Source organism: Dipodomys ordii, unplaced genomic scaffold, assembly GCF_000151885.1.
Source record: "Dipodomys ordii isolate 6190 unplaced genomic scaffold, Dord_2.0 Scaffold46, whole genome shotgun sequence".
Classification (NCBI taxonomy): Eukaryota; Metazoa; Chordata; class Mammalia; order Rodentia; family Heteromyidae; genus Dipodomys; species Dipodomys ordii.
This window is the reverse complement of record NW_012267262.1, coordinates 1,949,844-2,021,932: the sequence shown is the minus strand read 5'-3', so window position 1 is coordinate 2,021,932 and position 72,089 is coordinate 1,949,844. Positions and strand designations below refer to the sequence as shown.

Sequence of the window (72,089 nt, the reverse complement as noted above, 5' to 3'; positions counted from 1 at the left end):
GGGGCGTGCCTTTCCTCTGGGGTTCTCACCCCAAAAAGCGTTCTGCGAAGAGAGAAACTAGGTTTCCTTTTCAGCCTGTGGAGGAGTAGATGAGGGGAGGTCTCCCTCATTCTCCAGGCTAGCCCTTCAGGACTGTCCTAAGATGACCTCGCTCGTGGGAGACCTCTTGTCCTATTTCCTATCTGTCCCACATCCGTCCAGGATATGATTATTAACCAGAATGTAGAGTCAAGGAACTAGAAGTGACAGCACCTCTGATAAATAACCAGATGAGTGCTGTGAGACGCAGAGTTCCCAGCTACTTAGCTGTGCATGCTCTCCACAGGAGCCCCACGCCCCCTGCCCAAGCCCCAAGGGCCTTTGTTCCACCCCTGTGACGCACTGGGGATCCAAAAGAGGAAAAAAGCAAACTTCCCAACATCTCTCCTTTATTTCCTGGAAACCAATAATGTGTCCAAATCCTCTTCAAGAGGATTTCTCACTCTTTGCACCCTCGCCCCTCCCCTCAGCTTTTGACGGATTAGAACCCCAATGAAAGTCACCAGATTAGGAGCCCTGGTTTATTAAAACAGGTTTCACTCATATGTTCCTCTGGTCTCTGCCTTATTTTTCTGGGTGTTTCTGCATGCAAGGTGTTTTATTACTTGGCCCTGTACATTGTGGTCTCTCAGCAGATGAAAAAGGAAATGAACAAGAAGGTAAACCTCAGGTCGCAGAGTATTCTGTGCAGACCACAAGCTGAGTTGAAATAATAAGAGGTAAACTGATGTTAACTTTTCCCCCAGGCTTCAGTTTGCCCGAGAGGGGACCTCTCTGCCTTGACTTTGTGTCTTCATTCTGGAGTCTGAACTCTTCCTTCCACCTGGAGCATATTATACATAAAGCTAATATTAAGTCACACACTTTGAAGAAAGTTAAGATTTCCTAAGTCAGGCTAACTCTGTATGCGGGACATCGTAGGCCATACTGTGTTAAGAGACCCATGCCGTCTTTAAATATACCTCAGCAGCCTTTTATGGCTTTGAACTGTTCCCTCCCCAGCCTTTTTTTTTTCTTTTATTCTCACCAACCTCGGAATCCTTAGGAACCAGTGGAAAGGAAAAGGGAGTGGGAGACAAATATGACCAATGTACATTGCGTACATGTATAAAAAGAATGAGCTACAACATCCCTGGCCATAAAGGAAATGCAAATCGAAACAACTCTGAGATTCTACCTTTCTCCAGTTAGATTGGCCAACTCCAGTTAGATTGGCCACCTTTCTCCAGTTAGATGGCAACTGCACTGTTGGTGGGATTGTAAACTAGAACCTCTAGACAGCAGTCTGGAGGTTCCTCAAAAACCTAAACATAGATCTTCCCTATGACCCAGCCATACCACTCCTAGGAATCTACCCTTAACATCATGAGCCAGGATATAACATTAAAAACAACAACAACCAAAAAAAAAAAAAAAAGCCTGCACATCCATGTTCATTGCCACACTATTCACAATAGCCAAGACATGAAAAGAGGCCAGATACCCCACAGTAGATGAATGAACCCAAAAAAAGGGTACTTGTATACAATGGAATTTTATACAGCCATTAGAATAAAATTGTGTCATTTGAAGGGAAATGGATGGGACTATAACAAATCATGGTAAGTGAGGTAAGCCAAGCTCAGGGAGACCACTGGCACATCTTCTCTCTGATAGACAGAAATTAGATCTAAAATACACTGGGATATGATATATTTATTATACAGGATTCTACATACTTACACAGTGAGATCAAAAGAGGATACTCTTAGGAGAGAAGCACAAAGAAGTAATACCTATGTGCCTCTTTATATGTATATAAAATAATATATCAAAATGAACTCCAAGATATGGAAAAAGAGATCCCTCTTTTTATTTTAATTTTTGGAAGATTGTTTTCTTTTCTTTATGTATGGTGTATTCATGTGTCTATCTTAGGGGGGAAGCATACAGAACTTGAGAGAAAAAAAGGTGAAAAGGTACAGCAGTGGAGCACACGGGACATTGGTGAAAGTGAACTATACAACTCAGGGGTGGGGGTGGAAGGGATGGACTGGGAGAGAGAGAAGGGAAGTCGCTGTGCAAAAGGAAATGTACTCATTACCTGACTCGTGTAACTGTAATCCCTCTGTACATCACCTTTATAATAACAATAAATTTATTTAATTTGAAAAAGAATGAGCTATTGACTCAATTTGGCTGTATCCCTGGGTTGTTCACTGAAAACAAAATAAAGCCTATCTCAAAAGTTTTTTTTTTCTTTTTGGGTCCGGTGGTCGTGGGGGCTGAACTCTGGGCCTGGGCGCTGTCCCTCCGCTCTTCAGCTCAAGGCTAGCACTCTACCACTTGAGCCACAGCGCCACTTCCGGCTTTTTTCTTTTTGCTTCTCAAAAGTTTTTTAAATGAAGGAAAGAAATCACAGATCCCCAAAAGAATTGCAGTGATCTCAGCGATCTGGCTAAGAACCTTCGAGTTCTCCATCTGCATGCCTCTGTGTAATTAGCTGCTCCTGTGGGGTGAGCCTTTTTGCTTATTCCATTAAATCAATAAAGGGAGACATCTGTTCTGTCATAGATGTGTAGCATTCCATCCATTCGCAGAAACAATAGTTAATCTCAACAAGGCCATTAATCTTTCCTAGATAACTAAGGGCTTCAATCTCCTCTGTAGCCTTTAGTGCTGTAAAGTGGAATTTTTGAATCCTTGAAAGGACATTCTGAGTTTCATGGGTCTATTAGGCCACGTAGAAGAATCCTAGCAAATTGTAGGGCAATGAAGGGACTGCATGCTATGTGTATGCCTGACGGCAGAATGTTGATCAGTGGGCACAACAACAGGACTTGGCTTTCCTAATGCCATATCCTAAGCCCACTTTCCCATTCAAGGTGATCCACCTATGGGCTTTCTCCAACAGCCACTAACTTCTTTTATGTATCCCTCCTCTGCTTTTTCTTCCTGACCTCTAAAGATTGGAGTGCCCTAGGACTCAGTCCTCAGCCTTTTTCTCTTCTACTCACAATTGCTCTATTATTGTCATCCATCCTCCTGGATTTATATCTATAAATGACTCCCAAATGTGCTCCTGCCTTTCCTCTGAACCTGGGGCCTATATTTCCATCTACCTACTAGTACAATTTTCTCATGTCATCAAAATTTTAAAACATGTGTGCTTCAAAGAACAAAACCAACATGCTAGTAAACAATTTTTACCAGACATGTATCTGATTGGGACTCGGATCTACTAAAAATCTATTGATACTACATAATGAAGACTCAATTTGAATGAGTACAAAGGCTCTGAATAGACATTTCTCTGAAGAAGATATAGAAGGGGCCAGCAAATACATGAAAAGATCTTCCACATTTTTAGCCATGTGGAAGATGTGACTCAAAACCACAATAAGCCAAGCACAGTAGCACACATTTGTATGCAAGTAGCACACATTTGTATGGATGTAGTGCACACTGAGACTGAGGCAAGGAGAATCACAAGTTTTAAGCCATCTGGGGCTTCATACTATTTAAGTACAAAAAAATAAATAAATATCACCTTCTACACATTGGAATGGCCAGTATCAAAGAGACAAACAGTAGGTGTAAATATGGAGAAATTGTCACCTTTACATACTGCTACCTGGAATGTAAAATTGTTCTCCAGGAAACTACACATAGAATTTTCATATGATCTATCAATTCTATCTATAAGAGAAATAGAAACTTTTGCCTACAAGCTAACTTGTACACAAATGTTATAGCATTATTCAAAATAGTTAAAACTATAAACAAATCATATGCCCTTTGATGAGTGGATAAAAGTGTGACAGATATATATGGAATATTGTTCAGTAATAAAGAGAAATTAGGTACTGCTATACAGTACAACATGGATCAACTTGAGAGCATCATGTTAACTGAAGTAAACCCTTCACAGAGGCCATGTATCAAAGAACTTCATTTCTATGAAATCTCCAAAGAGACAAGACTACAGAAATGGAGCAGTAATCACTGGTTGCCTAGGGCTGAGGGGTCAGGTGGGAAGATGACGGGGATCCAGCTGAGGAAGATAGGGGTTACTTTTGTGGTCTAGAAAGTGTTCTAATGTTGATGAGTGTAAAGCTCTCACAGATACTAATAATACACTGACACCGTTGAATGGTGTGCTTTAAATAGGTGAACTTTGTGATGTGAGCTACACTTCGAGCTGTTTTTTAAACATCTTTAATGATTATAACAAAAAATTGCAAAACAGCCAAGTGGTACTTCTAATTTTTCCTTCCCCCAGAACGTACTCCCTGACAACTGGGATGGTACTAGCCTTCATTAGATGCTCCAGCCCAATAATCCACTTGTTGTTCTTGTGCCCCTGTGTCCAAATCATCTAACTCTGCCAGTGTGCCTTAAAGAAAAATCCCATTAGTCGCATCTTACCAGCCCCAGCTCCAATCCATCACCAGCTATTCCTTGGAATAGAGCAGAGCACACTCCAGACTGTTCCCACTGCCTCCATTCTTACCCTCTACATTTCAGTCACTTCTCTCCTCCAGAAGACATAGTCTGCTTTTCAAAGCATGACCCAATCATATTTCCTTGTCCAAAAGTCCTCCTGCAAGTCATATTTTAGAACAATCCAAACATCTTTATAAGGCCCTGCCCACTTACCTAGTGTCATCTCTCCCCATTCCTCCCTCCCTCACTCCGGATGGATTATTTTTGAAGTAACTTAAACATTAACATTCCTTCCTTCCTTGTGGTCTTTGTCCTTACTCTTTTTCTACCTGGAATAGTCCACCTTGAATCTTTGTTTGGTGCACTTTGTGTGTGTGTGTGTGTGTGTGTGTGTGTGTGTGTGTGTGTGTGTGTGTGTGTGAAAATACCTTACAGAGGAGTTACAATTACATGAGCAAGGTAATGAGTACATTACTTATCAAGCATTGTTGCCTCCTCCTTTGTTTCCCCTTACCATCCCTTCCCATCTTCCCCCCCTCTCCCGTCCCCACCCCCCACCCTCCCAGTCACCCCCCCATGCCAAAGTTGTAAAGTTCGTTTTTCAACATACGTTTTGTACATCTCATTGTTGTAATGGGTCCACCTGTATCCCTATTTAAACAATTTGTTTTTTCCCTTCCCCTCCCCAAATTATACCAACATCAAATACAGTGAAAACAGGGGTTATACCATGGGGGGAGGGACATACAAAGCAACAAAGAAATATTTTATAAATATGTTAGAAACAATAGCAAGAAAGAAAAATTATTTGAGTATTCACTTTTAACGTGACTAAAACTTCTGCTAAAATGTTGGCTCCTTGGGAGAGAATCTACCTTAAAAAAAAGCATTCTACTTTACCCCAATGCTTTCTACTTTACGATTTTGTCTTCCCAAATACAGCCCCCCCCCACCGCTCCACAGAATTAGAATTTTGTCTTCCTTGTTCACCATAGTACTTTTCCACTTAGTGCAGTGCCTGGCACATTTCAGGAGCACAATAATAGTTGAGTGAATGCAACAAAAGATGTTCTCAAAAAAAAAAAAAAAAAGATGTTCTCATAGCATAGAGAACTGACTTCTTATTGGCTATCACCAAGGCAATGGCCATATTGACTTGCTCCCCTGGCACCCAGAGATACTCCATTGCTGATTCCATTTCTCAAGGGTAGTGGATCCCACAAAGAAAAGGGGGAAAGGATTCCTTGTCACTATTCAAATTGAATCCATAGGCTACAGGTAAATCCAAGCATGAGACACTTCCCATCTACAGCTTTCAAATGCCCACTCCCAAAGTTATTGTCCTTTGTCCAAACAGCTTAACAACTACCTTCACATTGTGGACATATAACAAAGTTGCTTATAAAATAGGAGAAAATGAGAGAGCAGTTTATATGTCCTTCAACACACACACATACATACCAAAAGACAAGTTCAAGTCTTAAGCCTGGTACCTGATAGTATGACCTTATTTAGAAAGTAGAGTCTTTGTAGAGAGAATCAAGTTACAATGAGTTCAATATGGGCCTCAATCCAATGTGATTGACCCATTTTATGGGAAAGCAGTCAAGAAGACTGTCATCTCTATCCTCAAAGATATCAAATATCTTTCTGCCAGGAAATATCAATCTACTACCTACATTTTGCCCACTGTGGCCTGCCACATAACATCTCAACTCTGTGTGGCCACTGAAAGCACTTATAAACTACATTTTTCAGCCTTAGATCTCTCTTTCCATCAAATGCTATCCGGATCCACTCAACATTCATTCTTAAAATGGTCTTTCTTGAGACATCTTTTGGGGTCCCTCTCTTAGGAGAGCCCTTTGCTGCTTTCTTTTTGCTTTCCAATAAACTTGTTCTATCTGCTGTAACAACATTCCTTCCTTTTAAAAAATGGTCTGAGCTGGGTGCTTGTGGCTCACACCTGTAATCCTAGCTACTCAGGAGCCAGCCGGGGCAGGAAACTCCTTGAGACTTTTATCTCCAACAAACTACTCAGAAAAAGCTGAAGTGGTGCTGTGGCTTAAGTGGTAGCGAACTAGCCTTGAGCAAAAGAAAAAAGGTCTGTCTTACCCAGAGGTTGTATACCTTATTTGCTTTCATCTACCTGGAAGACTGTCTTGCTGTCCTATTGAGAGGCCAGCTCCCACATACCAACATGCTTTTTCATGAAGCCACGGGGAACTTCTTCCTCTGATTTCCACAATCCTGTCCTACATGGGATTCCAGTACTCTCCAATATGTGTTGTGGCTGTGTGTGCACATATCATGATCCCATTCCCTGTGAGTAACCCAGTAGATAGATCCAGTTTTACCCATAGTTCCTTGCACACTGTAACACAAAGCTCTATTCTTCAGTCAGAGCCAACACTCAATATTTGCTTGTTCAATTTTTTTTATAAATGCATTTTTGAGTATCAGCTTTGTGTCACAAACTATTAGGTCCTAGAAATGCATAAATAATTATGACATTGAATATATGTGAAAATAACTAAAGGGGCAAAAGAATCAATGGCTGAGGAAATGCGACTCAGCTTCGGTGTTGATTCACATTCTACTACCATCAGTGTTTCCTCCTAAGCCTACAAGGATCTATAGGAAGTCTTCTGCAAAAGGAATAAAAATGGAAAAAGAATAAAAATAATTTTCAATACAAAAATTGTCATAAAACTACAAATAGCATGAAAGGCAAAAAAGGAGCTGCCTGAACTATACGTGGGCTTTGCCCACATGTAATCAGGGAAACAAATCCAATCTTTGTAAAGTTGGGCCATTTTAAAAGCACTAGAGAAGTGTTCTGCTAAAAGGGGAGCCTACTGTGAATCTTTAAAACAGTAAGTTCTCATCCCACATGCATATCTTTGTAAATACAATTCCAACAAAATAGACTGTCATGAAAGAATTCATGTCTCAGATGTAAATGACCTTGGAGTTCTATATAATCATGAGATTCCGAATCTCTACTTGTGGGAGAGACATCTAGGCAAGGAAAGTAAAAAAAGCACAGGCAGAAAATAATCCAAAAGAGCAGGAGAAAGCTGAATAAGAAATTGTTTTCAGAAATGGGAGGAAAGAATGGGAGAGTGCAGGAAGTCAGTTTGATTGGTATGCACTGTATGCATGTACACCAGAGTCACAACAACACCCCCTTATACATCTAATATATGGTAATAAAATATAAAAAAGAAAGTAGTAGTAGGTATATGGCAGACTGTTTCAATGAGGAGTGGAAGAGGAGAGAGAGGGTGATAGGATGACTATAACATAATATTCATGTGTGTATATGTATGCTTATAGGATACGTATGTGTATGTTTATGGACATATATATTTATGTGTGTTCACATATATACACATGCATATGCATGTGTGAATGTACATATATATATAGAGAGAGGGGGGGAGCACAATGAAGTCCACAAAAACTTAAAATGGAAAGAAAAAAGAGGATGGAGTTAAAGAATAATATAGATGGGTGACTTCGATTAAAGTACATTATATGCATGTATGTGCATAGCACAATGAAACTCTTTTGTATAATTAACTAATGCTAATGAAAAAGAAGAGGAGATCTTGGCACTGGGTGGGTCATACCTGTAATCCTATCTACTCAGGAGGCTGAGACCTGAAGACTAAGGATTGAAGCCAGCCAGGACAGGAAAGTCTGTGAGATTCTTATCACCACTTAATCACCAAAAAAGCTAAAAGTGAAGCTGTGGCTCATGTGGTAAAGCACTAGCCTTGAGCAAAAAAAGCTCAGGAATAGTGCCCAGGCCTTGAGCTTAAGCCCTAAGATCTGCACCAAAACAAGAGAGAGAAAGAGAGAGAGAGAGAGAGAGGAGAAAAGGAGAACAGCAATGAAGTCTAAGAGGAGGAAAAGATGGCATACAAATGTGAACAAGGAACAAGTTTTGATGAGGAAGCCAGGATAGCTCTCAGAGTGGACCTCCCATGACCTGCTCCTTCCAGAGAGACCCTTGTATCATTTCTTCCTAACATCCCAGAGTAGTCTGGGTCTGCCATCACTGTGTGAACTCTAGGTTTCCTGTATTGGTCCTTACCCCTTGTTATGGTTCAGAAATGAAGTGTCACACATAGGCTCATGCATTGGTTGTCTGGCTCCTCACTTCCAGCAACATTTAGGAGGTAGTAGAAACTTAGGTAGGTGAGGCCTAGCTGAGAAAATAGATCAGTTTGGAGCCTTGCCTTTGAAGATTATACCTGATCTCTGGTAACTGCCTCTGTTTCAGTCAGCCATGAGGTAAAGAGCTTTCTACTCCATGTGCTCATGTTATCATGATGCAATTATGAACCAAACTCCCTGTAAACAAGCCAGAATAAACGTTTGCCCCTCTATGTTATTCTTCCAGGTATTTTGGTCACAGCCACACAAAAGTAATTCATATCTACTACTTAGAAAACAATGGTCAAAGGGCAACCAAGCCCCATGGAATTGCGTATCTGCTTTAAAAAAATTCTAAAGAAATACCTCTTAGGGTAAGGAGGGTCATAAATGAAATAAAATTTGGTCATGACTTGATAAATATGGAAATTGAGTGATGTGGCATAAGGCTTCATCATCTAGTCTATCTAATTTCTGCACATCTGAGAACTTTCTAAACATACCCATGCATGCACACATACACACACACACACTGAGAACAAAGGAAACTTAGGAAGATGCTGAGCCTATCCCAAAGTTTGATCCTGTAGAGAATCTTCTTGCCAGGACCCTTGCTGGAGAGAGAAGACATAAACACTGGCTTTTTTGGTATTTGCCACACTGTACATCTTCTGAAGTGTAATTTCATGGCCATTATTGAGTGTATGTGCAATATTTTTTTTTTTTTGCTATAGGCTTTTCTCAGCTTAAAGTTGGACCACAGGACACCTGTGGTCTTGGCATAAGCTTGTGAAGGCTTTCCTCTTCCCATTGAGGCTGGCCCAGAACTTCCATGTAGCTGTCTAACATTAAAGCAGAAAATGGTGGCAGAACATGTGTTATGTACATTGTGTTCACTTAAGAACAGAGTCAAACATCTAAGTTGACATCAAGGTCAGGCGAGCTCTTGACATGGGACCTCGGGGCCCTATCTCAGAGCAGGAAACCTGGGATTCCACATATTTACAAGAATAGAAATGACATTTGCTTGTTTAGTGAGTACTCTGTCTACCAGACTCTTCAAATCTAGGACTATTTCATGCAATGCTTTCTGGAGCCTAGCATTACTCGTGACCTGTGTAGATGTTTTCTGAATTGAAATAAACTTGAATTGAGAACTGACAAAATAATAATTTGTCCAGTCTCCCTTCCTTAGACCTTTCTCTCTGTCTCATTTTCTCTTTCCTCCCTGTAAGGGCACAATTAATAATTCAGCAGAGAATAGTGCATTCCAGTGGTTAAGAATATAACAATTTAATTTATATTTGTTCCTGCAGTTGCACAACAATATCTCAGTTTCCCAGGAGGGCAATTTTCCATGGCCATTCCAGTCTTCTCACAATAAAACAGATCAATACTGGGGAAATGTGGAGCCCCCTTTGTTAAGAAAGAAAAATAGTGATTAATGCATTTGTAACAGACACAATACTATGATCGTCATATTTTAAACACTGACATTTATTTAGGGTTTTTGTGGACTCATACATTGTTAGGATAAATTCTAATTTATATCAGTATATAATAAGCAAATATATAATACAATAAATTGCATTTATACACATAAATACAAAATTTGAGGTAGGGCCTCAAGAATAATGACCTCTTAAATGAATAATGCATAGTATATAATATGTACTCTATAAGATATATATGTATATATGATGCATCATTTGTAACATAATATATTTTCTTCATGTACAGTTAATGAAAAAATATAAGGACTTGATTGGGGAACATATCTTTTTTTCATGGGCAACAGTACCCACATAAGATGCTTGCATTGCTGATATTATCCATACGCAATTTAAGAATTAACCTATTACTTGATAGGTCTATAATAAAGTGCAAAAACCGACCAACAAATGAGAGGCAAACAGCTCCTAGTCTGTTACTAAGTATCACTCTAACAAAACACCCCAAAGGCAAATAGTTGCCTCATCTACAACAGGCAAATCAAACTACTGCTTGCTTTTCAGAGGTGAAAAACATCCAATCAAAAGCACTTTCTCTTTGGCAGCAGGCTGTTGTGAGATGACCTGAGCAGAGATCACATTTGACAATTCCTTGGCCTCTCCAGATCAGAAACAAAACCTGGGAAAGACAGGAAGCTTCACTTTGGGAAATCTCAGGGCCACTCCAGGGAAATGAGAATCAAGGCCCAAATCACCTGCCTTTCCTCCCAGCCTGGAAATTTTCTGGATGATACCCAGTATAAAACAGGAAATGCTCATTTGTTGGCCTTGGCCTGTGTCCCTGAAAGGCAACCTGCTATGTAAAACACTTCCATTCAGGTCATCTGCCTCAAAACAAAAACACTTTGCAAATCCTACCCAGGTGCTCCAGGAGCAGTCTGTTCCTGCCAACACACATCCAACTAGCAATAGTTACATGCCAGCCTCTGGGAACAGTGAGGAAAGAAAAATCTGAATTTAAAGCATGGAAAAACCATGCTGACAGGAGATGGTAAACCAGGAGCACTGAGGCACATGGAGATCAATAGAAGACATACTGAAATGAAAACTCAAGTGCCATCACATAAGACATTGGCATAAAGACAACCCAAATCTTACCCAATTAAAGATCATCACGTTAAACTCTTTTTGTTTAAAGTGCTGCTCACTGAAATACAAGTTGATTCCATTTCTGATGTCTTAGAAACACATTGGAAATTGCAAAGACATTGAGGTCATCAAGATTTTTCATTGACCACAGATATCATGCAATAAATAAATATACAGGAGAAAGAACGACTACAAAAATACCAGCACTGGACACATTTGTACACAACAAACACAGCCCTAAAAAAAAAAAAAGAGTAAAAGTTACTAATGTGCAAGACAAACATTTGCGTAAGAAGCCACAACATCAATAGTTAAGAAATATACTTTTTTTTTCTCCATTAAGGATATTTCAGGGTAACTGTTTTTCACATATGGCTTGTTTTTCTCTGAATGGGTTCTGGCATTTGTTGATGGAATGAAATAATATCACTAGTGGAAACTACCACATCATGCTTCACAGCAAACCAATGAAAGCCTTTTCTAAGTAACTCAGTTGTTGTTGTTGCTGTTGTTTTTTCTCTTCAGTTTGAAGGGCAGCTCTCAGGTGGCAGTATACTACAGTGTTATTTATTTTATTTGCATTCATTCAGTTTTTTTTCTTCCAATTGACTGTGCGGAAACAAACCATCTGGCGGTATACAACTCAGCTCTCAGCATCCCAGCCAAATACACAGGAGGTGCAACACTGGAGATACACCAGATACTGAAAACAGCTCCCACACCAAACACTTCCCTGCCAGCGAAAGCCTTGAAGGTGAACAGGGCTCTAAAACCCAACACAATCAGATTTAAAAGGTAAGCATTTCTGGAGTAAGTTCAGAACTTTTAACCTGAGCCTCTTCCTTCAAGTAGATTTTATATTCAACTTGAAAATTGCAAGGAAAAATAAATTTTAATTTTTTTTAAAAAACACAACTTAAAAAAAAAGTCCAGCTATTGAAGAGGCTGCTACTGGTTCTTATCTAAGGTCTTACAAACCCTAATAAACACAGCATAGCCAGTCCCAAATAGAAAGTACACTAGCTAAGGAGGAAGACTCAATCCTTACAATTAAGTCACTTTTCAATTTATATCTGGCAACATCAATGGGGCTACTCCCCCTTCTTTTAATCGGGGCAGCAGTAATTTGCAGAAATTGGTTTGGCTTCCAGCCTCAGACTCAGTTTTAGCCAAGTGGTGAGAGGAAAGCCAAAACCTGTGCATCTTGACACAAACATACCAACCCCATGAAAGAATGCTAATAAGTTTAAGCACTTTTCTTCAAACTTCAAATTGGAAAGGAGCTACAGATAATTTCCAAGCCTATCTTATTTCTATACAGTCAACTCACTTCCCCAGCTACTGATTGGAAAGGCTAATTTCTGGTGCCACCTTGTGTCATCTGGTACAGGAAGAGGGGCTTCTCAGAAACATGGCTTTCTTAGGGAAACAAGTGCTGAGGACAGACAAAACACAGTGGCTAACAGTGGACAGGTGAGACCATGGCTCTGGTTCCTGACGTTAAGTTTCAGGGAGGCTCCAGGTTTAGTCTCTGTGAGAGAGCCCAACAAGGCCTACCTCAGGGAGATAGAGGGAAAGGAAAAGAAGGAAGAGAGAAAAACACACACTGTTGATGAAAGACATGAAACCTACAGCTCAGATCCCATCTTTCTTTCCTTTCCTAAAACCTTTCCCTCCCCCCCTCCCCAACAGGCTATTTTGGGAAGCTGGAAGTTCATAAATCGTTGGCAAATGATGATGATATTTGCCCTAGAAATGGAAGAACTTGGTAAAATGAGTTGAGATACTTTTATACAAATGAAGTTATCATTCTTAAAATGTTACATTAAAATCTGCTGTTGAGGATGAAAATGTCACATCAATACACAAGATTTGAACTAAAACACTTTGCCTGAGACCCTGTAATATGAAGAAAATGATTGAAATGGTCTCCTATGGAGGGAACAATTTTAGGTTTAGATATTAATACTGTGGGTAGGGGGGGAGAGCTCAGACTATACTATGCTAAATGCACCATCTCTATAATGATTCCTAAGATATTTATAAGGACAGAAAACACCACTATAAGTACACACTACATGAGCACATTTTAAAAATCTCATATATGCATGTTCAGGATACAAGAAGATTATAAAGGTTACGGCTTCACCAATCTCAGCCAACACATGATTTGCTCTCATTAGAGTACAGTTACAATAAGCACTGTGCATAGGGAACTCTGGAATTGAATTGGCTAAATGTCGTCTTAAAAGCTATAGTCTTAATTGGCTCACTCACTACTTACCTAAGCTGTATTTATCAGATATTTCTGTAAATACAGTGGTCTAAGATGTACTACCAGAGTGGTAAATATCATGATTGCTTTCTACTACATCCTGTATTTCTTCAATTTCTCTATGATCACAATTGGAATTTACTGTGAATGAAAAAGAGTAAAAATTGTGAAAGGGTCCTTTAAAGGTTTGCATCATATATATATTAGATAGAATCAGGTTAAGTCTTGCTTTTCCCAGAGGTTGAAAGACAAGGTATCTTCAGCTTTCAGAAAGACATTTAAAGAAGAAGAAACAAAGCATCATGACATTGGACCACTCTGCTTTGAGGCTAGAGCTCGGCTATGAGCATAAAAAAGAAAAATCAGGCACAAAATATAGGAGGACTTCTTGTGTAGAGGTGTAAGAAATAATCAACCAAAGTCACAAATGTGGTTGTTTTAACAATACTACTGCTAATAATAATAATAATAAAAGATGACTTGAGGGAAGAGAATGGACACTTCACCCAGACGCACAGTGGATAGACAGTGAAATATCCCAGTTTGTAGTACACTTGGTCCAAATGAAGGAAACAGATACCCAATTGTGACATCAAATACAAAGTTCACCACTTTAATAGTGTCCAAATCTACCAGCCTTATCTTATATCCAAACAATTGGTCCTTCTAAATGTACAACTTAAACTTCTCTCTTCTGAATAAAATCACTACATTTCTCAGCTCAGCTCTAAAAGACTGATGAATCCAAATAAACAGTCCTGGAAATCTACCATTCTCTGCATGCCCTACTGGCTTCCTCCAATGACAACACACAGTAGGCACTTCTCTATTGACCAAACCAAACAGAGCTCACCCAGTCAACCCAGCCTCCTAGGATAAAGCAAGTGCTCAAAGGAGCAACCCTTCCAGAAAGTGACACCATGGGCTCAGGCAAGAAGTTCTTCCAGTGGTCTGTATGCGTCTCACTATAGCATGCGACACTATGGCCTATTTTCTATGTAACACTCTCATGCATGGCTGTGAACCAACATGTTTGGAGAAAGAAGAAAACCGGGACTAAAACTTGGGAAAATCTCAAGGGTCGGAAGAGAGTTAAAACAAAATGAAGTCTGGACTATCCTATACCATGGGACTAACACTGGGTACCCAGTTCTAAATCCTTTACTGGCAGTTTGAGTCCCAGGGAAGAAGTTCCCAAGGGGTCAATCATATTCTTGTAACGCTCTCCACGGTGTTGAGCTAAGAACGGGCCCCAGTCTGGCTGTGGAGAACACACCAACTTCAGCCTCTGCAAAAACAAAATGTTAGAGACACACATGATTATGGAAGTAGTCTATCTTTTGTCCCTAGGAACCACCTACCCCTCCCCATACTGCTTAGGACCACTTCTCCAGAGCATTTGTTGAAGCCAAGAGCCCCCAACCTCACCTCTACAAGAGAGGCAGTTAGGAAGATTAGTTCCTATTAATTAATTAAACAAAGGACAACAGAAAGAGATTCACTTTGGTTCACTTGAAATTATTTATATCACCCAGCAAGGCGATATTGCAATTACTCCATGTTTGCCTTGCACAAGATTAATCGAGGATAAAAGGCCCAGATTTTAATTACACATTTTCCCCCCTCCAAATGAGCAGAATCTGTGAGAGTCTGTCTCTGCTGCTAAACCCAGTCAGCAAAAGACATGGGCTCAATGACTTTTGCTCTATAATCTCCATAGTGAATTGCTTCATCAAAATAATTGGGTTTTGTTTAGTATTTTTCCCAGAAGTGTATAATAAATAAATATAAATAAATGACCAGAGGGGAGCAACATGAAACCTGAAGAGTCATTGCTAGGAACAACTGAAAATTATAATTATCGGTTGAAAAACTATATATTCCTGGGGGGAGGGGGAGGGGGAGGGGGAGATGAGAAGGGATGGGAAGTAGAAACAAAGGAGGAGGCTACAATGCTTGATAAGAAATGTACTCATTTTCTTGCCCATGTAATTGCAACCCCTCTGTACAGTATTTTCACAATAAAAAAAACAGATGAAAAAATATATATTCCTAACTTGGTTTAGCAGTGTGAGTTTGTGCAAGTGAGCTAAAAGTAATATGGGTGTCTCTACCCTTTAAACTGAATTTTTTATGGAAACCAATGTTTGACTGGAATCCTTTCCAGGAAAAAAAAGAAAGCATATTTCTGAATATATAAGAGGGAATAATTATATGTTTATTACCTATTACAGTGAAGCTGGTTCTTTTAGCTGTTGGTTTAATCTCCCCTTAATTATCAGCTTGCTGCCTTTGTGTCCCGAATCAGCCATAATAAATTTATATGGCTGACTCATCAGCTTGGAGAATTTCCTAAGACAACAGTAGCAGAAGATCCACCAGGATCTGTTTGAGGAAAGCTTTTCTAGGTCTGTTGGTGGAAAAGTTGATCTGAAGCAAGAGAAAGCTCTTCCTCCTGCCCCACGGCTGGACATGAATGCATGGGACCACAGTTAATTCACCTCAAAAGGATACCTAACAGCATTTTCCATGTAAACACACCAGGACACTGATTCAATACAAAGGCTCCTAGGCCTAAACTGCCCAGCTCCATGCCCATCTGTAGATGGACACTTGTGTGGTAGACTATGACCTTATTCCCATACTATTTCTTCCCTGCAGAGCCTCCTCATTTTATCAATCTGGCTGCCCATGAGCTAGCCCATAGAGCTGTTTTCCACCCTCTGTTGGCAGATATTTCTATGTCTTGATCTCATCCAGTGCGTCTCAAATTTGAATATGCCTGTGAATCACTTGGAGGAGATGTGCAGCCTTCTCTTCCCAGAGATCCTAGTTTGAGAAAGCTTCTTGGAGTCTAAGCATCTGTAATTCCAACAGCTTTCCAGATTTCTCCTGGACCGACCCCTAAGTAGCATGAGTCTGGTCCAAAATGCCAGGCCCCTGTATCTTCAAGGCAACAGCTGAGCTCTGTCTTGATTCCTAATACTCCTGTACAAATGCTATTCAACAAAAGTCTGATCAACTGGATCAGCAAGCAGTCCCCTTCCTATCAACTCTAAACTGAAGGCAGATATTATTATTATTGTTATATTATTATTATTATTACAAAAGGGAAATGCCTTCTGGGAGGAATTAATAAAGATAACTCTCACTTCATTACAGCCATGACCTGGAATATCTTTATTTATTTTTTTAACGATGGTAACAAGGTTTGTACTCGGGGGCCCATACATGTTAGCAGGTGTTCTACCACTTGAGTCACACCTCTAGCCCTTTTGCTTGTTTTCTTCCTTTTAGTTATTTTATATAAGGCCAGTTTTGAACCACCATCTATGTTTCCTGTGTAGCTGGGATCTCAGGTACATACCACCATACTTGTCTCATTGCTTGAGAAGGGTTCTCACTAATGTTCTTGCATAAGCTATCTTTGAACCATGATTCTCTCAATCTTTGCCTCCAGAGTAGCTGAAAATCCAGGCATGTACCACCATACCTGTCTCCTACATGAATTCTTATTACAGCCTATGAAAATAGTAAAATGTTATCAAGTTGGACCTTTCAGTCATTCCTAATACAAGAACCAAAAGAAGGAGTGGTCACTTGAAATGTAATGGTAATTAATATTTGGTAGGAAGGAGGCTTGGATAGAGAGGCATATCAGGAAAGGGAGGAGCTGATATGTGGTTAAAAACTAAAGAATGAGCCAGGCACTAGTGACTCACGCCTGTAATCCTAGCTACTCCGGAGGCTGAGATCTGAGGATCATGGTTCAAAGCCAGCCCTGGCAGGAAGTCCATGAGACTCTTATCTCCAATAAACCACCAGAAAACCAGAAGTGGCATTGTGGCTCAAGTGGTAGAGCACTAGCTTTGAGCTGAAGAGCTGAGGCCCAGAGTTCAAGTTCCATGGCCGATAAAAAACAAACAAATAAACAAAAGAACTAAAGAATAAAATTCAAATGGTGGCTAAGGGGAGAGAAGGAGGAGGAGAAGGAAGCTTCAGGGAAGAGGAGACACTCTGATCATTCGTTCCTCAGAGCTGTCCCCACACACAGGAGCAGCATGGCAAAGCTCAGCCTGTGGGTTGGCTGCACACCCCAATTACAAGGGTTATAAATACATATGGATTTCATAGAAACCGTGGCAACTGCAATCACTTAATCACCGTGTTTCCCTCTTGAATAAGTTGACTGGATCTTTTGTGTGTGTTTATGGGTTGTTGTTGCTGTTTTTTAATGCACACTGCTTTTAGGGGCTCTCCTTCAGGAGAGAGTAGGATAGCAGGGGGAAAGCAAGTAGAATTACCTCAATAAATCTTCCAGGGGCCAGATGCATTTTTATCACAAACATAATCGGGATCCAGATAACTGAGCAGGCAAGCATTAACCATCCGAGCACCATGGACCAGTTTGGGTAGCGGTAAGATCCATAGGTCATTGGCTCCCACTGGTAAAAGCTAAAGCAAAGGATAAACTGGGGAAAAAAGAGAAATCCAACGTTAGGGTGGTGCTGTGATCATGCATTATTCAACAGGCATGTGCTGAACCCGTGATGAGCCTGATGCTTTCATTTCCATTATCTTATTTCATACCCATGTCCACTCTGAAACAGAACGTTCCAAATGAAGAAACTGAATTTCAAAGAGGTGATGATGACATGCATTTAGCTGCTGCTGCCCCAGCATTTGCCATCCCCTAGGAACTGTGTGTGTGTGTGTGTGTGTGTGTGTGTGTGTGTGTGTGTGTGTGTGCGTGCATGCGCGCATACAAACTGAGATGAACTAAACAGTCAGCAAAGTGACTAACAGGAACAAGTGGGAAGGAGGAAGGGGCGGGGAGTTTGTAAGGGACTGTCTGTATTTCCTACAGTGGATAATCAAGCTTGTTATATGAATAAGCTATGTTAAATTTATGCATTTTTAATTTTTTAAAAGATTGGCTTTCTCTTTGCATGAGGGATGGCCCACATCCAGGAGCTGCCTTTTAAGCTGTCTGAGTGAGGCCCAAAGTGGTCCCTGAGCAGTGACTGAGCCAGAAGCCTGGTCCTATAATAAGCTATTGGGCAAGCAGAGAGAATCCACAGCTCCCTCTCCAACTGACTCAAGGTGAACGAGTGTCATTGCCAAACAGTGAGCTGAGAGCCCAGAGACCGGCAGGCTAATCTTGGCTCTACCATTAATTAGCTGAGGGACCTTTATGTCTCAGACTTCTCTGCTATAAAGTGGATATATTTCACGCCATGTATAGAGTACAGGAGTTTGGGAATAAGAGTCTGTTAGTTGCTCAGGCATTCCCCTCCCCCGATTTTAAGAGAGGTCGTGATTTATTTTCTACCCATTATCTCCTATCACTGAACACTTGGCTGGAAACAGATATAGGATCTCTCTGAAGGCTCAGCCAGTGTATCTGAGGAACAGAAAAATGTATCTGCCGAAAACAGAGGCACCTGTGAAGTTGGATGATGAGTTCTAGCTGCTCTAGCCAAGCCTTTAAGGATAGGGAACATTTCCCTAGGAAAATCATGTGGCTTCCAGTACTCATCTTGACCATGGTAGCCTTAGCCTAAAATACCTTTCCCACCTGAATCCTATCCCTGTCTCTTCCTCTCCCACCCCATTAAGCTGTGAAATAACTATCTAAGAATGACTGGGAGAAATAACATCAGAGAAAAGAAGATATGGAAGTATTTCGGAAATACATGACCCACTATACAAATAGAAGGCATCTATATTGCTGTTGCAAATCCCAGGCTGCTTGAGCAAATGATTCTTTCAATGCAACAATAATTCAATATATTGATTCAAAGCAACATGAGCCCAAAGACAACTGTTGAGATTAAAAAAAAAAATGTTACTCTAGAAAGAGATGCTGCCTATTCTAGGTTCTTTTTTAAACACTTGCCCCTAGAGTTATAAGCTTTATTAGCCAGTCTATAGGAAATAGGACCTAATGTAATTATGGTAAGCTGCTCCATTTCATTTACTATATAAATAGCAATACATCTGCTTATGTGTGTGCATAACTCAGAAACGTGATCTGACTATGTATACAATAATTGCATGGGGAATATTTATAGCTTCATAAATCTGTGAAGGCACATATAAAAATGATCAATTTTATTTCAGGGGCTTCGAAGTAATTTAAGCCTATAATCTCAACCTATTCTAGCATACTACAAATTCCATTTTACAGAAGGGAAAAATGTAAAATATAAGTAGAGCTTGGTCCTTGGACAGCCATTTCCAGTTGCACAAACATCACATCAAACATATGTACAGACCTATTCTTTGCCATCAATTTCCCTCTGCCAAGTCAGCTCTAATAAACCTTGTTGCCAGATGGGCCTAGCCCTGAGAGATGGTAACTCTTCCACCAAGTCAGGCCCATCTTGATGTTTTACTGATAGCGGCCAAAGGTAGCAATGCAGAGACTGGTTAGTAGTTGATGATAATGAAATTGACCATTTCTAATCATCCTTAGCTTCCAACTAACACAGAAAGGAAATCTGGTCCAAGATATTATCTGTGATCTGGATACAATTTCTAACATGAATTTTGTTTTGGTTTGGTTTGGGTTGGGTTGTGGGGCTTGAACTCTGGGCCTGGACACTATCCCTAAGCTCTTTTTTTTCCTCAAGATTAGCACTCTAGCACTTTGAGCCACAACTCCACTTCAAGTTTTCTGGTGGATAATTGTAGATAAGAGTTTCACTCACTTTCCTTCCTGGGCTGGCTTTGAACTGCAATCCTCAGATCTCAGCCTCCTGAGTAGCGAGGGTTACAGGTGTAAGCCACCAGCTCCTGGCTTAACATGCATTTTCTAACCAAGATTTATTAAGGCAGAGAGGAGCTAAGGAACTTCTCAAAAACAAAAAAAAATAGCAAGTCCCTCGATTCTTCCCTGATAGTAAGATTAGGACTATTTTAACCTACTAAAATAGCCAACGTCTACCAGGAGATGAACATTTGGGCTCTTAAGAAATGTTCAGCTCATGAGCTGAAGCCTAGATGGCACTGTATATATTTGGCTCTGTAAAGTTCCTTTAAAGTCTCTAAGCCTCAGTGCACACATCTGTAAAACAGGGTGAAAATCACCCAGCAGGCATAGTGGCCATAATTTTTAAAACAGTATTGTTGAAAATCCTACTCATCGGGCTGGGAAGGTGGCTCAGTGGTAGAGCGCTTGCCTTGCATGCCTGAGGCCCTGGGTTCCATTCCTCAGCACCACATAAGCAAAAAGAAAAAAGCCAGAAGTGATGCTGTGGCTTTAGTGATGGAGTGCTAGCTTTGAGCTGAAGAGCTGAGGGACAGCGCTCATGCCCAGAGTTCAGGCCCCACAACCAGACCCAAAAAGAAAAAAAAAAAAAAAAGAAAATCCTACTCATGCTAGATCTCCATATGCACAAGGGATGATTATTTGTGCATGGTATATTTCTATAGCATATAAGAAAACTCTCTGAAGTTTAATCTCTTCTAGGACAGTAGAAAAAGGAAAGCAAAATCTAGAACAGATTCTAAGTTTGACTCAACCAAGAATAAACTATGAAGAATGGGGGAGGGAAAAATCCCAGTTCTTCACACACAGTTCTGTCCTGAACTCAAGAGATGAAAAGCCTTTCTGAATCTATTTAACTCATATTCCCCAGAACTCTGATGGGAATGTTCAATCAACTACAAACTGAAATATGAATGTAGACATCTGTGTTGATTCAGAGGGAAAGTAATACTGAATGGTTTTTGTGTCCTGAACCTTTAGCTTTTAATGAAGAAACTAAGGTGTTTTGATGGAAGGAAGGAAGGAAGGAAGGAAGGAAGGAAGGAAGGAAGGAAGGAAAGGGAAAGGAGGGAGGGAGGAAGAAAGTATGTTTTTTCTTACCTACCTATGTATTTTCAGCCATCCTTATGCTTCTTAAGCAAAGCTAAAATCTTCTAGAAAAAAAATGGTCTTAATCTGGTTTCTATTGCCATCTACTGGGACAAACAGAAATTACATACAGCTTCCTCCAGCTTTGCCAATATGATACCAATATTACTAGCCAAAAAATCGGGGCGGGGTGGGGGGGAGGGCGCCGGGAAGGCAAGATTTCCATTAATCACTACTCTTAGAGAACCAAGTGAGGCCAACTTGACAGTCGCAGCACAATAACAAAGGTGACAAGATGTGAATGAATGCAAGCCCCTGTGCAAATTCACTGACAACACAAAAGGCTCTGATCTTTAAAAAGATGAATGTCAGCTGATCCGAAAATGTCACCTGACACTTAAGGATGACAAAGTAGTCTTCAAACGCAATAGAATGAGCAATGAAAGTGTAATTAATGTTATATTAGTTGTAGAGTCACAGTATTGAGTACTGGTTGGGAGAATTAACATTGAAGCTAGACCACAGATACCTGGGTTCAAATACAATTAATTACTAGACTCACAATGCTATAAGCAAGTCATTTAATGTCTAGGCTTTACTTTCTCTTTTTTTTTGGGGGGGGGTCTGGTTGTGGGGCCTGAACTCTGGGCCTGGGCGCTGTCCCTTAGCTCTTCAGCTCAAGGCTAGCGCTCTACGACTTGAGCCACAGCGCCACTTCCGGCTTTTTTCTTTTTGTTTTTTGGGCTTTACTTTCTCATCAGCAAAATGGAGATGATTACATCAGCCTCTCTGAGCTGCTTAGGGAGCTAAGCTATAGATACAAAGCACCTTGAACACAGCCTGAGACAGGTACACCATGGTAGATGTCTGCTGTGGTTGCTTGCTACCTGCTGGCAGTTCAGAAGACAGAAACCTATGATGGAAAAAATTCCACAGAGAGGTGCTCCAAAGACCTAGGCATTAGTCCCAGCTCTGCACCTGACTGGCTAGGCAACTTTAGGTAAGCCATTTCACCTCTCTGAACTTCAATTTCCTTACCTGAAAAGCAAGAATGAACCCATCCCACCAGCTTGCCAGGCTCACACATGTGTTCTAATATTTACCAAAAAAAAATCATATACACATGTAAAGAGCTATTGCTATAAATAGAAAAAAAGCATGCAAATCTTACAGTTAAAATGGTGGGGGTTACAAATGCCCAGCAGACTTTCCAAAAAATATTGGGCTGGAATCCAATCATCATCTCGATGTCTTCACAGAATCTTTGCAGGCCTGAGAATGGACAAGCAGAGACCAAGTGAGTGCCGTGGCAGAGGGAGAGAAGGAAGCAGAGGTAATGTGTCAGGTACTCAAGACCATCATTCAAGCACCATTGGCTAGGGATGGGCCCAGCCTGGTATCAGCCTGACCCTGATTATGCAAAGGGACATTAGACAAATGATGCACAGCCAAAAAGCTTACAGCAAATTGAACATTGAAAGAGATATTAACTACTCTGTGCAGTAGAGGTAAAAAAAAAAATGTCAGCCCTGAGTGACATCTGAAAGTTCAGCTCCAACCCAGCACCAGTGTCTGAGCACTGTCACAAACTGACAGTGCTGGGTGGTTATTCATGTATGTGGCTTATGAGCTTAGTGACAAGTCTGGCAAGACCCATGAAGATTGTGGCCAATGAGGAAAGTGTACTTGGAAAGACTTAGGATTTAGAAGGACAGTTGCTCTCTATTGGTATTTTTGTCCCTCATCCCCCACAAGAAGACTATTTCTGTGAGTCTATTTATCTCTTTTCTGGGTGAGATTATCATGACAAGCCCTGGTGATTTCAAGTGGCCATCGTCCACTTTGTCAGAATGGAAGGACTGCTTCTGGGTGAATCAGTGACTTTACAAAAGTAAAACACAAAGGAGACAGTTACTCTCTTTACCCCACGTCACTACCTTCCCTGCCCCTTCTTGGATGAGGAAGGATTTTTAACCACTCCTTGAAAGGAAAAGCTACTGATGGATGGTTTTGAATGGGACAGTTCTCTGCATCCTTGCTGAACTTAATAATCTCAGAGCTGTGGGGTTGACAGCTAAGGAATCTGAAAGGTTGCTATGCTCAAGCTCCTTTGCATTCAGCAGGTCTGAAAATTCATCCCACTGTACATTCAAGATATGTGTTCCCTATAGAGAAAATTAAACTAGTAAATTCTTGACAGGAATCTCAATTAATTCAGTCATTGTGGAAAATCATTTGGAGTCCTCTCAAAAAGTTTAAGAAAGCCAGGCACTGGTGGCTCACACCTGTAATCCTAGCTACTCAGGAGGCTCAGATATGAAGATCACAGTTCAAAGCCAGCCTAGGCAGGAACATCTGTGAAACTCTTATCTCTAATAAAACTACCTGGAAAACCAAAAGTGGTGCTGTGGCTCAAGTGGTAGAGCTCTAGCCTTGAGCTAAAGAGCTGACAGCACCCAGGACCAGAGTTCAAGTACCATGACCAAAAAAAAAAAAAAAAAAAGCTTAAGAAAAAAATACATGACTGGTGGTCATACTAACTGGGTATATATCCAAACAATTTGAAATCATTATGTTAATGAGACATCCTCACACTCATGTTTATTACAGCATTGTTCACAATTCCAGCCTATGAATGTAACCTAAGTATATCAACTGATGACTATAAAAAAGAAAATGTGGTATATATACACAATAGAACAATATTTGGCCCTTACAAAGAGGGAAAATACATGATATGCAACCACATGGAAAAAACCCGATGGTCATTATAAGCCAGGCACAGAAAGAAAACTATCAGATTTGTTATCATTTACATATAAAATCTTTTCAAAATCTCACTTATAGAGCACAGAAGGAAATGGCAGTTGTACAAGGCTAAGGAATACATAAGGGTGATGTTGGTCAAAAGGCACAATATTTTAGTAAGAGAAAAAAATAAGTGTTTGTGACTATGAGTTTAATTACTTCAATACTACATTTTTATCACATTGTCTCCTGTAAATATATGCAATTGTAATTAGCCAATACCCAATAAAAATATAAAAAGGAATAAGTTTTGCAATTGAAATATATATGTGTGTGTGTGTGTATATATATACATATATATATATATTCTTTCTTACATACATGTTAGACTTTAAAGTTTAACCCCAAAAAAGTCCTCTCCAGCCTCCAGTATCAAAATAATGGTTTCTGAGATCATTTATAGTCCTCAGTTTTCTTCCTCCTTCAGAACAGGCTGTCCTAGAAAACGTTCAGGGACTCACCAAATCATTCAACAATTTCTCTTCTGAGATCCCTGCTCTACTTAGAGGTAAGTTTGATAGCTGTCACTCATAAATGTGATTCAGTGAGAAGAGCACTAGACTAGGAACCCACCCCCTTCTTCCTCTCTCTGGGCAGCCTTCCCCTTCCTAAGCTTTGTTGGTTTATTTAGGGAATTAGGCTGCATGAGCTCTTGAGGACTGTCTAGTTCAGGGAAGCTCCAGGTCTAAGACATGAACTAAATGCTTTTTTTTTTTTGGAGGTTGTGGGGCTTGAACTCTGGGCCTGGGCGCTGTCCCTCACCTCTTCAGCTCAAGGCAAGCGCTCTACCACTTGAGCTACAGCGCCACTTCCGGTTTTCTGGTGGTTTATTGGAGATAAGAGTCTCACAGTCTCTCCTGCCCGGGCTGGCTTTGAACCATGATCCTCAGATCTCAGCCTCCTGAATAGCTAGGATTACAGGCGTGAGCCACCAGCGCCCGGCACTAAATGCTTTTAACTGTGGACTTCTCTTAGTGTTCTATCAAGTACCTCTGGCTGAGTGACCTGCAGACACTAGGCTCCTTGGGCAAGATGATGCAGAGAAAAGCAAAGAAACAGAAGTCACAAGGCCCTCAAACAAAACCAAAACACTGAAAGCTGGCCTCCACTTAGAAAGGAAAGAAAGAGAAAAGTGAAGCCAAGGAGGGAGGAAGGGAGGAAGAGCAGGACAAGGGAAGGGAGGGGGGGAAAGAGAAGGGTGGGAAGAGAAGAGGAGGGAGAGGGAGGAAAGGAGAGGGAGGAGGGAAGGAGGAGGAGAAGGGAAGGGGGAAGGCTGGCTCTAAAAACTTCTGTTATCAGCTTTGCTCTTGTAGCCAAGTTCTTCTTCTCCACAAACCATCAACTATCCCTAAGAAATGAAGATATGTGGCTTCATTGGTTACACCGACTTAGCAGGGTTTCAGTTAGATCAGAGAAAGACAGCTCACAGCCTCCTCTAGAAGTATTCAAGCTTCCCCAGAGGGGAAGGGGAAGAAGGGCTTTGACCCCAAGCTATGCAGAGGAGTGGCTAATGGGAGCCTTGTCTGCAGCAAGTGGCAACTGTTATGGAGAAGTAGTTTCAAGTCTGGCAGTGAAAGTTTTGAGTAACAGGGCCAGTTCAGACCCTGAAGACTCATCTTCTTCCCTTGGGCTTAACATGAGGGATCTGGACATCCAGCCCCTGTCCCAGATCACTTCAAATCCTACAATTGCTATCTGCCTATTTGGAGTCTAGTCCTGCCCATGCTGAGCCTGAGTGACCTTCCTACACTGTACCCTCGTGGTTTTCAACCTCTCCCATCCTCTCCCCATCACCTCTGCCTCATATCATCGCCCATCCAGCCACAGCCCAGACCCCGTGCTTCACACCCAAGCCCCTGAGTCCCTCAGTGATTTAATGGTTTCCGTCACTTTATCCTATTATTTCATATTTATTATATTGTTTTATGATTTCCTTCTGCCTGCTCTTTCTTGGGAGCTAGTTTTCAAAGCCTACTGTAGGTGAGAAGCTATTCCAACCCTCCCCCAGGTTTCTGGGAACACAGAGGGCATACAGCAATCACCTAACAAATACCTGGTGGCTAACTCATGCATTGGGCTATATGAGTCACAACAGATCCAGGCCTCTGATTCTTAGTGTATACTGAGCCTTGGTCAAGTTTGGAAGTCTACCTCCTGAAGTACAAGTGTCACACCAATGTCTTTGCAGTCAAAAATGTAAGTGGCATTGAAGCATAGGTAGTATGGGTGGGGGGCCTGGGACAAAACATGGCTTCAGTTTGTAGAGCTCTGAGAGAGGGATTTTGGGGTTGCTTTGTAAATTTGTTTTATTTTGTTTCTGTTTTTTTATAGTTTTACTTTTCTTCTGCACTGGACCAAAAAAATCTTAGAGCTCATCCAGAAGGATGGGCATCTTATAGAATTCATTGCCAGAAAGGAAAATAACACCAACAACTCCAATACCCCCCCCCCACTCCAACACCCATGAAAAGTGTGGAGGGACAGGCTAGGGTGGGATGTGAAGTGAGCAAGTGCCCATGTGGTAAGACCAACTATCTTATATATTCTATAGTGACATACAGTGAGCCAGAGTTAGGGAACAGGATGTTTGGTCAGGGATTATTCAGTCAATCACATTGTTCCTCACAGCCAGGGTCCTGAAAAGTGACTCTACTTCAAAAGTTGGTTAAAGGAATTACTCCTTAACAAATGGAGGTAGTTTCACCTTTGAAACTGGGTAAATCCCACCTGGAAAACAGACTTGGAAGGGTGCTGACTTAAGAATTTCAATAAGCAACTTCAATCTAAGGATGAAACCTGGAAAAGTACCCTACACCTGCTGGTAGCTCATGCCTATAATCCTAGCAACTGAGGAGGCTGAGATCTGAGGATTGTGGTTTGAAGCCAGCCCAAGAGGAAAGTCTTGAGACTCTTGTCTCCAATAAACTACTTAGAAAAAGCTGGAAATGGTGTTATGGTTCAAGTGGTAGAGCACTAGCCTTGAGCACAAAGAGGCTCAGGGACAGCACCCAGCCCTAGGACTCTCTCTCTCTCCCTCTCTCTGTCTCCCTCCTTCCCTCCCTCCCTCTCTCTCTCTATCTCTTTCTCTCTCATACACACACACACACACACACACACACACACACACACACACACACAAATGTGCCTGTCATAAAGCAAATGCTTGAATGGCATCTTCTTTAATTTAGTGATTACTAGAAAGAAGTGGAAAACACAAACCTCTGTAAGTCACCTCATCCTGGAAGGTAATGCAATTAAACAGATTCATTTTCTTTCTTCTCATGTTCACATTCAACTACCCTACACTAACCTGGCGCTAGTTTGCAGCCACATCACTTTGGTATAGAATGCACTATCCTTGGGGAGAAAGGGGTACAATTTACATGTTTGTGTGGGGTATTTTTTTCGTCTCTTAACAAGTATGCTAACTTATCTCAACTATTTCCTCCTGAGATTTACTTCTTAACACTTCATTAGATCCAAGTCCAACCTAAGCCCAGCACAAAATCAACCTGAATATGGAATTTGGCCTAATACCAGCAACCCCTAGGGACCAGAAGATGTCTTATCTCCAGGAAAATTAGCATAGCCCAGGAATTAGCATAACCCAAGGAACGAAACATTGGGATTTATTTATTCCTTCAAAATCAAGAAATCTGCTTACAGACCTAACAGAATTACAGGGATGGGAGGGGGGAAGGGCAGTCAGCGGGAGCTACTTAATTTCTAAAAAAAGACATGTTAAAAGGTTTCTGTTTTAGTAATGTTTTTAAAGCACATTGAACAGGACTGTTTTATAGGGGAAAAAACTGTACAAATGTGCCCTGTGTGTCAATTAGCAGCTAGAAAACAGCTAAAAGCAGCATTTTGTAATGAAGAAAGCAGGTAAAAGTGACAATCTACACTTAAGCAGTGCCACAAATGAACTGTTTTTCCCAACTTTAGAAATGATCCCAGCTTACCTAGGGACCTACATGGGTTTCTGCTTCCAACGGTAACGTTTTCTTATCTCTCAAAGTTGAGGATTTTGGTATTTGGGAAATAATTAGAATTCCCTGCGGTGGATTGTCCTGGGTTTGTGCCATTCTCTGCTCAGGTAGAAAGCACTCTGAAGTCTCACTCTGACTCTGGCATCAGAGTCTCCATCTCAGAGCCACTGCAATGCCCAGACCACTGCCTCAGCCAAAAGGGTTGGCAGCTTGATCTCGTGAACTCACCAGGACAGCTGGCAAACCTGCACACTCCTCTTGCCAGGAACTAAACTCTCCCTGCCGTGGGGATGTAATGTCTAGTCTGAGAAAAAAAATCATCCTCAACTAAAATCCAAACATGATTGTACTATCTTCTTGTTTTAGTGGCACACAATTGTTACATGATCCTCTTTCATTTTAATAAGTTTTCCAAAGAAGCAAAACTCTGTGGTGCCTCTGTGGGTAGGAGGCTAGCATTCTATTTTAAGGATGGATATACAGCAGCCAGGGTGGGCTTGGTTGTACACCCAGTTTAAAAGTAGAGCTCTGTAGACACCTCAGACCTGGACTCCATTCCTTCAGGCTTTGCCTGAGGACACCAAATCCTGCACTCTAAATTAAATCCTATCCTGCATTTCCTTTTGTTTGTTTGTGCCAGTCCTGGCGCTTGAACTCAGGGCCTGGGTACTGTATCTGAGCTTTTGTGCTCAAGGCTAATGGCCTAACAACACAGGAGCCAGAGCTCTACTTCTGGATTTTGGTGGTTAATTGGAGATCAGAATCTCATGGACTTTCTTGTCTGGGCTGGCTTTGAACAGGGATCTTCGGATCTCAGTCTCCTTGAATAGCTAGGATTACAGGTGATAGCTACCTGCATCTGGCTTGCATTTCCTTTTATATTAGCACCTGTGACTATCTTTGGAGGCATTTGAAATAGTTAGACTGAACTGGAAATTTTTATCTTCCTGATATGACCTAGGATGGCCTTATCTATAGTTGAAGGCCTTAATCTAAGAACTGTTCTGAACACTCTCCCAGGCACAACAAAAATCAGAACTGTGATGAATCAAACAGGACTTCCTTAGACTGACTGGAATGACATACAAGGGGACCTCCAGGCCAAACCTCAAGAACCTTTGCAGCTGTGGGAAAGACACTATTCTTGTTGTTCTTGACAAGAGTTCCCCCGAGTATGGGATGCAAACAGCTATGGGAATGGTAGAAAGAACAAGCTCTTGGAAACTGGAAGCTTATTCTTAATAAACATGGCATTGATATCCTATATCATGAGTTTCTTTGATGCTAGTAAGTTGTCCCAAAGATCTATCAGTCAAACAGTCTCTGGTCTCACTATCATATCCAGGGACAAGCTGTAAAGCAACTCCTCATTTCAAGCTATGTGTGTTCCACAGCTACCAAGACCAGGAAATAATTCCACACCTGCCATGCTGTCCTCCTCCTCCCTCATCTGACTATTGGCCACAGGCAGTAACAATTCATTTGTCAGGCCATACCCAAAGGCTGGGTTTCACCATTTTTTTGTTTCTCTATTGAATCTGGATCCACATGGGAATATAGAGAATGGAGATGAATCTGTTCAAAGTCTATCATGTACATGTATGCAGTTTTCACAACAAAATCCCTCATAGTACAAACACACACCAATTCACAAATAAAACAAATCTGGATCGTAGCAGTCCTGGGGAATAAAGGTGTGATTCAATCCTATAAATAGGAGAACCTTGCTCGTTAGGAATGCCTTACCACACGGGAGTTGATCTGGGCAGCAGCCCTGTGGCTCACTTACCATAGATATAGGAGATCCCAACGAGCTCAAAAATGGCAATGATGACAAGGGCATAGGAAGCAGCATATGTGTCCACAAGCTGAAACATGTAAATTCCACCCTAAGAGGAAAGAGAGACAAGCAACGTCAAACAGGCCTTGGAGCCAACTAGACTCCATCTTCCCACTTCTAGTAGTGAATCCTGTCCATCCTCCAGAGAGTCAGGAACAGACAGGCATCAATGGATCCCCTCCCCTTAACAGCTGTAACCTCATCACCTCACCTGGTCAAGGATGAAGAAGTTACCAGATTAGCAAAGCTGACCCGTGACAGGCTCAGAGCTAATCAATAAAATAATCACCCCCAAACAAGTGAGGCAGTGTCTTATTTCTCAAAGGTTGTAAGTATGCGAAAGTATTAGGAGTACTTGGAGTGTTTCCTTTTTGCTGTAAGCAATCGGTGATCATTTCCACTCATAAACCTGCATTTGACCTTTACATACCTATGAGTATTCCTCACACAAGCTTATGAATCTCTACCTTATTCCTACCCTTTAAATCACTCTAAGATTGTTAGGGCTTAGCAACAATCTCATTTCAATCTATTGTTTTTTACAGATGAAGAAACTAAGGCCCAGAGCAGTGATTCATTCAAGGTCACAGAGACAGCAACATATATATATATATATATATATATATATATACATACATACATACATACATACATACATACATACATACATACATATGTACATGCATACATACATACATACATATACTGAGTTGACAGCCAATGTACCAAGACATTCAGGACCTGGAAAAAATTCTAGTGATAATAGAGAGTCACATATGTTTTTGTTTTTAATCAGAGATACTACATTTCTCAGGCTTCATTTGAAATCCTGATCCCCTGTTGATCAACTCCAAAGTGCTAAGATTACAGGCATGTATTACCATGCCTGGCTGTACTTTCCATTCTCTTTCAGTAGGACGCATCTGCCTTGTTGGCTCAAGAAGGTTATATCTCAATTATAAAAATGCCAGGAGCATTACTAGTAGCCAAGGTGACATATTTTCCTGGGTAGTCAGAAGCCCTAGTGAAATGGTGCCATCTACATGGAAGTAACAGTGATTTGGGCTAGAGTTATAAAGTCTGAGAGCTAAGGCTAAAAGGAGAAATAGCTGCTATAGCCCCTCACCTGCCCACCCCACCCCAGCACCTGCCCAGCCGGCCTCTTACCTGAGTGATCATTGGAAAGCCCATGATGAAGAAGCAAATACAACAGCCCAGAGTAAAGACGGGCTTGTGTGTACGCAGGTACTTGGGGAACTCATCCGAAATGGAGGTCACTATGGTCTCAATGGTGGCAAACTAGAACAGGGCCAAAAACAAGCATCTGAAACAAACTGCCTTGTTCAGAAGCTTCTCCCCCTGACCACCCCCTTAACCCTTTTCTGTCTCACCAGGGATAGTGGTATTTGCATTAGGTCTAGTTTCTAGGCTGGTATTGCTTCCATGGGTCTAAAAGACCTTATAAAGGTCAAATCTACAAGGTCAAACTGAAAAACTTAAGCAAGATGTGAGCTCTAGAAACTATATTACCAGCCCCCAGAGCATTCACTCATGTTCATTCATCAGGGCACTTTAAGTTTCATTTTGTATTCATGAGATGTAAATTCCTCTTTTCCAGTTACCTTGCATTTGATCTTTGTACTTGAGGAAAAACCCTCATTGCACCCAACGACTAAACTCTGAGCACTTGTCAGCATGATTTGTAGTAGGCTCAGCCCCATAGCAATTTCCTTAAAATTGACTTCATATTATTCTCCCTTATCCAGCCCTACAGAATTTGCTTTGGCAAAATGATGCCAAAGCAGAATGCATGCAGACTTAAAACTTAACATGGAGAACAAAGAAAAGGAAAACAGGAGTGGGGACAGCTCCTTCATGTGAGCACTCAGCAAGGTTATGCTGAAGCACCTCACCCTTCCCACTTTGCTCAGGAAAAGAACCTTCGAGCACCTGTAAACCTGCCTCTTGGCTGCAAATAGCAGCCAGGACCAAAGAAACAGTGACCTGAGAAGGACCCTGGTACAGGGATGTCAGGGTAAAGGACTCACCATAGTGTCAAGTCCAAGAGTGAGGAGCATCAGGAAAAAAATGATGGCCCAGAATGGAGAGAGGGGCAGCCTGGTTAAGGCTTCTGGGTATACCACAAATGCAATGCCGGGCCCTGGAAGGAATGAGACAGACAATCAAAGGCAAGCCTGGCTCAAAGTCTATCTCCCCAGAGCTCACAGGCCTTCTAGCCACTGAGATCCCAAATTATTACTAGTGATATGTTGTTCTCGCTATTTGTGTTTTTTTTTTACTTATCACTGCCCATTTTGCCAGTTCAATCAGGCTATCTCTCTGCAAATAACATGAGAAAATACATTTTTTTCTATCAGATGAGTTGGGGGCAAATATAATAATTACCCTCTAGAACAGTGGTTGATATGATCAACAAAGGGATATTTGGGAAAAAAGAATTAAAAAAAGGGATATTTGGCTATACTTGGAGACATTTTTGATTCCCAAGACTGGGATATGAAGTAGAACTAGTTAGAGAGAAGGGGGATGGAGGGAGGGAAGGAAAGAGAGAGAGAGAGAGAGAGAGAACAGAATGTGGGGTTGCTATTAAGCACTATCTAAGGCAAGGACAGCTTCCCAGCAACAAAGAGCTATACAATCCAATTCCAGGGCTGCTGAGGCTGAGAACCACTGCTCTAGATTATGACATGAACAGAATGACATTATCCCTGCCCCTTGCTTAAACTACACTTGCTCTGGAAGAAGCCATTCATACGATACTCGAATATTTCTAACACCTTTAAGATCCTTCCCTACTTGGTAAATAAATAGATGGGATTATGTCAAACCATCAGAAATTAGTTGGGGAAATGGGGCAGTAGATCATGACATAGATTGTTTGGTCTCTAAAGGTCAGACAATCTGATCCACATCTAGCTTCATCACTTAGCAGCTAGGTAACCCCAGACAAGTTACTTGATTCCTTTAAGCCTCAATTGTGCTCCATCTGTACACTGATAAGACACATGGGTGATAGACTAAGCTCAGTGTCCTGAGCATCATCACACTCCCTCACCTTATGAGTAGACAATGAACTTGGTAGTTAGAGCTCCTGATTCAGACTGTCCTAAGAATACCACATGCTGTTCTAGTAGGGGTATCTAAGATTTCATTCTCTCAACCATCTTGAAGCCATGCAGCTATTCCTACCTGCCTTATGGTCTCCCTGAGAAAATCACTGTAGCCAAACACAGCACCAGGCATGGCAGGTGTGAGCTCCCTTTAAGTAGAAAGCTAAATGATCATTGGCAGAGACAAGTGAACGTGAGCACAGGGGTAACACATACACAGTACACGTCTGGAAAGCAGAGATCCCAGCACCTGGAGTTTTTATAATTCAAGCCTAATAGCACTTCTTAAAACTGGAATTTATCAGGTTGTTAGTTCCTAGTGTTGCCTAGGGCCTGAGGGTATTTAAAATATAAAGCCTCCAATGCCTAAGATACTCCCGCTTCATGCATTTATTGAACAGATCTCAGAGCCAGCCTCCAAAAGCTCCCTTTGTGAACCATAAAAGAAAAGCCTGCATTAAACTACAATTCAAAATAAGTCTCGAATGAGAAACAACATGGAAGCCAGTACAGTGCTGACGACAGTCGGGGCCCATAAAGTGGACAAGAAGGTCTTCAATGGTCACCACAGGAGGACTTCCCTGGGTCACGTGGACAGGGTTTGATTACTTTAAAGGGGAGGAATCCATTCAAAATAGCCAGCTTGTTTATCAGTTGTCTCTCTAATACTTGAGGGAAGAAACTTTGTTTACAAGCTCCATTACCACTAATGTCACTTATCCAGGGTGCCTGGGAATGGGGAGGGGTAGAGTCATCTAGTGAATAATACTGTTTAATGATTTAAAAAGCACATGGCCCACTGGATGCTAGGGGCTCACACCTGTAATCCTAACTATTCAAGAGGCTGAGATCTGAGGATCACGGTTCAAAGTCAGCCGAGGCAGAAAGAGACTCTTACCTCTAATCAACTACAAAAAAAAAACCAAAAAAACAGAAGTGGAGCTGTGGCTCATGGTTCTTAGAGCATTAGCCTTGAACACAAAAGCCCAGCGACAGTGCCCAGGCCCAGATTTCAAGCCCCAGGACCAGTAGAGAGAGAGAGACAGAGACAGAGATAGAGAGATAAAGAGACAGGGCTGGGAAGGTAGCTCAGTGGTAGAGTGCTTGCCTCACAAGCATGAGGCCCTGGGTTCGATTCTTCAGTACCACATAAGCAGAAAAAGCTGGAAGTGGCGCTGTGGCTCAAGTGGTACAGAGCTAGCCTTGAGCTGAAGAGCTTAGGGACAGTGCTTAGGCCCAGAGTTCAGGCACCACAACCAACCAAATAAAAGAGAGAGAGAGAGAGATAAAGAGACAGAGACCCAGAGAGAGAGAGAAAAAAGAGAAAGAGAGACTCCCGCCTCTCTTCTCTCCAAAAAGAGGCAGCATTTTCCAACAGCCAGAAAGCAGACTCCCAATGAATGGCCTCTTCCTGGCTGTGTGTGGGACCATAGGTGAGTCATTTGTCCTCTCTGAATCAACCCAACTTTCCTTATCCATGCAATGGGGATAATGACAGGACCAATCCTCACAGCCTTCTGTGAACATTCAGTATGTCAATCGAAGTAAAGGGCTTAGAATTAGCCCGGACCTAGTAGGAACTCAGTTTAGATCCTCACTACTTATTCCATGAGAGGGGATCCACAAGCACTGCACATCAAGAACTGGCTTGGAACAGAGTACCCTCAGAGTCCCCTTTGCAATCCAGAATGCCACTAAGGATAAAGCAATGCAATGCATCACAACCAATGGGCCAGATTGGGCATCATGCTGCTGTGACACCTAACTCACAGGAAGGAGTTCTCTAAGGACACACCACCAGAACTCCTGTGCCTTTGAGCAGAAGAGCTGAGATCTGGGTGCTAGACAGATGGTCGGATAGAAATAAGGGGATCATCGTAGTATGAAAGTATTCATTTGGATCAGCAGGGTTTCTGAACTATTAGGTAAATAGGGAACCAAAGCTGCAATTTCTGGTAGTCTAGTTGGCTAAGAGTTACTACCAACCAGTATCTGGAAACTTAAATAACATTTTTTTGCTAGTCCTAGGGCTTGAACTCTGGGCCTGGGCTCTGTCCCTGAGCATCTTTTGCTGAAGGTGAGCACCCTACCACTTGACCACATAGACAGTTCCATCTGGGAACTTAAAAACAACACACACACACACACACACACACACACACACACACACATTTGTGTTTGTCTACTCTAGTCTAATTATGTTATTCTGTTAATGCATAACAAGCTTTGTAGAGTTTCAGGTTCTGAAAATGAATCCTGCTTCCATAAGCAGCAATAGTTGGAGACTCTGGAAGTAGTTTCTCTAGAGCAGATCCCTAAGAAAAGCATGCCTCCCTTCCCTGTGGCTGTCACAAAGCAGAGTTCTGCTTACACTTACCACCAGCATCAGGCCAGGAGCTGAGACAAGAGTTTTGATAGAAATGCCTCCCTAAGTCAGGTGCTGGTGGCTTATGCCCATAATCGTAGCTACTCAGCATGTTGAGATCTAATGTTGGGCAGGAAAGGCCATGAGACAAGGAGAAGGAGGAGGAGGAGGAGGAGGAGACAAAGAAACAAATGAACAAAGAAACAAAGAAGAGGTGGTAGTAGCAGTAGAGCTGTGGCTCAAAGTGGTAGAGCACTAGCCTTGAGCAAAAAAGCTCAGGGACAGCCCCTAGGCTCTGAGTTAAACCCCAGAACTGACAAAGAAAAAAGAAGGAAGAAAGTATGGAAGAGAGGAGGGAGGAAGGAAGGAAGGAAGGAAGGAAGGAAGGAAGGAAGGAAGGAAGGAAGGGAGGGAGGGAGGGAGGGAGGGAGGGAGGGAGGGAAGAAAGGAAAAGAAAAGAAAGCAAACAAGCAAGCAATGCTTCCCTAAGAAGGAAGTGATAAATGAAACAGAATAATGTCAAGTCATAAAGAAGAAACTGTTGCCTATTACCAATGTTGGGTCAACAGAAGGATCTTAACTGTAGCTATGTTAGTTGTATCGTGCAGCTAGGAAGGAGTGGGGTTGGGATTTCACACATGCCTCACTCCAAATATCTGACCTGATTTCTGCAAAGCATCCTTTAAACCCAGAGAAATAGGATAAGCTGGTGTGAGAGCAGGTGTGAGTCCCCCACACACCTCCCCGCAGGGTCTGGGAGAAGGTCTCAAGGACAGTTCCCTCTCCAGCGGAATAAGGCCCAGCGTCCGTGTGTCAGAGCCCAAGCAGTAACACAACAGGCTAGACCCTGTTAGAAGTAGGCTATGCCTTGTTCAATCAGAGGAACTGAAAAATACCAGAGAAATACACATAATTATCTGCTGCTTATTATAGATAATAAATAAAAGTCTCTTTAAGTTTTATCAGTATCTTCCAAAACCCTTTCCAAGGGCAGGAAAGAGTTCAGAAGAGTTCATTTATATGGCCTGCATCTTAGTAAACACTATTTGTAGCTAGTTGGCCACTTGCTCCCAATAAACTCAGTAATTCTCTCTTTCTCTCTCTCTATCTCTCTCTCTCTCTCTCTCTCTCTCTCTCTCTCACACACACACACACACACACACACACACACAAATAGCAAAACATCTCAGATCTGCAGGAAAGTGGGGCAGAGCCTATTCGCTTCAGCAACTCTGCTAGGAGAAAATGAGGTTACAGGACAGCTGGAGGTGACTCAGACACCCCTGGGAACAAAGCCTTCTCACCTTCTCTCCTGCTTCCCATGGAGTTCAAGAATTCTCAAAGCAGGGGAAAAAAAGCATTGCTTAGCTCCCAAGGCCCCTGTAATTTAATGTAAAGCTGCAGAACTAAATATCCCTGTGGATTGCATACTCTTCAGGGAGAAATAATTACAACCTTGGAACATATCAGCTCTTTAACTCTTTGAGGCTCAATGAGTATAAAAGGAGGCAGGAATTAAGAGATCAGTCATCCCACCCCTCCCCACCCCAAAAAAGATGAGATTTCTAGAGTTCAGTGCTCTTAGTAGCAGCATCTGAGCCATTGTCTGAGAACTGCAGTGAGCATCTTGAAGGAAGATGACCACAGACAAGGCTCCCATCTCTAGATGGCTGAAGCTCTGTGGCCATGGCTCTTAGCACCAAGCCCAGCCTGCACTCACGGAAGCATCCCATAAAAGCCTGATTTGAAAATCAGACCGAAATGGTAAGCCATAGTCACAGTGAAGTCCTTCATTCACTGAAAGCTTACAAATACCCAAATCCTTTGTAGAACCAGGCTGGGTGGAAATGGAGTTAAATAAAAACCTTAAATGTTCTCTCTACAAATGCTGTCCTAGAAATGTGGATTCAAAGCGATAAAAATAAAAGCCCTTTGTAAACTCAAAAGCACATCCAAATGTTAACCATTCACAAAAGGATTATTTAAGTAGAGGGTAAATATTTATTCTACAGCCTTCCTTCCATCCACCCATCCACTACCATTCAAACTCTCCATTCCCTGTGGAGGCAAAAAAAAAAAAAATCAAAACTGCAGTTCTGCATTGCAAACTAAGCAGAAGGCCTTGAGAATACACTTGACCTAACAATCAGGAAAGTGCTTTGTAAGGGAAAGTCAGAGCTGAAGTCAGAGCTCATTAAAGCACACATGCTCAGTTTCCACAGGGCCCTCTGTGAGCCAGGGCATCCTGTGGCAGGCTGTGCCCACAGCAGCTCCAGGGGCTCTGGTTTGCCCAATAAATCCTCTGCTTATACCTGATACAACTATAACAGGAATGGGGCTGGAGGAGACTTAAAAGACACAGGGAAGACAAAGGAAAGGAGATATGAGAGACAGAGAGAGAGAGAGAGAGAGAAAGTAGTGCTTCTTATGTAAATCCCCTTGGTAGAGAGGGGATAGCTCTAATGCTGCAGTAAGCTTCCACTAAAGCCAAGAGGTTCCCCAGACAAAATCTTATGGGTTCTCATACCCACTACTTGTTCCAGAAGTCAAATCCCTGGCAAAGAACAAACAAGAATCTACAAGCAAGCCTGGACTTGCCCTGCACCAGCAGACAATGAGTGCCCTGTACCTTGGTCAGCCACATTCTCGATGTTGACTTTGCGTTCGTTGGCCATGAAGCCGATGACAGAGAAGATGACGAAGCCGGCAAAGATGCTCGTGGCACTGTTGGTGCAGGTTACAATTAGAGTGTCCCTGGAAGGAAGAGACCAGAGTTTGCCATTCATTGTTTTATGACTGGGAAGGGATGAGGGAAGGGAAAAATGAATGTATGCCATATATTTGTGAGCATGTGTATATGTGTGCTTATGTATGGACATGTCATCTCTAAACATATATCCAAACCCACTGTGGTGGATCACACCTACATACATTTATTTAAGAGGCAGAGACTGGGAGGATCACTGCTTGAGGCCAGCCCAGTTGAAAGGGATTCATCATACAATAGCATTATGGGGTGGTAGTAAGATGTAGGAGGTGGAGCTTTGCTGGAGGTAGTAGAATGTGTACCCGACTTTCTAGCTCTCAGCCAGGTTCTTTCTGCCACAACCACAGCTGTCATTTCTACTAAGGCACAAAGCAAAGTGTCACCCTGATTCAGATCAACAGTTCCTGAGTAGTGTGATCAAAGTAGTAAAGCATTCAAGACTCTTATGTGTTGAACTATGTATCTTATACCCCACCAAAAATTCATATGTTGAAGTCCTAATTTTCAATATCTCAGAATCTGACTGGAGAGAGGGTCTTTAATGTGTCATTAGTTTAGCCCTTGATTCAATATGTCCGATGATCATAAAGAAAAGAGATGAGGACAGAGCCACACACAGAGGAAAGACTATGTGAAGAAAGTAGAAGATAGCCATCCACAAACCTAGCTCTGCCAACACCTTAATCCCATACTTATAGCCTGAACGGTGAAATATTACACTTATGTGATTGAAACTTTCCAGTCTGTCAAATGTGCTAAGGAGGCTCGAACAAGTCAATACAATGATCCTGTCTAATCTGGCTTCAGCTGACATTCTGGCCCTGTTGCCTCCTGACCCCATGTGCACACACTTCTTCCCATCCTATTTACCAGCTCCCTCCACGTACAGCACCCCATTGGTTCCCACTCATGTCATCTCAGGCTCTCTGCTACCTAAAATATCACTCTCGCCATCTACCCTGCTTCCTCTGCACCTTCTGCAATTCAGCCCAGCGTAAATCTCACCTGGTGATGCTGTCCCAGACAGCCCAAGCCAAGCTTACCTGTCATCTTTCTCCTCTAGCTTCAAAGATGCTTGAGGAAGGTTTGACCCTCAGTCAAAACTCTTGCATTATCAACTGAATAAGCGAGAGTCTGTGACAGCTACTAAGGATGAATTATCCATCACCTAAGCATGGCCCTGAGCCCCTCATGCCTGGTTTGTGTATCATCTAAAAAGGAAGTATGCTCCTGCCCCTCCATGTCTAATGACCAGAGGTATTTAAGGGCAGAGACATCCTCTGTTCTAATAGGACCAGTACTCATACTGTTTCTCACTATCATTCTTTACTCAAAAGGTATGGTGGGAAGTACTGAGTTCTAGTTCTGGAGGTTTCCATGGGGCTAGGTTCTTGTTCCAGAATTTCCCTTTTTTATTTTTATTAGCACATATTAATTGTACAAGATAAGGGTTTTATCATTACATTTCCATACATGTATGTAAGGTCCATCAGTCATATTTGCCTCTCTACTATTTTCTTGGGGTATGTGTCTGACAGTCCTAGGACTTGAACTTGGGCGCTGTCCCTCAGCTGGTTTTGCTCAAGCCTATTGCCACTTCAAGCTTTTTCTGAGTAGTTTATTGGAGATAAAAGTCTCACGGACTTTTCTGCCCAACTGCAATCCTAAGATATCAGCCTCCTGAGTAACTAGAATTACAGGCATAAGCTACTAGCTCCTGGCTCTATTACTCTTTTTTGTTCTCCTTCATCTTCTCATTTTCCCTCCCCCTTGTAGAGCCCTACCAGACCCCATTTTACTTTCTTAAAATCAAATAAACCTCTAGAACTCCTCTTTGGGCCCCTTTCCAGGTGGAGAGTCTCTCTACTTGCCTTTCTTAGCTTTCTCTTTACTTTCAAATAAACTTATTCCATTTACCTTGAAAAAAAATCAAATAAACTTGTGTTCAATGGGCCTATTGTGTCTTGTGAGTATGACTGACAATCCGAACTTGAATGCACACCTGTGATCTTGCACCTCTCCACCTAAATGGGAAGCTATTTGAAAACAAAGACATGATTTGAATCTTTCTGTCTCTTTCTTGGTCCGTACATAATTGCAACAATGATGATAGTAATGGCAGCTGCCATTTTGGAATACCTAGTATGTATATGATATTGCTCTTATAACCCTGCATATGCCATCCCTTGGCCCTTTCCCAACAAGTTATTATAATCTGTGCTTTACAGATGAGAGAGAAGTTTTGGTTACAGGGTGACATCATAGTCAAATGGTTCCCATCTCACTCCAAAGTGTTCTTTTTATTGTACCCTGCTCACCTTCCTTTAAAATCCTCTAGAAAGAAAACATTTGCAACTGTATAAAATATTATAGTTTCCCACTCTATAACTCTATTATGATGATATGACTCACTATCATCTGTGACTATACTAAGCCAGCTGCACAGCATTGTCTAGAGGGGCTGAGTGGCATCCTGTAAGTGTGCATCAAGTCCCCATTTGGTGTCTCAGTCAGTGGTATAAGTTGGGGGTCCAGAAGTTAATGGCTAGGTGTGGGCAGGTAATTTCTCCTAGGGTAAGAGTTCATGCTCCAGTGTTACCTTAGGTGAAAGGGGAGGATATGGGCTCTAGCATCTGACAACACAGCCTGTTCTGTTCCCTGACCCTAATTTCACTCATCGGCTACCTTGGGGTCTCGCAGGTGTCTCCCCCTACCTGTAGCAGTTGTTGTGGAATTTGTTGTAAGAAGAAAGAGTGATCAGACCTCCCCAGGCAGCAGATAAAGAGAAGAAAATCTGAGTGGCAGCATCTTTCCACACCTGGAAGCAAAAGCAGAGGAGAGTCAGGGTCCCCAGGAAGACCAATGCCAAGAGAGCCGAGTTTCCTATACCTGAGGCCACACATCACCTGCCCAGGGACAAAGCAACTTTGAATACAAATGTCAATGAGAACTTCACCTATACCTGAAGCCAAAAAGTAGTAAATTACCTGGGAGATTTTAGATCCTTCTAATAGGAAGTGAGGACCTTGATAAACTCTGCACATTTCACACTTATATGTCTTACCATGTACAACCACATGGAATGGAAGATTCCTTTCTTTAGGTTGATAGATACCTAAAGATCATTTGGAGCAACAAACTATGGTCGTGAATCCAAAATCCTTTTTAATTGATTGGAGGGGGGTGAGAGAGGGAGACAGAGAGAGGGAGAGAGACAGCGATAAAGAGAGACAGAGGTCAACCTAATGAAAGTATGGTGTATGCAGGTGTGAGATACAGTCTCTAGCTCTTAATCTCATTAAAGCAAGTACAGCACTACAACCCAGAGGAGTCATAGAACCAGACCCTTCCTGAACCTGGCCAAAGAATCTCTTGTTTCTCCTAAGTCATTCCTTCATCTTCAGAAAACTCCGTGTCACTTAAGAGTATAAGGTATAAGGCTGGGAATGTGGCTTAGTGGTAGAGTGTTTGCCTAGCATGCATGAAGCCCTAGGTTTGATTTCTCAGTACCACATAATCAGAAAAGGCCAGAGTGGCACTGTGGCTCAAGTGGTAGAGTGCGAGTCTTGAGCAAAAAGAAGCTAAGGGACAGTGCCCAGGCCCTGAATTCGAGCCCTAGGACTGACACATACACAAAAAGGGGAGTATGAGGTATAGATTTACATGTTTAGTGTCATGAATATCCATTCATCTTTATAAATTGAACCCTGTTCAAAACTGTTTAACAAAGAGCAAATCCAAGTGTATTCTGTACCCATCCAACACCATTCTCCTTTATAGCCTTAGATAAAAAGCTATGCCTTGATTTAAAGTCAGCCATCTATCCAGCTACTTCATCTAAGAAGTACAGCTAGGGAAAGGTAATTAGATGATCAAGATAATTGTCCAACTGTATGAAAATTGTTATGTGGGCTTCTTCTTTTCTTTTTGTTTTGTTTTGACAAAATCTGGGACTTGAACTCAGTATCTGATGTATTTACTCACTGGCTGGTGTTCTACCCTCTGAGCCAGAAACCAACTCCCAGGTTTCTTTTCAATAGAACAGTGCTCTCTGCCTCCACTCTCCACAAAGCTATCTGGAAGGCAGATATGGTGGCTGGAGCCTTAGCAGCTATATCAAAGCTATTTACTGAAAATGGTAAAGTACAAAAATGGAAGTTTGAGTCCCTGGTGACAACATGAGATCATTCAACTGGCCTTCAATTAATCACCATAAGAGGAAGATCAACTTTTTATCTTGTTTAAGCTGACTTTATCTGGAGAATTTCCATTATGTGCAGTCAAACTCAGTCCAAACAACACATTCCTAACATAATCTGGAAAAAGCAGCATTTTCTTTCAAAAGAGAAGAATTCACTGTCATTAAATAATAATAACTCCTTCATTTGGAGTTTTCTTAGATTGTGAATTTTAGAGACCTATATCCTTGCACAGTATATGCAAAGAAAAGTTTGATGGATTGGGTGCTGGTCCTGTGTCAGTGTGCAAGAAGCATTCAATTGTGTATGAGGCCTTTAACATGACAGAATTGCTTGTCGCTTACCTAAGTGCTATATAGTTTTCAGCCAGCAAAACTCTACTTCTAACACACCATAATTAGCAACAGACTAATGGAGTATAGTGGCCCAACACTATTAAAAGATTATCATTCCTACCCTCAGCAATTGTAGGACACCTACTCCAGGGCTCTGAATACCCTCAGATGTTCCTGAGTGTATAATATGCCAAAGATCATCGGCACCTTGTAGAAACAGGGAGATTCCCACAGAGCCAAGAGAAAACCTGATCTCTTCTGCCAAACAGAATCCCAGGGTGTGACCCATCCCTGAACTCCCTCCCAAGGTCTGTTAGGACTGCAATATTAAGCCCACCGTGGCATCTGTGAGTTTCTCCCACTTCGGTGTGATGAAGTACCAAATTCCAGCTCCAGCTCCAGGCAGGGTGACTCCTCGGATGAGGAGGATCACCAGCACAACATACGGGAACGTGGCTGTGAAGTAGACCACCTAGAAGAGCCATTGGGCAGAGAGGCAGGATGAGCGAACTTGCGGAACCCACCCCTGCACACAGAGGTTCAGCCACCCAGATGTACACCTGGCTGTGAGCTCTCTCCAGACAGGCCCAAAAATAAATCTTCCAGCAGACACTGCTGAGGCAGTGCCTCAGCCTAGAAAAAGGCAGACGGCAGGGGGAAGTGTCACCCCACCCAGCCATTAAATGGGAAGAACCACTAGAGAAGGAGGCTTTGTGATTCTCTACTCCAAAACTCAGGCCCAGTTTCTACCATTAAAGGTGAAGTTGTTTTTTTTTTTAGCATAAACCTTACAGCCCTGATTATACAGATTCTGTCAGTGGGGCAGCCTGGTAAGATGGAAAGACCCTGATCTTTTAAAAAATTATGTGACCTTGGACAAGCTATTACATCCATGGAGCTCAGTTTCTCTATATGTACAGTGAGATCATTAGAAATAATCAAGAAGATTAAGTGCATTAATGCCTGGGTAATATATAACACAGCATCTGAGAATTTGGTGATAGTCATCAAATGCAATTAAGTGCCACAGGCTTTTATGGAGGAGTTCCCTAGGAGCTGATTGCTCATAGAAACTGTGCTAGACATCAGCTGCATAGAGATGAAGAACTCGTTTTAAAAAATCAGAGCTGGCTATCAGAGGATCCCACCTGTAATCCTAGCTACTCAAGACTCTGAAGAGGCTGTGGTGTGAGGATCACAGTTCAAAGCCGGCTTAGGCAAGAAAGGCTGCATGAGTCTTATCTTAAACAAACCACCAAAGTGGAGCTTTAGTCAAGTGCTGGGAACACTGGCCCATGTGAGGGGAACAGACAATCCACACACTGGCTACACACACTTGAGTACCTGGGAAGAAGGCTCCAACCCGGCAGCAAAGGCTAGGCACTAGAATCTCAGAGATATAGTGATGTGTGTGGGATATAAGTTGGGGAAGACAAGAGTTCAGATTAACATATAACGCCAGGGAGCCAGGCATGGTGGTGCACTCATAATATCAGCATAGCCAAGGCAGAGATTGTGAGTTCAAGGCCAACATGAGCTATATGGCAAGACCTTATGTTTAAAAAAAAAAAGATCAATGGAGGGAAGACCTGGAATATTGCCCCTTAAGAAAGGAAGATGGCCAGGTACAGGTGGCTCATGCCTATAATCCTAGCTACTCAGGAGGCTGAGATCTGAGGATCATGGTTCAAAGTCAACCTGGGCAAGAAAGTCTGTGAAACTCTAATCTCCAATAAACCACCAGAAAACCAGAAGTGGCACTGTGGCTCAAGTGGTAGAGCACTCGCCTTGAGCTGAAGAGCTGAGGGACAGCGCCCAGGCCCAGAGTTCAAGTCCCACGACTGACAAAAAAAAAAAAAACAAACAAACAAGGAGGATGTCTGCCTCTCAGAGACAGCAGGGAAGCCACATGGCTAGGAGGGAAGAACAGGAACTCGGTAGGTGAGTGGGAAGGGACCATTGCTGCAGATTGGGGTGGCACGTTGTAAGGCTTTTAGTGGAGACTATGTCAGGGAAATGAGCAGAGAAATGACATGGCCTACTATCTTAATAGCATCACCAGATGGCTATGTTGTCAGTTTCCTGCAGAGCATTGGGAAAAGCAGTCATGGGCAGCAGTGAGAAGGCCAGAACAGCAGGAGACAATCACACACCGGATATGCTTTCCAGAAGCCAAACAAAATCTTTGTCATTTGCATATGTGTGTGTGTGCATGTGTGTGTGTGTGTGTGTGTGTGTGTGCGTGTGTGTGCATGCACACACACGCACACACCGCCAGTACTGAGGCTTGAACCCAAAGCCTGAGTACTATCCCTTAGCTTTTTGGTTAAGGCTGGTGGTGCTCTGCCACCGAAGCCACAGCACCACTTCTGGCTTTTTGCTGGTTCCTTGGAGATAAAAGTCTAATGGATTTCCTTGTCCCAGCTGGCTTTGAATTGTAAGATCTCAGCCTCCTGACTAGCTAGGAATATAGTCATGAACCACTGGCACCCAGTCTCCTGACATTTAACATGGAATGTGTAAAAGAAAAGGAAAGTCCAGGATGCTTCTAAAGTGTTTGGCCTTTAGCCTCTGAAAAGAGAGGCTTCCCTTCACAGAAATGGAAAGGGACTGTTGCTTCCAAAACTACTCAAAGCCAACTTTGTGGTTGCAGATCATGGCTAAGCTGGCCTCCACCCCTATCATCATGGGCCAGATCACCTCTTCTCTGCCCCATGAGATAGCCATCTTCCTTCCTAGTCCAAAGAACTCACAGCACTAGAGAGTGTGGGGAGGAGGCAGCCAGCTCCCTCCTATATCTGCAAGCTTCCTCTCTCCTTCCCTTAAAGTCTGAAGAAAGAGCAAAGCTAGACACACACACACACACCATGAAACCCAAGGGCATCTGGCATCTCAAGAGATGAGATGAGGCTGGGAAAGCAAGATGTTATATGATAAGGTACCATCTTGACCAGTCTGATTTGCTGCCCCCAACAAGATAACATACAGATGTGAGGAACAACTAAGAACCATCTAACCTGGGCCTGGGACGCTGAACATAAAAATCACAGAAGTAATGTCCCAGACAGCAGGAGACATGCGACCTCTGAGTCTCCTGCGTCTAGCGCTGGTACCGGTCTAACCAGCTGCGATAGCTCCCATTTGACTGCTGATAGCTATAGGAATTTGGAGCTCCCTCTGAAGACCAGATATATTAGTTCCATGTTTCAGAGTAGGAAGCTGAGACTCAGGTTAAACATGTCGCTGAATGTTTTCCAGACTGAGCCAAGATCTGAACGTTCTCACCCCAAAGCCATTGTTTTGGAGTGAGGTAAATGAGGCATTTAGGTGCAAAATTTAAGGAAGCACCTCTCCCTAGGGCCATTATGTATACTGGCAGGAACCTGAGAGTCAGTACTTCCTTAAATGTTCACCCAAGACACTACTTCCTCTCCTCCCCTGGTCCTGGAAGACTTTATAGATGGTGGTTTGGCTTATAAATCCCGAGACTGCTTGAAATGTGGAAGAGGCAGATGTGGAGGCCTGATGCACAGCTAGTTCCACATGTCAGGTGAACGTTCTGAAGGACACACCTGTTTCCAGGATAGGCTGTCAGAGGAATCACACATGAACAGTAATGAATCATGCTTGTCAGGAATGACAATGACTAGTTGACCCCTCCAGGCATTCTTCACACAACAGGAGCCCTGCACAGGTGGTAAGGCACCACCAGCCTGTGCCAGCTAATTAGGTTAGCTTTGCTCTGCTGCTGTGAATTTCAGGCAGAGCAGCCCCGAAGGCCAGAAGGGCTACATTTGACCTTCAGGCTGCCTGCTGGTCCACCAGCCCCTAGAGTTCTAGCTGCTTGGGAGTTCTCTGTTGCAGAACAACTCATGGGCCATTTTTATTTTCCTATGTCCTGTGAGAGGAACTGAGCTTCTCAAATTGTGGGCAAAGCACCATGCACACACACACACACACACACACCTGCGGAATTTCTATCACAAAGGAGTTGCACTTGCACACACACACACACACACACACACACACACACCCCTGCGGAATTTCTATCACAAAGGAGTTTGTCATGAATCAATGAGCAGCTTTTAGTCCTGCATTCACTATAGCGCTCAAATAATTTTCCATGATTAATGTCTGTACATACCCAGGGCAGGAAAATAAATTGTGGCTCATTATTTCTAGTGGTATTCTTCATTAAAGAAAAAAAGAGAATTGATTACTGATCTTTGGTTGGAAGTCTTTCTCAATGAGGCAGGGAATTAAGTTGGTAGATCAAAAAGAAAAATGTATCTTCTCCAGCCTGCTTAAACTTTCTTATTTCAGAAAGCCTACAAAAGCTAACACCAAGGCTTCAATTCTTTATGTGTTGGTCCTGGGGCTTGAACCCAGGTCCTTACGCTCTTGTTTGGCTTTCTCTGTCAAGTCTCAGCCACACATCCATTTCCAGCCTTTTTGCTGGTCAATTGGAGATAAGAGTCTCACAGGCTTTCCTGCCCAGGCTGGCTTCAAATTGTGATCCTCAGATCTCATCCTCTGGAGTAGCTAGGATTACAGGAATAAGCCCCCAACACCTGGCTATCCAACTCCTCCATACAAGCAATAGTTGATCTGACAACCAGACCAGGAGACAAACACCTAGAGCATAAATTACAGAGTTTAAGGAAAGCAACAAAAATCTTAGGTGAGAGCCTCCATCAGTGGAGTGAGTAGTAGCCCCTAATAGAGAAAGATGAAGCTAATCACAGCACCCTTGCCATACCTTGAGAGCTCAGTACACGTTTGCCTCATTGAGTGCTTTAAATGCCCCTGTAATACAGGGGCATCCATCCCAATTCTACAGGGAGGAGTTACCCACCGCCCCATAGCTACAGCGGGGCAGAATTAGAATGATTTCACGTCTAATTCTACTGCCTCTCCTCCTACACTCTGCTGCCTGCTCAGGACACAACCTGCTGCAGGTAGACCCAACCCTTTCTCTTGCTTAGTTAAATCCAAATGCTTACTTTTCCTGAAGTCTTGATTCCTTTAGCCAGGGATGCGTACACAATTACCCAAGCCAGGAAAAGGCAGAAGGCTAGCGGCCACCTGATCTCACCAGGATATTCGATCCCAGCAGAAATCTTCAGCACAAAGTACCTAAAAAATCAGAAAGAGGAGAGGGAAAGGAGGGCCAAAAAGAAGAAGAAGAAGAAGAAGAAGAGAGGGAGATGGTGGTCTGCAGGCTTTAATCCCTTAGCACAGCCGGGAGCCTTGAGCACATCCACCACCTCCCACACTGTCCTCATCAGGGGCCTCATCAGATCGAGTTAGAATGGATTGGCAGGTCTGGGCTCTCACTCACAGCTGTCTATAGAGACATCCACTCCTCTTAATTATGTGCTGAGGGGCTACACTAGGCCCTCAATAGGACTCTGTGCGAGATGGTCAGCACACCATCATCTGAAATTGCTTTACAGAAGTGTAATCAAAATTCTAAACTGCTGAGCATGGTGCTTCATGCTTGCAATCCCAACTCTCTAGAGGTTGTCTCGGGAGGATCGAAAGTTGGAAGATAAACCTGAGCTACATGGGGAGACCCTGTACAAAAAAAAGAAAAAGGAAAGAAGAGAGAGAAAAAGAGAGGGTGGGAAGGAGGGAAGGATGCTGGGAGGGAGATAGGAAGGACAAAGGAAGGAAGGAAGGAAGGAAAGAAGGCAGGAAGGCAGGCAGGCAGGCAGGAAGGATTCTAATCTGTCAAGGGTGATTTCTGTATGCTTTCTGCATTGCTCTACTCTTAGGAACATGTATTCCAATAGGATTTATATACTTGTACTATGTAGTGGAAACTGCTTCTGCTAAAAGACTGCTTTGTGTTTCAGTTCAGGTTGCCTTGGACATAGGTTGAGTCTGAAGCTTGCTGAAATGTAAAAGTGGGGCTGGCCAGACCTAACTCAGGGCTCAGATTCCACACAGATAAGCAGCTGTTCACAGAAGGGATTTCTGGTTATCCGTTGCTGCTGCTGCTGCTGCTGCTGGCAACCCATGTTACCCCATGCAGACATCATCTGACTGACTGACCCTTGGAGCTCCTAGGCTCGAGAGTTGAGTAAGAACCAACCAAAGAGAGTAGGAGAACAGCTATGTGGTAAAGCTCTTGCTCTTGCATAGCAGGTTAGAGGCCCTAGATTTGCTCCTCAGTCCTGGGGGTGGGGGGGAAGGAGGAGCGAGGGAGGGAGAGATGGGGATTGACAAAAAGTAGAACTTGGCTGCAAGACAAAACTTGGGGGACCGTATTTCACTTCCCCATGCTCCCATCCTTCAAATGTGTGAAACATGTGGACAATCACTTAGCACCTTGATCATCTCAACTACTCTTAAAGAACTTGGAACAGTCCCCAAACATTCTTGCTATCATTTTTCCCCCTGAAGATTGGCCCCGGAGATTAGTAAAGACCACCGAAAGCAGGTTTGCCTTTCTGCTACCCTGAACTTCACAAAAAGGTGTGGTCAGATTTTGCCCAGTACCACCAGGGCACACTCAGTTTCTTATTGATCAGGGTAAAGGTAAAGCCCACTCACACTCTCCCCAGGATACCTCATCTTTAAAAGGGAAAAAAAAAGAAAGATTATTTAATAATTCAGCTTTGCTTTGCTTTCACCCTGCAGGGTTCAGCCTTGTACTTCTGCCTACATGCAGGAGAGAAAAGCTGCATAGCAATGAATGGAATTAATACTGAGATATCAGGGACTAATTCTTATTATCTAAGTCAAGGCCATTTGTGTTTTACTTGGCACCATTGCTTTGTGGGAATTATATTGATACCATTTTAAATGGGCACCACTGGCTCCTGCCTATAATCCTCGCTACTCAGGAGGCTGAGATCTGAGAATTGTGGTGGGTTCAAAGCCAGCCAGGGCAGAAAAGTCTCCATGAGACTCTTATCTCCTGAAAAACCGGAAGTAAAGCTTTAGCTCAAAGTGGTAGAGCGATAGCCTTGAGCCAAAGAGCTCAGGGACAGCACCCAGGCCCTGAGTTCAAGCCCCACAACAGACTAAAACAAAATAAAATAAAATGGGTGGCCTGTCGTGGGTGTGAGTTGACTTTGTTTTTAATCCGCATGATAAATTATAGAAGCAATGATTTTTGTTACCACCAGCCATCACTAGATCAACACTCACCTCCAGGCCCACAGTGCACAGTGTTCCTTTGGAAGACAACCCAGCAAAGTCTTCCTCTCTAATCATTACAGTACATGCAGAGGATGCAGAGGGCAGGGACCCATTCCCCCGACCCCAGGAGTCACAGTTCAATCTGTCAATTTGATGCTTGCTAATTCTCTGGGCTGCTCTAAGAAAGTCTGACCCCACCCCCAAAGACCAGCCATCTTACTTGAAGTATTCTTCGCTCCCACTGACAAACGTCTTATTGGCCTGGCTGGTGAAGTTCACCATTGTCAAGTTGGGATAGGCAGTCATGCAGAAAGTTGAATTCTTGATCTGGATTTTGGGGTGATCAGTGATGACACAGGAATCTGTTCAGGAGAGCATGAGATAGAAACAATGAAATCTGTGCAGATGCCATATGCCTGCGTCTACCCATTGAAAACCAAAAACATCCACCCAGTATTTGGAAGTAGCTCTGGAAGCATATGAATTGAATAACATATACAAGGACCACAGAATGACGCTGTATTGATTATGGGGCCTGGTGACCACTGTGGCACCCTGTACTGATAACACAGACTCACATTTATGGAGTATTCTCCGTGTGAAGGACTAATCACTTTGTAAAATTACCTCATTTAATCTTGACAACAACCTAAGCACAGGCTAAGAATGTGGCTTAGTGGTAGAATGCTTGCTTAGCATTTATGAGGCCTTGGGTTCGATTCCTTGGTCCATATAAACAAAAAAATAAATAAAATTAATTTTAAAAAACAAGCAAGGGGTAGTATCTCTATTGCTTAAATAACGAAACAAAGAGGTTAAGTAGATCTATTGTAGTAGTGAGGAAGAGAATCAGAGTTGAATCCTAGATTTGTATTACATTATAGAAGACAAATGAACTATAGAAATTAATTTAATCAAAGATAATGAAGCATCGTGAATGGCTACTGCTATACAAGGTTCATTCCAATTTACCTTGGGACTGGGGAGTGGCCCAAATGGTGGTGCTCCTGCCTACAAAACACAAGGCCTGGGCACTGGTGGCTCATGCCTAGAATCCTAGCCACTCAAGAGACTGAGATCTGAGAATTAAGGTTCAAAGCCAGATCAATCTGAGACATTCTCATCTCCAATTAACCACCAAAGAGCTAAAGGTGGAGGCATGGCTTGGGGATTAGAGCACCTACCTTTGAGTGAAAATGCCAAGCAAGAGCTGAGTTTAAACCCCAGTACCATCAAGTTCACTTTGGGCCCACGGCCCAGTACCACAACTGACACACAGTAAGTACTCTGTGATACACCTGCTGTGTACTCCCTAACTTCACTTGGGTCAGTGGATCCAGCAGCCACACTGTGTGCTGTTAATCTAACCTCCTGTTTGTCAGTGAATTGCAGGACCACGGGCCATTTGATGAGGTGTGGAGGCATCTTTCATGCTCACACTTGGGAGGCTGAGTGCTCCTGAGGGAGGGACATTACTAAGTACCCCAGAGACACAGATCAGCCCCCTACAACAAAGTTATCAGTCCCAAATGTTAACAGTGGTGAGGTTAAGAAGACCTGGGATAAGAAGAGAAAAGCAACTCGGTATGTGGTAGTGCATCAAGCACTATGCTGGACCTTTAAAACAATTACTAGCTCATAAAGTCTTCATCAAGGCCTAGAAGAATACATTATCTTCACTTGAAGTAGGAATAAGTTGAAGTCTTTCTGGTCATAGTACAGTGTCTTTCTAACAGCATTAAAGTACAAATAGACGGACAGATACTTTAATACAGAATCTATCAGAACTAAAAGGAATGTTTTATAAAGGCGTAAGTGAGGAATGAGAGCTGACAAGCTGGAAGACACTATAACCGGGGCACCACCAGGCATTGACCTCTATGAGGCTGGCATTGGGATTATCTGTGTTCCAGAGAAAGAAAAGTGCAACAGAGAGAGATGCAGTGTCTTCCCAAGGTCATACACACATAAAGCTAGCACAATCATAAACTGGCTCTCTTTGGAGTCCTTGCTCTTAACTATACGATGCTGAAATACAGAGCAAGGATCATGAACTCCAACACCAAAAGATTCCAGGATGGAGACACAAAAGGAGACAGAGGAGAACAGAGTGAGAAGAGACCACTACTTTGCTTTTCCAGCTGTTCTGACAGGAGATGCCAAAAATGCGACTATTTATATGAAATTTCTTTTTGTAAATCATAGAAATATAATAAGATTGTTTTAAATATCATGAATTCTTTTTTAAAAAGCATATGCAAACTGGGTGCTGGTGGTACACACCTGTAATCCTAGCTACTCAGAAGACTGAAATCTAAGGATTGTAGTTTGAAGCCAGCCCAGGTTTAAAACTACAAATCTAAGTGACTCTCATCTCCAATTAACCAGCAAAAAGCTGGAAGTATAACTGTGGCTCAATTGGTAGAGTGCCAGCCTTGAATGAAAAATCCAAGCAAGAAAGCAAGGTCTTGAGTTCAAATCCCAGTACTGGCACACATAGTGGATGTCTGGTGTATGTGCTCCCAATTTACACCCAATAGAGGTGGGCAAGGCTCTGAGTTCAGTATTTTACTAGTTATGACAGCTCAAAGGAGTTTCTTTTTCTGTCCAAGCCAGCATTCCCTCATAATAGTTGTGGCTAGTTTATAGCACCGTTGCAATGATTAAATTAAATGAGACTGGCAATTTCAAAATTTCACAAAATACTAGGAGGCTGAGATCTGAGGATCACTGTCCAAAACCAGCCTGGGCAAGAAAGTCTGTGAGACCCTTATCTCCAGTAAACTACTACAAAAGCCAGAAGTGGAGCTGTGGCTCAAGTGGTAGAGCACCAGCCTTGTGAAGAAGCTCAGGGACAGCTCCCAGACTGTGAATTCAAGCCCCAGGACAAGTACAAAAAAAAATTCAGGATGCCTGGCACCTGATTTACACTCAAATTTTATTCTAATTCAATCATCCTTATTCATTATGCCTTTTCATTGAGTGAACATATCTAGTGTACCACATTCTCCCCTCATCTAAAAATAAACTCCATTGCCCTGCTGGGAATTACCTACGGCAACAACTCATCCCCTACTATGTCTGGTAAACATTAAAACAATTCTGAGAATCCCTTCCCTTTGGTTTAGCTCTTCAATCTAATATTTCTCCTTACTAGAGACATTTGGGGTCAGATAATTCTTTTGGCATGGGAAGCTGCCCTGAATACTTCAAGACATTGAGCAGCAGGTCTGACCTCTGCTCCCTAAATTCCAGGGGCAGACATGCCCTCTCCCCCAAAGCAAAACACAAACATGTCTCTGGAATATTGCCAGATGTCTCCTTAAAATCTGACAGTCAGCTGGGCACAGGTGGCTTACACCTGTAATCCTAGCTACTCAGGAGGCTGAGATCTGAGATTCACAGTTTAACTCTTATCTCCAATTAACCACCAGAAAACTGGAAGTAGATTTGTGGCTTAAAGTGGTAGAGAACTATCCTTAAGCAAAGAACAAAGAAACAAAAAACACCTCGTGGATAGCGCCTAGGCCTTGCATTCAAGCCCCATAACCAAAAAAATGAAATAAAATAAAAATCTAACAGCTGAGAGCCAGTGACTCGCTAATCTTAGCTACTCAGAAGCTGAGATCTAAGGATCACAGTTCAAAGCCAACCCAGACAGGAAAGTCCAGGAGTCTCATTTCTAATTAACCACCAAAAAGCCAAAAGCAAAGCTATGGCTCAAATGTTATAGTACTAGCCTTGAACATAAAAGCTCAGGGATGGCACCTAGGCCCTGAGTTCAAGCCCCAGGATTGGCGCACACACATGTAACAATAACAACAACAATAACAAAATGTCTAACAACTTCTGTTTGTAGATGTCTCTGAGTACTTTCCTATTCTATATTATCTTCTTTAACTTAATCAAGTAACTAGTTCTGGATTCCCAGATTAATAGCTAACAAATGTTGAGCAGAACAATCTTTTCCCCCACCAGCAGCGAGCATGAAGGCAGCCAAAGCTCTATCCATATTCCTTTTCAGTAAATAAGCGCAGGAAGTATTTCTCATCCTCCAGCCAGCCATCCCCTAAAACTGAAGAGGTCATCAACAAACGGGTGAATATCAAGTCGCCAACTTCTAAAATTGCCACTGTGGAGCACGCACTCGCGTGTCTTCCCTAGAGACAACCTCTGGATGTCTACGGATCCCTGCCCACTGCAGCAGCACAAGGTCACCTCGTCCTGCCGCAACGGAGGAACTATGCTTTGCTCTCTCCTTGCAGCCTCAAACCTCCTGCAATATCCCTATCTTCCACTGGGGGTCAGGCGCTTGCTTCGCAGCTCCCCCTCCTGTAGGTCTGCCAGAAAAAGAGTGATGGGCCTTCTCAGTGGAGAGCGCTGTGGCCCAGCAACCCCGAACAAAGAACAGCGATAATGATCGTGCTAAATTGGAAAGCTGTTGGAATGGGATTCTCTTTACGCGGGCAATTATTAATAAATGAAAGCACATGAAAGACTAGGGAGAAAAGGAATCATTTAATTAAAGTTCTAATGAAAATTAAGCCATTTCAAGAATAGAAATGGTATTTATGGTGTTCTCATTTGAAGTGACCCAGCTAGCTCCCATTTGCACAAAACAGTTCCTGGTCTCATTGAACAGGGCACAGATTACTCATTCTCCACAAAGGATACCTCGAGGGTTGCCTTAAAGAAGGAGCTTCGCCTGTGAACAGCACCTGAGAAAATTCACGGCAAAGTCTACTTCTCCACATGGGAGAACTCAGGTCTCTCCTCTGGAGCATCCCCAGGCATCTCCACCGTGAAACATGGTCCCCAGGTAGTATGCTCCAGCAGCACTGAGAGGGAGGTATGGGGCAAACATCTACCCACTGCCACAGAAGGTCACATGGCAGCCGTTTATCCCTTGTCTCCCTGGATGTCCCTTGGTCCAGCTGTCCCAAGTGGTGGCTAGTCATGAGCTTCATAGGGAAAGAGTGTGCCCCGAAGGTCAGCTGAAGGACACTGGTGGGAAAGCAGGTTTTTCATTTCCTTATCAGTATGTCCATTTGGGAAATGGTTTGAGAATATCTGTTGTCTGGACTCCCAATTGTCCAGCAAAGCGGAGACTATAAAGCTACCTGGATCTGTGCAGCTCACCCAAGTGCTGATAACACAGAGAATGATAGATGGAGGGGCTGCATGAAGAAAGAGAGGCGGTTGACACCTCATTTAAAACAACAATAACAGAAACAAAATTAAAGCCCTGACTTAAGAATTAGATAGGATTTACCCATCCTGTGCACGAGCTCTCAGGGAATAATCGTAGTGAAAAATGTTCATTGTCCCTTTGTGCTCAGAGCTTTATGGTTTTCAGGGTTTGCACCAGTGGACTAGAAGCTTAGCCGTGTCCGTCTTTACTCTGCTTTCCATATTTCCTGTAAACCAAACTGCAAACACCATGAAACCATAGCAGGGCAGAGTTCCTCTTGGACCATAATCCACTGGGTTGGCTGGTCCAGCCAATATGCTCAACTTGCTTTAAAAAAAAGTAATACACATATTCAATAAATTCATGTCCATGATAAAAAATGTAGAAAAGAATTATCCCGATTATATTTTTGTTAATATTCTGAGCATAACCTTTCTGTTTTTGTTTTCTCCTTCTCTCCTTCTCTCTCCTCTCTTTATACACATACATAAATTCATCTGTATTACTGTTATAGTAAAGATAAAATTATACTATACATCTTCATCTTGGTCTAACATGTAATGTAATATAGTAAGGCTTTTCCTATGTTCTATGAAGTCTTTTCTTTTTTTTTTTTTTTTTTTTTTTAATCATGGGTCCTGAACTCTGGGCCTGGGCGCTGTCCCTCAGCTCTTCAGCTCAAGGCTAGCCTTCTATCACTTGAGCCACAGCACCACTTCTGGCTTTTTCTGCTTATGTGGTGCTGAGGAATTGAAGCCAGGGCCTCATGCATGCAAGGCAAGCACTCTACCACTGAGCCACCTTCCCAGCCCTAAGTCATTTTTAATGAGTACAGAATGCTTTATCCTATGGATGAACTGTAGATTATTGTGAGCTATGGAATTAGTAGATCATTATGTGTATTTTGTCACACGTTTAAGTGTGCTGTTTTCTAATGCTGAAAGTATGGCTAACAGTTAATAGTCTTCTTTTTTTTTGGTGGGGGGGGGCCGGTTATGGGGCCTGAACGATATCCCTCAGCACGTCAGCTCAAGGCTAGCACTCTACCACTTGAGCCACAGTGCCACTTCTGGCTTTTTTTTTCTGTTTATGTGGTGCTGAGGAATCGAACCCAGGGCCTCATGCATTCAAGGCAAGCGCTCTACCACTGAGCCACCTTCCCAGCCCCAGTTAACAGTCTTATATAGTACTTACCTGTCTCTAGTTTCTCCCTTAAGATAGATTCCCAGAAGCAGAATTGCTAAGTTAAACTGCTATTTACACAAAGTTCCAACATATCTCATAGAACTTCAACCACAAACATCACTTAGGAAACACACCAAATTATATCACTTTGCTCGGACTTATACTATAGAAATTCTGGGCTAAAGATTCTTTGAGAACCCTGGATAAGCAAAGAATCTTGGGTCATGAGACCAAGTTCCAGGGCTGGTCTGTCCTAATACAATTTGAGCCTAAGAGTCTATTCAGTTGTCTTCAAAATAGTGGCCATGCCATTTGGACCAATTCATGGGGCTCCTATCAGGAATAACAGAAATACCACTCATGAAGCTGCTTTGTAGACTGGAAAGCATTTAGCATAGTGGTTAAGAGCACGGCCTTCTGCAAGGCAGGCAAACTTGGGTTAAGAAACCTGGGTCTACCAGACAACTAACTCTGCCCTTGGTCTCAAATTATTTTTTGTTCACCTGTAAAATGAAAGCAACAAAGGAACTCATGTCAATTTGTTGTCCATCTTATTGTCGATAGTAAAAGTGTTTAACAATCATGGCGTGTAATAAGTGCTGATAGTTACTAAGATTCAAGATGCTGCACACGGATGAGTAGAGGACAGTGGTATTTCTGAACTTCTGTCCTGGCTGGAGGACAGCAGCAGAGCACGATGTCTATGACTCATGTGTACCCTGCGGCAAGTCCCCACAACGCATCCCCCGAATGCTGAATCACGAACAGCAAATTCTCTCTTGGAAAGTGACTTCTCTTCCAGACACAATCTGGAAAGGAACAGTAGCATGCTGGGATGGCCTATGACCGTGATGTATTTCTCCACTCCAGACCCCCTCCTTGCAAAATGCACTTTGCTTAACATGATAGCCATTTTCAGGAAGCTATTCTGCCAGCAGATGGTTGGTTGTGACTCTGACCAGGGTTACCAAGCAGGATGCTCCAAAACCATAGCTCTTTAGAGGGCTCTTTGTAGAGTCAAAGAAGATGGACCACTCTATACCAAAACTGGGTAAGGAAGTCCAATTAAGGACTGAGGAAGAACTTAGTAGTAGGGCCTGTGCTTAGCATACACAAGGCCCTGAGTTAAGTCCTAGAAAGCAATAAACAAAAATAAAAGGAAGTAAACAACCTCATGGTTCTACCCTCTTAGTTGTGCCTGGAAAATTTGACATAGAGTCCTTGCCTCCATTCCCAGGTAGTATGATTTTTTTTTAATCAGTTTGGGGTAGCACCTAATTATGTTCAACTTTGTAGCCCGATACCCCATGATTATGATATGCAGCATCTAGGTTTAAGAAGCACTGTTCTAACCTAAAAAACCATCAACAGGGAAATTGTCATAGGATACTGAGATCCTGGAAGGTTGAGGGACACATCAGTCCTGATGATATAACTAAAGAACTGCACCCATATGATTCCAGGTGCACTGCTCAAATTTAATGGTAAGTAGTTCTCCTTCAGTCTGACATGATAGGAAGGCACATGCACATATGTGTAAAGGTTAGCACAATGAGAATGACTGTCTTTAAGTGTATGTATCTCTCTTGGGCTTGTAGGAGGGAAGAATTATCTTTTGCTGTTAACATATTCAAAGAGTCAAATAATGCCCTAGTTGGACAATCAGACAATAGGGGAAAGAGGTCTTTAGGGAGGCCAGCAGTAAGAGCCAATTATGGGGAGAACTCAGCCACTTGTCTCAGGGAAAGCAGAGACCTCTTGCCCTGGGCTGGGAAGGTGGTTCAGTGGTAGAGTGCTTGTCTTGCATGCATGAGACCCTGGGTTCAATTCCTCAGCACCACATAAGCAGAAAAAGTCCGAAGTGGTGCTGTGGCTCAAGTGGTAGAGTGCTAGCTTTGAGCTGAAGGGCTGACAGTGCCCAGACCCAAAGTAACTGATACTAGCATCATCTGTGTATAGAGTTTAAAATTTTTTCAGCTGCTATCATTTCCCTTCTGCCTTTTCTCAGTAGAGCAGACCATAAGGGAAGTGGGGTACAGAATATTATTACTTTGGTTTCTCCTATAAGGAGAATCAGGTTCCAGAGAAAAGTTTTCTGATCCAGTTAGCAGCGGAAATGGCTTCTAGATGAGAGAGCCTTTCCTATATATTTGCCCTATTCCTCATCATGTTCTCTCCTATCCTCCACCCATGAGTCTTGGTTTCCCCATAGTCCTCAAGTCCCAGGGTATGTCACCAAGTCTCAGTGGATGTCACACTGGAAAAGATCTTTTAGGAACATACCCTAACTTGCCAGCAAACATGCTTCCCCTCCAGGCCCTATACGATACACATTCCTAACAAAGACCTAGGCCTAAATGTCTACACTCAGGTTTATCTTGCACTGAGTAGTACTTCACGAAATGTGACCCCTGGGACTACTTGTATCTCTCTCCTAGAAGGATTGCTTGTTTGAATCGAACCATGCAGGATCCGGGCAAAAAGCAGCTTCTTATTCAGGAAGGCTAGTGAGGGACTTCTAACCACCTCCCAAGCTGGTCTGTTAGTCTGTCACTGTGAAACAAAATAACATCCTAGCTAGCTTTGTAAACCTGTAAATTTCACAGGTGGCTCACACCTATAAATCCTAGCTACTCAGGAGGCTGAAATCTGAGGATTGTGGTTCAAAGCCAGTCGGAAGAGGAAAGTTCATGAGACTCTTATCTCCAATTAACCACCAGAAAACTGGAAGTGATTCTGTGGCTTTAGGTGGTAGAGCACATGCCCAGCACTGAGCCCCTGAGTTCAAGACAGGTGACCAACAAAACAAAAAACCTTCAAATACTCGGGCTCCACCCAACCTAAAAGAGCTGAATCCATCCTCATCCTATGTAAGAGAGGTGACTCTGCATTTTTAAGAAACACTCCAACTATTTGTGAGCAAACAAAACTTTGATTATGAGCTTATCATTCTTACATGGATTATAAGCTTCTTACATGTTTGAATTAAGTATGTTTGGCTGTGTTGCCAGACTTAAGTATAGAGCCCGACATGCATAGTAAGTGCTAGAATAATCCTCGTGAATGACTCACAACAGTCACATTCAAGACATAGCTAAACTTACCTAGTAAAAGTTTGGTTTTATCTTTACATTCTGGCGTGTTCCAAGGGTTGTTGCAGGAGCCCCAGGGTAGCACAGACACAAAGGAGGCAAACAAGTAGAAAAGTGTGTAGCAAATAATCACATTGTAGTATATGGCTATCAGGACAGAGATGATCAGCATTGCAATGCCACAGCCTGCAAAAGCAGAAAATCCAGATCGTCATTCAGAGCCTTTGGGCTCTGGAAATCTCTCAGCCAGTCACAGGGGTGGGAACGTAGGTCTGGACTCTGTTTCGATGGATGTGCTAATATGAAGTAGACTGTAGGTTTACCAGGGATTTTGAGACCTTCTACCAGGAACCTAAGAATGACAGCCATGATTTTGGCCAGTTCTTTAGAAGGACCAAAGAAAGGGAAGGGGAAGTGAGGTCTACGGATCTCAAAAGCAGATCTCCTGGCCAGGGGCAGAGGAAGCTGAAAGACAATGTGGACTCACCTTGGAGAGCTGGGATGGCCTTCCACACAGACACTGGCCCCTGACTGGCAAATTGACCCAGTGAAACCTCTAAGAAGAAGATAGGCAATCCAGCCAGTGCCAGCATCATCAGGTAAGGGATGAGGAAAGCACCTGGGGGAGGAAGAATAGAAAGTGAGGTCTAGGGAGGCAAAGGCAGGTTTCTGGCCCACTTTAACCCTCTGAGCTGGGGGAGGGGGTAGGCTCCTCCTCTATACTCTTAAGGACAATTTACCTCCTTTTCTGATGCTATTGGTGTGCTGATTTGGAGTCTTGCTTCAAGAAGTATGAATGGAAACACGTTTTGGTTTTTGTTATTTCAATTTCCCACCAGACAGGATGCCGGAGGCTTATGTGCTGGTAGGTTTTTATTTCTTATAGCATTTCAATTTCCCCAAATTGAGCCCTTCCAGGATTCACCAAAGCCATGCCTTTGGCCCATTACTGGTGAAATCTCATCAGAACATAGGCCCTCCAAGGACCTTTTTAAAATCTGCTAGGCTACACTATGGGACTCTCTTCTACAGCAACCCAAGTCATCTGTATACTTTCTGCCAACCACAATCAGGCTTGCTATACCCATAGACACCGGAGTCACTCTACCACTAGGATTGAGGTACCAGGTAAGCCTTCTCAGGGTTGGAGACTTCTCTAGGGCTCTTCCATTCAAAGATTCTTCAGCTTATCTGATTTGGGGACAATGCTAACATTTGGAAGAGATGGGTCAGGGTCAAAGAACACTGTGCTTCAGGGAAGAAAGCTGTGGCCCACCCTTTACAGTGAAACTGTTCTGCTCCTAGGTAGTAGGAAGGGCTGAGCTTTCCACACCACCCTCAGGGCTGGCAGGAGGGGCAGGAGAGGGGTCTGGTACTGCAGTGCTCACAAAGCTGCCTCAGGCTGGGGGAGGTGCTCAGAGCTTGCTAGTCCTGAACTTTGAGTGACAGCAGCGATCAAAGCACAGGCACTTTCTAGGGCCAAGCTCACTGGACAGGATCGCCCTCCTCCTCCCCTTGGGGCTGGTCGGGTTTTCCTTTCCCTCCCCGACAAGAGCACTTTCACCCACTCCCAGCACTCTGTCCTGAGAGCTCTGTGCAAAACAGGACGGAAACCTAGCTGGAGTGCCGAAATCTGTGTGGCCAGCACATCATTTTGTTTCCAAAGCACCACTGGTTGCAAAAGCTCTTTAGTCCATAATGAGTATTTGTCAGAGTGTTCTAATTTTGAATGGAAGGGGGTCATCTATTTTCCCATTGTCACCATCCCCTGGTACAGCATCCATTCCTCCCCCTGCTCCAAATTCAGCCTAAGCGAAAGAGGGAAATAAACTAAGGGCGAAGTGACTTGTTTCTTGTCTCTTTGATGCCTTTGAAATGTGGAAGGGAGATTGAGGTGTGAATACTTACTCCCAAAGATGACTGATGAACTTGGGGGAAGGGGACCCCATGGCACACAAGCCAAGGGGCCCTGGACTGCCTTGTGCCCCTTTTCAATGCATACAAAAGAGCTACAATGCATTCTGTGGTTGATGCACCCCTACGGGCATCCTCCCCGTCTTTGAAACAGTTTCCTTCGTTCAAAATCAGCGTCTTTTTTCTTTTTACCCAGTTAGGACAAATGGAAGGAAAATTGGCATTTGTTCAATGAGTTTACTAAAACGAAAATGTGTCCTGCTTTCTCCCAGGAAGGGTGTGTTGGGAAAGGGTGCTTCTGAGAAGCCTGGGAGAATTCCTACACCCGCATCCCCTCTCCCTCCTCCCCCTGGCTGGTCTGTCTCGCATTCCGCGGAATGAGTGTCCATTCTTAGAGTCTCCTTTGTAGAATCATATTCCCAAATTATAACCTAGAATATTCTTAATTGGGGCTTCAAGACCAGGTGACCAGTGGCTGTATAGAGTGGGCGAGTGTGCCCCATTTCCTGAGTACTTGAGTCCAACGACCTTCTGTCATTGTCTACTTGGTTCAGGACCCAACTCCCCAAAGTAAACCAGTGGAGGATTGTTGTGGGGAGGGGAGTCTTATGCCTCCTCTTAACCCCATCTCCAGATAAAAGCCTCCCGGACCTAGTGCCAACCAATTTAGTTCTCTCCTGTCCTCCAGTTTTCCACTCAATCCTACAGAGATGGAGCTAGTGTGCCAGGAAGCTGCCCCAAGGCACCTCCTCTCCCGTGCTACTGTGGGGCTTTGGGTCCTACCCGACTCCCAACCCTCCAATACCCACCCCACCGCCCGAGCCGCAGGCGGAAAGAGCTGAAAAGCCATACCTCCCCCGTTCTGGAAGGCCAGGTAGGGAAACCTCCAGACATTGCCCAGCCCTACTGCATACCCCACCATGGACAGGATGAAGTCCAGTTTGCTGGACCAGTTCCCTCGGGCCTTATTCTCATCCCCTTGCTCGTCCTCCTGGGGGCGGAAAAGCACATTGTTGGATAACAGACCTGGCTAGGTCCAGCAAGCAGGCCACATTCCATCCCTCCCCACCCCCAAGGGAGGGTCCTTCCCAGCAAGCAAGACCCCCACTTTTCAACAAAGGATGCATCGGCAGGCAGGATCCCAATTCTATTAAAAAATAAAAAGATGCACCTATAAGCAGGGGCCTTATCCCTCAACCCTGAATCGGGGAGTCAGCAAGCAGGACTCGATTTTGATGTAAAAATCTCCTAAATTCCTCTTCCCCAAACCCTACCATCAGAGCACACCAGCAAGCAGCTCTCTCCCCAAATCATGAACTTGTACCTTGATTGCAAGCATGTCACTCCATACCCAACCCTCATCAAGAGTTCATTTGACAAGCAGGCTCCCAAGTCATGCCTAGACTTCCCAGCAAGCAGATTCTTAACAGAGTTCCCCACATAAAAAATCCTCACTTGCACCCCTTTTTTCAGCACTTTCTTCCTCTGAAGTGCATACAAAAGCTGAAAAGGAGCCTTGGTGCTTCTTAAAGCCTGCCAGAGCCCCTGCCTCATTTCTCTATCAGAGGAGAACCTGCCTGGTCTGCTAATTTAAAGGAAGCATCCTGCAACCCTAGTGCAAGAGAAATGAGCAAAATGGAGACTTGGAGGTGAAACAGAGAGAGAACAGAGAGAAGGTGGATGTGGTAAGAGACAGGACATTGGACACTCTGAGTGCCATCTTTACTACTAGTCAAATAGATTAACCTCAGGCAAGCCATTTACCCTTTCTGAACTGCCGTGTTCTCATGGGTAAAATAAGGGGCTTAAAATAACTGTCATTTCTCCCCCCCCCCAAAAAAAAGCATGCTGGATTCCAGCAGTCTGTGAATCTTTGGAGCTCACTTCTCCAAGCTCACCCTAAGGTGCTTTCTGGACGCAGCCTCTGGTTCTGGAATGCCTCACTACTAAGCAGAAACAGCTGAGGGACTCAGGGGCACCTGGATGAACTCAGAAAGTCATCAAGAAACCTGGGCTCTAAGCATCTAAGGCCCCAGCACCACTTCCACCCTTTTAGTCACCCTCCAACTCAGACTAACAACTTTGAATGCCTCAACCCTATATGACTGGCCAAGAAGAAGGCTAAACAGCAGCCCTCTAGAGAAGTGGCGTTGGAAAGGGGAGAAGACCTAGGTGAGTGTCAGAAAGCCACAAACAGAAACAGGAAAGGGCCTGGAAAAAAAAGTACTCTAAAGAATGTGCATATCTCTAACATCCTCCCTACATTCCTTCCCTCTACCGACCATCTCCATTCTTAACCCCACCCTTCAATCCTTTCTGAGCTGAAAGGGTGGGAGTTCCAGCTCCTGTGCCGCAGTGCGGAAGTTAAGGAATGAACCCCTGCATTTCACAAATTCTAGTCTGCTCCATGCCCCACTGCACTCCCACCTTCACACACTGCACAACTGCCTAGCCCCAGAGCCCAGGGGAGAGAAGACAGGAAAAAATAAATCCGGATATGGAAAAGAAAGAGCTAGAGTGGTGAAGCAGGACAGAAAAAAGAAGCAATCAAAGAAGGGAGGAAGGAGGCTGGAGAGAAAGAGGGAGATTTGCTTGTATCCCTAACCCTAATGGGAAGAGACTGGACTTTACTTTTATATGCTTCCAAGTGGGGGGTGGTGGAGGCCGGCAGAGGCTTCCACAACTGAAAAGGTCCACAATAAGGGTGGGAAATTCTCCTCCCAAAAACTTATGTTGGCAAAATTAGATAACCTGGTTGCTAACGGACCCAGGTAACAGGCCCAGAGGCTTGAGTTTCAGTAGCTTCAGGTGAAACTGCCTCTCCTGGAGGTCACAGGTGATACAGGGTAGCATCTGGTGTAAAAGCTAGAGAATAGAAATTATTATCCACCTCGGCCACACATGTGGGCTTTTCTGTGCTTCTTTTGTACGATTTTCTTTTTAATTTTTTTTGTATTATTTTAGAAGGAGGCAGAATCATAATGGTCTGCTTAAAGGGTTAGAATCTATTGGCTTCAACTACTGAGAGGATCTACATCCTGATTGCCAATAACTACCAGCCAGGCTGGGAAGGGGCAGTTCGTGCCCCCCCCCACCCCCGTCCCCGGATCTTCCTCTTCCCCCCCCTACCAGCCCACCCCCGGCTGGGCCACTGCAGCCCTCTCACCCTGAACCCCAGCGCAGTGCGAGCTTCCAAAGCCCCCAAAGCTGCGTCCCCAGCATCCATCCCCCCCCCCCCGGGCGCTGCCAACCCGTCTCCCCATCAGCACACGTGCACCCGCCACTGCTCGGCTCGCCTGGCCTCGCGGCTGGAGAGGGAGGAGGCAGGGCGGGCCTGCGGGCCAGCTTACCTGTGTGGCCGAGGTAGCCACGCTGCCTGGAAGCACCGACGCGATTCCATCGGTGCCCAGCACCACGGTGCTCTGGCTCATGTTCACCCAGCCCACGGCCGGGGTATTGTTGTGTTCCAGCGTGCCCTTGCCCACACTCACATTCGCATCCCCCTCCGGGCCGCGTAGAGCTGGGATCTTACAATGCAGCGCGTTGCCAGGCCCCGCGCCCCCGGAAGGGAGGTTGGCCTGCGCGCCGCCGTGCCCTGCGCTTAAGTCCCGGAGGGCCGCCGAGGCCGCCGGCTCCCGCTGGCCACTGAGTTTGCAAAACCCCACTCCTGGCCGGTCTACCTCGCAGGCTCGCGCATCCGAGGGCTGGAAAGTTTGGGCTCCGGTGGAAGCGGACCTGGGCACACGTGGCGGCGGCGGCGCGGCGGCGGTCGCCGCAGAAAGCTCTTGCTCCGGGCTGGTCTGGGGCGCGCACGGGTTATCCCGATGGCCCGGCGCCGCCGCCTCCAGGTTGTTGGCTGGTGGTGTATTCATTTCCTTCGAAGCACTGCAATCCTGCAAATACAACGTCAAGTTCATGCAAGAAAAAAAAAGTCACGATCGGTAGCTGGGGAAAACACTTCTACCTAGGGAGAAGTTCGGAACTCAGCTCCAGACACAATACTCAAGGGATCAGAGGAAATCTGGATATATATATATATATATATATATATTTTCTTTCGGCACTGCAATCAGTAGTCTCAATTTGCCGGTCTTGTCAATAACCAGATGTCATGAAACGGCTATTTTCTCACTCACAGAAGACGAACTAAGAGGCAGTTTTTGTGGGTTTTTTGTTGTTGTTTTTTGATGGAGGGAGACGGTAAGAATAGCCCTACAGCCATGAGCTCCCCACCCTCTTTGGATTTCAAATCACGACTGTGGGGTGTCCGCATCCCCATCACCATTGTAGGAAGATTCTTTAATTTTCCGCCCCATTTCCTTTGTCATTCAACAATGCACATTGCCTTCCCCCCCCCCCTGCCATAGACAAGCTGAGACCACAAAGCTGATGCTCTGGCAAAGGCTTCAGCGGTCCCAATGCTGCAAACCCTCCCGCCCACCAGGTAGCATAGGTAAGGATCAGGATCACAATCAAAATGCCAAACAAACTACAGAAGAAAACCAGAATTAAGACGCAAAGTAGCAAAGCAGTCATTCAGGTTTTTACTGTATGCAACAACCTACATTCACTTCCAGAAATGTGAAAGGATCATGTAAAGAAATTTTGTTCCCCCGCTCCCTTTTCCCGAGAATTTAGTATCTATTATTTCCTTATTTCTGAGGAGGAAAAAAAAACCTTCAAAATCATTTTCACTTGCCTTCTCCAATTGAATGTCAGATGAAAAGAATTACCGGCAATGGGTTTTTCAATCCCCTTTCTCAGTTCCTGTTATCTACCAAGGCTTCCTATACATTTGCACCAATAATTATTATAACCGCTAGGATAATTAGATTCGCTTCGCTTCAACCACACACCTCTCATCTAGCCCTCTGCATAGATCAGAGTTCCGTAATTTGTGCCAAATCTAAGTGCCTCCGGCCAGCCTTCTCAATAACCTCTAGGTTATTGAGAATGGACTCGCCTGTGTACCGGGCTCGGGATTTTCAGCACCAAGGACAGTGCTCTAGAATTCCGTTTCAGGCTAGAGACCGCTCCACTCTGCCTAGAAAACCCTTTTCTGATCTCAAGTGATGCTAATAGTAATAATAATACAACTAGCATACCTACAGTTTCAAAACTTGCCTTTCCTTTGCATCTCATCCAATGTACTGACACTTCTAAAAGAAATATCCGAAATGAAGCTGTTCCCTCATTCCCCAAAAGAACAAAAGCGAACACTCACCATGTCGGACCCAGGCAACAGATTGAACTGAAGAGTGGTACCTGCTACAGACAAGACTGGGTTGGGCCACCGGCAGGAGAGGCTCTTTCTATATCTCCTTGGGAAAGGCCGGGTTTGCGTCAGTGCAAAGCAAGGTGCCCTTCGGTTGACATCTTCTTGATAATACAAGTTTGATAAATCATTACCCCTTTGGATTCGAATTTTAAAGGGACAACAGCCTAGACTATGCTAGCCAGTTGTCGCAGGAGGTGGCTGCGTGTTTGGCGTGACTCATGTGGGTCTGATTACTAAACCAAAGCCGGTGGGAGGGGACGACAAAAGTTCGCCTCCTCCTAATTAAGGGAAACATGGGAGGGACACGTCTCGCTGCGCTCAAGGCAAGATGCAGTAGTCGTCAACCAAGTGGATTGGGCTGTGGAGGTGGGAATGGAAGGGGGGGGCATGAATCACTATCCCGTCTCTTCCACCAAATTCCGTTGATGACTCCCGGAATCTGCCGAAGATTCCAAAACACGATGTGAGAAAGGAATGGAGCCTATGTCTACCAGTCACCCCAGAGCTCCCCAGTGGCTGGTGTGGACTTGTGGCCCTGTGGCCGGTGTGCCACTTCAGATTTTCACAGACAACCACACTCAGAGGATCCCGGGTTTTCATTTAAGGGGAAAAAATGAGATTAGTATTTCAATTCCTATGTTTTATCACTGTTAAAGCTACCACCACCACCACCACCACCCCACGATACTGCTGCATCTAATGGGCTGTTCTCTTGTATTGGGGCAGCTGTTGGTGGTGGTGGAGCTTTTCTGAACACATTCTAGAGAAATAAGAGTCCAACAATCTTCAACACCGACTTACTATTCTCAAGCTACTTTCAAAGGCATCCCATTGTTTATGCATAGCCCTTTTAGTAAAAGTGCACCAGAGCCAGGTCTGATTTTAAAACTTCAGGGTCCTAACCCCCAAATCAAGACCTCTGCGAACCAGGACACAGTTCTGGCCATGTGGAAAGTCACGTTTAGCCGTACTGCAGTCAGGGTTAAAGGTGGCATAAAGTATGATTACAATCATAACACCTTCACACACACACACAGACACACACACACACACACACACACACACACACACACACACACACACACCATGCAGTTTGGAGAAAAGAAGAATTTGCGGTAAAATTCTTCTCTCCTTCATCACTAGTCGGGCTCAGAAACCCCCCTGGCCTGGGGCTGAGAAGCGACAGAAATCATTTTGCCCCTTCCCTGCTGCCCTCAGCCGGCCCCATTGCCTCTGGGTCGGGCGCGGTGGTCGGTGGTCATACTTGGTTGGGCAGTCTCCACCCGGCAGGGAGACAATGCCCAGAGGCTGCAGGGCGCAGGCTGTGGCGGCAGATTGCAGCGGGAGCCGGGGGCACTGCGGATGCCTCTTCCCCGTTCCCTCCCTCTCCCCCCAGATGCGTTAGTGGTGTTGCAGAGCCGGTTCCCCCGCCGGGCCCCTTAAAGGGCAGGCCAGCTGGGGACCCAAGGTCTGCACTATTTAGGGGGGAATGGGATGTAGGTTCCCTCAAGAGACCTTGCTTTCCGTTTCAGGTTGGTTTTGCTGTAGTTTGTCGAGCTAACCTTTCTTTGAGAGCTCAATACGGGAAGCGTCGGGCTGGCAAGATCATGGCGTGAAAATATTGCATTTAACCTTGCAACAACCTTTGAGAAACTATCCTAATGTTAAAGCTGGGTAAACTCAGGCAACAGAAAGTCTCTTTTAACTCTGGAGAAGGTCCTGAGCACCTCCCAACTAGCTCTTGGGGGGGGGGGGCAGCTACCCTTTCTTTGAGGCTAGCTCCAAGGGAAACAGGGAGAAAATGGTAAGGTCCAGTAATGAAGTGGGGCTGGGGCAGGGGGCCTGTGGAGAGGCTGGGCGAGAAGAGAAAGAGTCAGGTAAGGGAGAATCTCGCTGAGATAGGAGCTGAGACCTCCCACCCCCCCTCCAAGAACCTTGGTGTCAGTGTGGAGGGGCAGGGGAAGGCTGAGGGACTCTTCTTCCGAAATAGATCCTAGAAACAGATTCCAATTTGCCACTGGGAGCCAGACGTGAAACTTATAGAGAATAGGCCTGGCATAATGCAGCCCTGAAACTCTCCCCTGATTTGGTGTAGGCCTCTCTCTACTGGCCCTGGGCCGGCTTCTATGAGGGCTAGTCACGACACCAAAAGATTCTGGCTAGTCTCCAAATTTGTATTTGCCCCAAGCATACGCAATGGGAATGGAACGTGTCTCCCAGGGCCAGGACTGGAGGAAGGGAGCTGCGCCTCCCACCTGCCTCCCGCAGTAGCTATGGCCCTGGTGGCCCTGGGCCTGAGTGACTCCCTATGCTCTGCTGCTCCCTCTCTGCTCAGTCCTGACTTGTCACCAGCTGGCCCTCTCAGCACTTGCGTGGGGCCCAGCGCACACACGTCAGGCTCTGCAGTGGCGGTGACGTGCTGGAAAGGCTGCAGAGGCCTTGGTGGAGGCGTTGCTCAGCCTCTCCGCCTCGCCCCCACTTTCAGCCGCAAGATTCTAGAAAGGAGGGGCTGCTTGGAGAGTGGAGGCAGAGTTTTGAGCCTAGAGGCCTAGTGGAGTTGCTCTGAAGCCAACCAGAGTGAAGTGATTCGGCCCTGCTTGGCTAGATGATTTGGGTATCAGGGCGGGAAAGGGCATAGGGGGAGGCTGGGGGTCAAGCTCTGGGCATCCAGTTGTGTACCTGCTCTGCTAAAGCGCAGAGGGTGAATCTGCTGGAGAGGGGGCAGAGGAGAGGAGACATGGAGGGAGGGGAGAGAGGGAGAGAAAGGGGAGAGAGAGACGAGAGGAGACAGAGGCGGGAGAAGAAAGGGCTCCCCATCACCAGGGCCTCTGCTCGCCCTCCCCTGCCCCCTGCCACCGCCTGCTTGGAGTGATAATCCTTCCCCACACACTGCGGCAAGGAGGCTGTAAATCTGCATCCATCACTGCGCAGCCATTCGGTCGGAATTAGCCAGTCACTACGGTCTTAATTACTTTGTCAAAGATGAAAAATAGTAATTGATTTTGTCCTCGATCACTTCGTCCCCCCTCCCTTTCCTTGCAGATAAGCAAATAAATAGCTATTTGTGAAAAACATGTCCATCCAGCTGTATGGAGTAGCCTACAGGGAGGGGGGGGGAGTGGCGGTGGAAGCCATCAGGTAACTGCTCTGATGGCAGTGTTTGTACTAAGTCAACTGGAACCCAGGCAGGAAAGGGCCAAGAGGGCAGCTTTCAGAGCCTTGAGGAAGGAGGAAGGAGAGAAAATAAAAGGTATACAGTGAGCAGCAAGCCCCTACTTTCCTATTAACTAGATGCTTGTGGCACCAGCCTTCTCTGGTCCGCAGGGCAGCATGTAATAAAGGGCTGCCACTACAATTTAATTCTGTAGAAAGGTGAAGAAATTTGCTATCAGTCAGCATGGCTAGCATTTAGCCCAAGTCTGCCTATGTTGATTCCAGTTCACCTATGGGAAAGATGATATGAGTGTGTCTAGGTGATTTTGATACAGGAGTATTAATACCCACAACTTCTACAGATGATGGATGGAAGAGTTGGTGTGAGTTTCAGGCAACATTGCTGATAGTGGAGAAGGCATGCATTTTTTTTAACCCCACTTCTTTCCTTCTGACCAGTTCCATAGCAGTGTTGTTCCCTGAAAATGGTGTGGATTCTGCAGACAAAACTGCACCACCTCTTGGTTCTGTGACCTTGGAGAAAATTGCCAGTCTGTTAAATGAGGATAAGAAGAATTAATTTACCTCAAGGGGGGCTGGAAGTTTAAATTAGAACATGCATGTGTAGTGCCTACAATGAAGGTGGCTACTTGGTATGCTTTCAGGCAAGCTCTGGCTATTATGCAGTCTAGTTGTTTAAAGCCCGGAGATTTAACAAATACAGCAGTTCTCTCTCTATAGTCCACGGACTGTGATATGGATAAACAAGCACAAAAACAGGGCCCTTACAGAGTAGTCACTGTGCACCATTTTCTTCTTGATCTGTGGCTTGCACATTCAGTAGTCAAATATTTACCTTTATTAAAGGAAAATTAGGAAAACATCTGGGAAAGGGGCTGGGATACAGAAGGTGCTGTGAGTCTTGGGGCACTTTCTCTTGCTTTCAAGGTAAACCTAAATGTAGATGACAGAAGAATCAGAGCTTTGTGATCAGCTTCACCATCCAGATCTCCTATACCCCCCAGGTATCAGGGAGACACAAACAGATTGAGGCATGAGGAGCAGGGTTTGAGTATGCTCCTTCACCAGAACATCTCAAAATGGAGGCCATACTTGGAAATCAATAGTTTCGCTAAATAACTCACCTGTGTATCAAATACAGGTCCCAAATCCTGAGACTTAGACAGGCAAGACTCTTGGTTCTGAGTCAGCAGTAGTGAAAATTACCATATCACTGCATTAAAACACAAGACCTTGGATTCCAGAAGAACTCAAGGTCATCTGGAGTACCAGATGCCTGCTTTCCCACAGAGAACACAGAATCCAGGGACCAACCAAGAACACTCAGGTCACTTGGCATATTAGAAACAAAGTCTAGTGTCATCTCTAAAGAAATCAACTCTATTATCCTCCTACTCTTAGAGGATATTTCAAGGAAACAAACCATAGCCACACCAAACTACAGAGCTCTAAACTTTATTATTATCTTGATGATGAAGTGAAAGCCCAGGGGAAAAAGAGGAAAGGAATATTCACATTAGAATACTAGTATATCCATAAGGTGGGATGTCTTGTGTCTGTTAGAATGAATTAGGCGTGTATGAACATTGGACAGATTTTCATGAAGTATCAAGAAAAGTTAGATGCATAGAAGTGTGCGGACTATAGTCTCTCTCTTTTTTTGCAAAATAATAATTTAATTTGTGTGTGTGTGTGTTCCAGTAGAATATGGAAATCCATGTTTTAGGTGGAAATAAAGATTTTTGGAAGGCAAGGAAGGCACTGAGCAGAGTAGAGAGGCAGATGAAGAGCCAAGCCAAAAATAATGGTTATAATCTTATCATATCTATAATTTATGTAAAAAGGGATGTATAAAATCTTTTTAAAAGAAAAATTCAGCAGTAGAATCTACTGCCTTGATGGATGAGAATATTCATGAAACAGGCTACTTTCATTAAGAAGTGTTAACCTTAAATCTATTTTACTGTCTTCTCTGAGGAGAGTTCAGAAAAAATGAATTCAGCTAATTAAAGATCTCATCTACAAACATTTGGCTCAAGCCCTGGTGTTTCTATCACCTGGCTCTGCTGGAGTGGAACTAAGGTATAATGAAGTCCATCAGAGGACACAGTCTTGGAGTCTTGGGAAAATACAAGGTTGCCACTTTCCCTCTGTCCCATTCTTTAATTGTACTCTAAACTACCTTTTATATTAAAATTACACTAAACTAATATTTTCTAATTTTCCATATTGGCCACATTCATTTTTTCCTTATAAACACCACATTTCCATCTGCTTCTTCTCTTCTTTTTTCTTAGCATTTTTATTT

The 72,089-nt window shown here is 43.6% G+C and overlaps 1 protein-coding gene across 1 annotated transcript; it reads right to left on the bottom strand.

Annotated features, from left to right (window-relative positions):
- Positions 1-14,444: 14,444 nt before the first annotated feature.
- On the bottom strand, positions 14,445-66,821 carry Slc6a5 (solute carrier family 6 (neurotransmitter transporter), member 5). The gene is made up of 16 exons (XM_013019570.1): positions 66,554-66,821; positions 64,680-65,222; positions 62,182-62,320; positions 59,903-60,034; positions 59,428-59,601; positions 50,168-50,309; positions 47,802-47,934; positions 43,136-43,270; positions 40,979-41,082; positions 38,127-38,251; positions 32,050-32,162; positions 31,169-31,300; positions 29,951-30,050; positions 22,536-22,636; positions 17,808-17,975; positions 14,445-14,791 (listed from the first exon to the last, which is right to left on the bottom strand). The coding sequence occupies exons 1-16, from the start codon at positions 66,554-66,556 to the stop codon at positions 14,636-14,638; spliced, it is 2,400 nt and encodes a 799-aa protein (XP_012875024.1). The 5' UTR covers positions 66,557-66,821; the 3' UTR covers positions 14,445-14,635.
- Between the last annotated feature and the right edge of the window lie 5,268 nt (positions 66,822-72,089).

Excerpts from the sequence above, each read along its gene's own strand:
- Slc6a5 (XM_013019570.1), bottom strand. Across the intron at positions 43,271-47,801 it reads GAATCAAGACTTCAGGAAAA|GTGGTCTACTTCACAGCCAC; the intron begins GTAAGCATTTGG and ends TGGCTCTTCTAG. Across the intron at positions 14,792-17,807 it reads CCCCTGGAAGATTTATTGAG|AGGCTGAAGTTGGTGTGTTC; the intron begins GTAATTCTACTT and ends TTGTTTTTGCAG.